This window comes from Eurypyga helias, unplaced genomic scaffold (genome assembly GCF_000690775.1).
Source record: "Eurypyga helias isolate BGI_N326 unplaced genomic scaffold, ASM69077v1 scaffold3496, whole genome shotgun sequence".
Lineage (NCBI taxonomy): Eukaryota > Metazoa > Chordata > Aves > Eurypygiformes > Eurypygidae > Eurypyga > Eurypyga helias.
Window position 1 is genome coordinate 8,526 of NW_010254495.1, and position 72,089 is coordinate 80,614.

General features: G+C 36.8%; 1 protein-coding gene across 1 annotated transcript; it reads right to left on the bottom strand.

The window, feature by feature from the left end:
* Positions 1 to 44,383: 44,383 nt before the first annotated feature.
* On the bottom strand, positions 44,384 to 46,341 carry NXPH1 (neurexophilin 1; the record flags this gene model as incomplete). Its single annotated transcript, XM_010152986.1, has 1 exon — positions 44,384 to 46,341. A coding segment is annotated over one exon (768 nt), but the record flags the coding sequence as incomplete, so codon positions are not given.
* Positions 46,342 to 72,089: the final 25,748 nt, after the last annotated feature.

Consider the following 72,089-nt stretch of genomic DNA (forward strand, 5'->3'; position numbering starts at 1 on the left):
TTGCTGAGGGTGCACTTGATCCATGTTCCATGTCACTGACAAAGATGTTAAACAGCACCGGTCCCAGTACCTATCCCTGAGGAACGCCAGTTGTCATTGCTCTCCACTCAGACATCGAGCCATTGACCAAAACTATTTGAGTGCGACCATCAAGCCTGTTTTTCATGCACCAAGTGTTCCATCCATCAAACCCATGCCTCTCCAATTTAGAGACAAGGATGTCATCTGGAATGGTGTTGAATACTTTGCACAAGTCTAGGTAGATGACATTGGTTTCCCTTCCTTTATCCACGAAGTTCATGACAGCATCATAGAAGGCCACCATATTCGTTAGGCATGATCTGTCCTTGGTGAAGCCATGTTGGCTGTCACCAATCACCTTCACATTTTCCATGTGCCTTATCACAGTTTCCAGGAGGATCTGCTCTATGATATTGACAGACACAGAGGTGAGACTAACTGGCCTGTACTTCCCTGGGTCCTCCTTTTTACCCTTTTTAAAGATGAGGGTTATGTTTCCATTTTTCCATTCAGTGGGAAATTTAAGTTAAACTAATAATGGTGAGTGATCTGCAAGAACAAACAAGTTAAAAGCTAAAAAGTAATTAAGTTTATTCAGAAAAGACAGAAGAGACTGGAATGTGTCTAAAAAACAGTATCACAATTAAGGCCATAAATTGAAGTATATTTCAGAGTTATAATTTTCATTTAAAGACTTACCTTTGCAGTTTTTTGTTATTCTCTGCTGAGCATCAGAACCAATAGATCAGGAAACAGCTATTTTGTTAAAAATTTTCTCCCAATGAGGGTTAGTTGACCAAGCGAATCCATTTTGACACAAGGTGATTGCTTTGCTTCACCTGCATAGTTTCAGTGTGGCTTTGGGCACAGAAGTACCACTGGAAGAAAGCATACATTGTGTTCATGAATTTTGATGCTCCCTTGATGTAGTGGGGGAAGGGATTGACTCTGCTGGCTTCAATGGACTGCTTTGCCAATTGTTGCCCTGATAAGGTCTGGTTCCATATGATATTAACTTGATGGATGTTTGGCTTTTGTGATGAGTTTGGCAAGGTCAATGCTGTGTGAAAATTAGCAGGATTTTATTTTTAAGATTGAGAAAATAAGGGAAGTATTTTAAGATATTATATTCCAGTATCATTTAGTGTCATTCAATGATTTTCTTATAGATTAGTTTAAGTTATATCATATGTCATGATTAAACACCAGCCAGCAACTAAGCATGAGAATTCATCAAACGTTTTAATTGGGTGATGTTAAACTGGCCTATAAACAGTCACTGTTCCAATTCCAGAACAAAAATTGTCTGCATCATAGACATGAATTATAATACTCAATTAGCTTATAGAGGACCTGGAATCAAGTTCCCAAATCTTATGCTTCCATTTTTCTATGCTATTCCTTGTTGAGGATTAAATCTCTTTAATTTTGATTAAATATCATTTTTAGATCCGAAGAAGCTTTTGGCACATTTCTGAAAATATCTCCCATACTGGTACAGTCACAAAACAGTTCATTTCTAAGGGAGATATTTCTTATCATCTCTGGTCAGGGGTATAGTAAACAATCATTAGGGGTAAGAGTTGTCTCATCTACTGAGTTTGGGTGGATAATTTAAAACTGAGATTTTTTTGAGATTGTAATGAAAAAATTGTATCTTCTAGTGATATCTGCCTTCGTCAGTAGGCACAGAGAGAGAAAGATAAAAGTTCAGGGAACAGTCAATAATATTAAGAGTTCTTAAAAGAACTGTTCCTTGATTTTTACTGGGTACAGCTGTACTGATCAAGACAGAAAGTTGTATGTGTTTCTATCTGCATATTAATTTGGCAAACAGTGTTTTATACTTTAAAGACAGTCACTTGATTCATCATAAAACTTCCTAATGCATGGAAAATAAAGCCTGATGTTTCTGTCAGTTACTAGACTAATCTTTTGGAGGTTATTAAAAGAAAAAGAGGAAAAAATATCAAGACTTGCATTTCCTTGTTTTTCATTGGGTCTGTACCACAAAATGTTTCAAAATAAACCATTCTGTACATTTCCAAAGCTAGGAAAATAAAAATAAACTTTTTTTAAAAAAAGGCACACTAAATATTAGAATATTTGAAACATATAAACATTGCAAAATACTGTGAATACTTTCTCTCCTGCATTTTCCTAACTCTAAAATGGCATCAACATTATGACAGCACTTGCTAAGCCACAGTAAATGTGTAAACTGTGAGAGAGAAAAATGCTTAATGACAAGTTACAAAATTTGGCTTGGCATGGAAAGCAATATTAAATATAGACAGAATATTGATTCCTCATGATGTAGCATATTTTGGTAACTGTATTCAGTGTAAGAGCAAGTCCACTGAAGTGAGCAAAAAGATCATTGATTTCCCTGTTCTTTGTATATTTAAAATAAGTAAATAAATACATTCTTCTGTAGATGTACCCCATGTTTTTGTAGGAAGCTTCTGGATTACATTTGGAATCTCTGTTTACGGGGAAAAAAAAAACAAAAACACCCACACACATTTATTCACCTGTGTTTTTCCCAAGATAAGAATTATTGAGAATAATGAAAATAAGCAGAAAATATCATCTGAGCATGAAAACAATCTAAAATACAAAAATATAAACCTTTTCTATTTTGGAATATTTCTAATTTTCCTATTAAACATTATCCACCTTTTCTAATGCAGAATTCAATTTCCAGCACAAAAGAGATAAAACATTGATAATGGTAATAGATATTAATCTAAAATGGAATGAAGAAAAAATAGGATCATGCATTAAAATATGTTAATGTTAGTGTTTGCCTAATATCCATAATATTATAATATGTTTTTAATGTATTTAGGCAAACTGGAAAAAATGACATTAATAGCAGTTAATAAATCCCTTTATTCTGTATGTTCAGATATAATTTACATGCAGAGATCATTGTGTTCCTTGTCACACATTTGCAATGAAAATAGCAATGAAATTAATTAATCTAGCACTACTGAAGTGGGCACTGCAGTACAATCTCAGTAATCCTGAGCCTGAAAAATACCAATAATACCAAAATATATACAGTAGCAAACAGAATACACAGTGTCATATATACTAGCTTATATCAGGGAGTTCTCTTAACACATGGAGAAAGTGCCAATAAGTCCATGGAAAATGTATTGCATTAAACATGTCAATAACAAACTCTTATCAGCTTAATGAAACAGATGTTCAGGATTCCAAGTGGATTGAATGACACTGATAACTTCATTCACAACTAATAGTCAATGTAAAATATGATTTTCTTAATAGAGTAGAGCACAGTATTGATAATTAAATAAACTTTTAATAATGAATCTGTCACAGAGCAAGAAGCACTATGAATCATTCATAGTTACATGCTTGAGGCAAAAAGTGAAAAATGGTTAATTTTTTTTCACTTTTTTCCTGCCAGATTTACCTTTCCAAATTAGCCAGTCAAACTACTGGAACAACGAGGTCAAATTTTTGACAGGGTTAAAATATCATGGGTAAAGGGTAATAAACATTAAATTATTTAAATCAGAAAGCAGCATGGCCTTAATGCTCAATAAATTATTCAAGTTTTTTTAAAATAAGACACTATGGCAGAGTCTACGAAAGTTTTCCATTGCAAAGTTGGAGTAAATAATCTGTTCTTAATGTTTCACTGCATCTAGTTCCTCAGAATATACATTTTTCCTCAGTCCAGTCTCTCAGTGTCTAATGTCACTGCCTGAGCTATGAACTGAAATGTAGTAAAACTCTTCCATAATCTGTCCACAGAGTTTTTAGTCATGGATTTAAGCATACAGTTGAGTGATGGGTATTCCAACCAATAGAGTTATTCTTCATATAGCAGGAAAGTCCTGAGTTTTCTAAGATGGCCTTCTAAGATCCCTCAGGCATTTCACACAATGCCATGTAAGACACACTGAATCAGTTTACTGAAAAGAAAAGATTAGAGGAAGAGAAAAAGTGATGCCAGAATTGCAGATGACACCAAATTGGGGCAGAGGGTCAATAGGCTCAAGGGAAGGGCTGCCATCTGAAGGCAGTACAAGCTGTGGAGAAATGGGCCACAGGGGTGTGATGAAATTCAGCAAGGGTAAATTTGGAGTCCCACACATGGGAAGGGAGACCACCTTGAAGTGATATGGGCTGGGGGGCAGCTCTGCTGGAGGAGTTGGCAGAGAGTGAGCTGAGCACACAGTGAGCCTTTGCAGCAAAGCAGGCCTGTGTCCTGCACTTTATGGACAGGAGCACAGCTGGTAGTTCAAGGGGAATGATCATTCGCCTCTTCCCAGCATTCATTACACCACATCTAAAGGCTGTATCCAGTTTTTTTCACCCAGTACAAGACACTGATAAACTGGAGCAAGTTTACAGGACAGCCATCAAGATGGTCAAGGGCTGGAGCACTTCCCCTGTGAGGAGAAACTAAGATGCACATGTTCATCCTAGAGAAGAGACAGCTTGTTTTTCAGAAAGACTATGCAGTCACCATCCCTGGAGATTTTCAAGACATAACAAGACCCTGAGTAACCAAGTGTGACCTCATAAGCAATTCCGCTCTGAGCTGGAGGTTGGACTAGAGATGTCCTGAGGTCACTTCCAAAAAAAAAATAAAATGTTAATCTATCTCTCGAGTTCACAACTAAATCTTCACTCCCTCTTGGGTCTTGTTCACTGAATTCACTCTCTATCCTGGCTGGACTGATTACCTCCATAGATGAGCTACAGATGAGAACCATCTGTGCTAGTGATGAGAGCACAATGGTTACATTGGATGAATGAAGAGACTACAAAACTACTTCTTGGTGCTTTGAATAGCTGGGCTGTCATCCTTTGCAAATACATTATACAGGTCAGTTTACATCTTTTAATTTGGAGAATTTTCACTCCATCAAAGGTCATGTTTATTATGTTAGTTATTGGTACTGCAAGGTTATAAACTGGTCCCAGTACTTCATTGTTCTGTCTGACTCTGCTGAGTTTTGTATAGATGAAAACAGACAGGGTAGGATAGAAACTACCCAGTCAAATAGCCAGTGAAACACTGCTAGTGACCTTGGAGAAGGCACTATTCCAAAGGAATTTGAGTGCTCCAGCCTCTGCACTTCTGTGTTATTCTCTTTCCACCTTCATTCTCCTGAATGTCAAGCAACAGCAGAAAACATTTCTATGTATCACTCTGTGTAGTATAGATTCATATATCTTATATTATTTTAAACCAAGTTAGCTTAAATTGCAAAACCAGATACATCAGCTTGCATCATGCTTCATTCTGTTCTGCCATCTTAACTCACTTCCAGCTAACTTTACCATATCGACATAATGCTGCAAACTGCGGGAGAGAAACAACTCACTAGATAATTGGTGACCACTAGTATTAGTTTACCAGTGATGGGTCAAGCACCACTGCTGTGCAGCACAACTTTCTGCATGTTCCCAGAGCTTGTACATTTTGTTTCCCTAGGACTGCAATGTATGGTTAATTGTTTGGCACAGACATATCCTGGTCTGTCTCATATTCTTTCTCTGCTGTGCCATAATTCTTCAGTTTCTTTATTCAACAGGATTTACTTTCTTGCGACCAGATACATATGGTAAGTAATGCAAGTAGCTCTGTATTACACTCACGTCCTCAATTAGTTCCTCCCTATTGAAGAAGTAGATCCAGGACAGTTTCTCCTCTGGATGGATTTTCTACTTTCTGGATCATAAAGCTGTCTTCTCTGTATTCTAGGAACTACTTTCATGTTTTACTGTCTTCATTACCTAATGGGTTTCAAAATGGTTATTGTAAAGTCCCTCATGAATAAAGTAGCTTCTGGTTTTTAACACTTTAAGATTTGATGTAGGAATTTTACATTCCAAGTCAGATGACCTATAAAAAATATACACAATAATTTCTTCATCGTACCTGTTTATTTTTCCAAGGCATACTGTACCATTAGCTGGTCCTGTTGTGTTTTCATATTTTTCTATGTAATGATTCAAATACTTTATTTCAGGCCTTATTATCACATTTTCCATTCAATTTTTTATACTTTAATTCTCACCTAGCAATATGCTGGTTCATATTTTCTCCTCTATTGTTTCTTTAGTACTTTTCTTCTGCTTTGCTTTCTTTTCTTGGCACATGTTACATCTTACTTTTCTACTGTTTCATTCAAATAGTCTAGAGCAACTAAAAGATTTCTCTTTTCAGCTGAAAATTAACCATTTTACTTTGTTCACTTTGCCTGAAAAGATAAAGATCTGTCTCAACCATTTGTATACATTCTTTTAAGAAAGCATGTTCCGTGTATTAACTAAGAGATACAGTAAGGCGCAGTTGTTGCTAGGAGAATTTTTCACCAGAATAACGGAAAAATAGTGATTTGTCTGAATATAATTTATAGCTGCCCTGAGGCTGCAGAAAATTATGCACTTTCTTTTATTCACAGAATGCCTTACAAATGTCTACTCAAGATACCTCTTTTTCCACCTGTGGTTTTGCCTGTAAAGCTCCGTATTTTTAGTACAGTGTAGTAATGTGTTCATAAGGAAAAGTAGCATACTTTTTTTCTATAAGGTAACATCCACAATATATATGATTTCCTTATAAATGCAGTCTGTAAAGTAGCCAGCTTCTAATCACATATAACAATCACTAATGTCTAATTATGTCTTACAGACACAGTAGAAGTGGTAGTATACCTATTTCTTCTTTTTCTCACCAAGGGCATTAAGAACATTTGGTAAGCAACAAAAGTATTTAAGAGAAAGAATTTTAAGTTTTCAGAATTTGTACTTCTAACTGTCTTGGGTATTTTTAAAATCTACACTGTGAGATGCTGAAAATCAAACAGGATTAAATATTCATTTTTTTAATTGATTCCTTTCACAGATAATAATTCTAGTAAACTCCCTGGAAAGTGAACTCTAGCTGTCACTTCCTCATTCACTCTCACTTGTGGTTGTCAGAATGAACTTACTGACATCACAGACCTCTACTAAAATTTCTGGGAAACTTCACATCATTCAGTTTAGAGAATACAAAATTATTTACAGAATAGTGTTATCGTGCTGTTACATGGTTCATGGAAATCCATTGTTAAACACGGAATCAATTTAAGCAGGTTCCAAAGCAACTGCAAATAATCAGAATTTAAAATAAAAGTCTTGCATGAAATACTGGTTGACTCCCAGTAAGTCTGGGTGTTCTCAGACTAAGAAAGCATTGGAGAAACAAACTCAGAAAAAAACAAATGAAAGTGTGTCGTCTCTAAATTACCATTTGTGAGGGCCCAGGCATTAATAGTCAAGTTCTTTAACAAGATTAGTTTCAATATTTGTAATTGTAGTTTACTTTCATAGTATTAATTGTAGAGATTCAGGCACCTGCTTCCAGTGAAAATGTAACTGTATTTTATATATTAAGACAATAAGGAGACTGAAGACAGTAGTATTTTTGATGGATGTGGACTGTGATGTCTAAGGGGATGAGTGTCCAGACTGACAATGAAAAACTGTTATAAAAATTTATAGTAAGAAAATCCCTTACTTACACAAATGATCAGAGAATTTATCATTTATGGAAAAATATACTTCTGACCACATGCTCACAAGCCCATATTATCCTCAAACTGATGGCAAAGCATAACAGGTTGGACAAATCCAAGAGCTTATCTGAACCAAATGATTCATTTCATAGAGTAAGTCCAGTAAATTATACTCCAGGTGCGGTCTCATGAGAGGAGAGTAGAGGGGGAGAATCACCTCCCTCAACCTGCTGGCCACGTTTCTCTGTATATAGTCCAGGATACAGCTGGATTTCTGTACTGAATATGCGCATTGTCAGGTAATGTTGAGCTTCTCATCAACCATTATTTCAAAGGCCTTCTCCTCAGGGCTGCTCTCAATCCATTCTCTGACCAGGCTGTACTTGTGCCTGGGATTGCCTCAGCCCACGTGCAGGACCTTGCACTTGGCCTTGTTGAACTTTCTGAGGTTGGCTCAGGCCCACCTCTCCAGCCTGTCAAGGTCCCTCTGGATGGCATCCCTTCCCTCCAGCATGTTGACCGCACCACACACCTTCGTGTCATCGGCAAGCTTGCTGAGGGTGCACTTGATCCCACCATCCATGTCACTGACAAAGATGTTAAACAGCACTGGTCCTGATACCAACCCCTGAGGAATGCCACTCGTGATTGATCTCCACTTGGACACTGACCAAGTGTTAATTCTGAGTGCAATCACCCAGCCAATGCCTTATCCACTGTCAAATCTAATTTAGAGACAAGGATGTCATGCAGAGAGTGTCAAATGATTTGCACAAGTCCAGCTAGATGGCATAAGTTGGTTTTCCTTTATCCACCAATGCTGTAACCCTGTTGTAGAAGGCCACCAGATTTGTCAGGCATGACCTGCACTTGGTGAAGCCATGTTGGCTGTCACCAATCACGTACTCATTTTCCATGTGCCTTTATAGTACATTATAAAGATCTCCCTTAATAAGAATATCCTTAACACAAAAGCCTATTATGTAAAAGTAAAATCAGTCATGACTCCAGTTTTTCTACACTTGCAAACTAAATTGTTACACTGGCTCAATGTTACCATTAACTTTTAGCTTTTACAAAGTAAATCTGACTGATCGCTAGTTCTTTATGCATTTCTAGGTTATATCCTGTCTCTTAATTCATGAGGTTTGTGACAGTGTTGTACTGTGTATTGTCTGTCCTCTATTGTGTCTAGAAATTAATTTTCTGCAATGTAAATTTTCTCATGTTTCACACACCCAAGAAACTTATCAGGCTCAGAGGAGCTTATAGTGGCAACTGCTGTAGAATATATTTTTCTTGCCGATGTTGTCAATTTGAAATATAAGATAGTCTGGTACTAAGTCCAAGGTGATTCAAGGGAAACACTGTCAGGCAGTCTCAAGTGTTTTCCAGGTTGGTGGCTGATCTGTCCCAGTATATGGAGAAGTTTGAAAAATAGGCTGAGAGACCCTTCACCTTGATCTCTGACACAAAAAGAAAACAGGAAAGGGCTTGGCTGTCAGCTGCTTAGGAATGAAAATTAAGTTTGCTGTTTCATTACTAACTTGATTGATATATCCTAGGTAAAAGCACTCTGGAGCATTCCTGTTAGGTAGTGATATTGGGTGAAAGAGCTGGTTTGCATCTCCCCTGTTATCATTATGTTAATTAAGTTAATAACGTTACAGCCTCTAGGTGTAATCATATTCTTATGCGTGTATCTTATTTGCCTGAGGTGTTTGAATCAACACATTGGTCTTATCAAGTCTGACAAAATACATATTTTGTTACATAATCACCAGTTTAAAAGCAAGTTTTTGGGATTTGGGATGTATTTGGTTACTGGTACATTGAAACTTATTAAATTTTAGGAAATATTCCAAAGGGATACATACTTATCTTTCAAAGTGCAACTGCAATAATACAAACTCAAGATACATCAATGAGGACTTTTTACTGAGCCCAGGGTAGTGTAGACAATCATAACCCTTTTTAAACAGTATTTTATAGGTCATTACATCAAATGGATTTACATCTACCTATTTAAATTAGATTTTCTTTTTCTCTAAATTGGTGAATTTTCCAAATAACCTAAAATTTCTCATCTCCACACACTTTTCAGAACAATTTTTGACTGTATAATTAAGAGAGGAGTTTTTTGACCTTTTTCTGAATAAGGGTAGTCCAATTGGATTTGAAATTAAATTGCAAATGAGAGGAGAATATTCACTTAAAACTAAAGAAACACTTCTTATAATTCATATCATTTAACAGTTCTGAATTAGTCTACGGAATCCAAAAAGCATTACTGAAACCTAAGAATAAATCAGTTTCATCACAGTTTGAGCTGTTAGATTTTGAAAAAAAAAAAGATAGTGACTTAGAAATGTAGGTATTAAAGAAACAGAAACATTTTATTTAGACATAAAACAGTTTTTAAGGACATTTGAAAGAAAACACTTGATAAGCAAGTTAGTCCAAATTATTTCTATAGTATTCTCCATCCATCCTTATGAGGCATCCAAATCCAGTGACCATCTGATACACACTGTAAACTAAATGTGTCTTTGCTTCTACCAGGGAGTATCATTATATGGGACAAACAGGATTAAAAGCATCTTAACCTTTCTAAGGATTACTTTCTTATTTTTTTCTTCACCTCACTGCAGACATTCAGTATCTATGCAAATTAGAATATGGCAACATTAGACTGGCAAGATACACTCATTGCAACATTACTCTGTAGACTTGCACTCCATTGTGAAAGGCCACACAAACCTTTTTGGTGTGGAAGAGACAAAAAATCACTGTGTAGGTTTGGGGCAGAATAAGGGACTGGATGCTGGTTTGAGGGTATGAGCTCATACAGGGGTTGAATTCAGACTTGGTGTGAGCCCTTTGAGTCCAGAACTGGTTTGGCAGTTTTGGTAAAGAATGTAAAAAGGGGAGTGCTGGTGAAACGGTGAAAAAAAAAAAAAATGTGGGGAGTTAACAATGTGAAGTACTTTGCATAAAGAATGTAAAGTCAAAACTCAGAAACCAAAAGGCAAACACACAAAAAATTCATTCATTAAAAATAATTAGTCTTATTATTTTGTAACTAAACTCAAAAGAGAGCTGACTCATGAATCTCATGATCTGGGATCTGCTGAGGTCAGTGAAAAAGCTCCCAACAGTTAGGGTGGACTTTTGATCAGGTTTATATGTGTTTTTTTCTGAAAGAGAAATTACATTATATTTACCTCTGAAATTAGTTCATTTGAGTTCACTGAAAATAACAGTTACACTTGGCTTGATGATGCACTGAAAACTTTAGCAATGTTTTTTCGCAGCTATTGCCTTTTTTTATCATTCTGCAAATCCAGTCAGATGTGGTTTAACTATATTCTAAATTTAAATATTTAGCTAAACTCCTATATCATCAAAATTTTTCCCTGCAATTTCATTCTCAAAATAAATCCATCATACTCTAATGTTTGATTATTTAGTCAAACTGGGTCTGTACAGTTTCAACATGTCAGGAAAGATTGACTCAGTCCCACCCATATTCAAAACTGTCACTGACTCCTAGGTTCTTTGTCGGGTTGACAAAGTGCATGAAGTCAATGGGCATTTTCACTTGAATGACAGCTGGGACAGACGCTACATGCATGGTGATGATATCAGCAGTTCCATAGTGTGCAGTCTAATCCAATTTGACTGTAGATGCCTCTTCCAGCATCTGATTCACCTAAAAGCCTCAGGTATCAGTAAACAACACGAATATTTATGATAGCCTATTTGAGTAGTTATAATTTTAATAAACTCATCAAGGATACCAATTCACAGATTTTCTCCTTAGATTTAGAGGATATAAATATGGTATGACTGTGATGATTGTGTTTAGTTTGCACTGTGCTTTTTCTTTGGGTTTGAGAATTTTGAGGGGGGTTCTTTTTTCCAGTTCCCTCTAGTTCAGCCAAATTTGCAATGCTAGTTCTTGTACAAATCACAAAGTTTTGGTATTGATTTCACAGACACCTCAAACAAGATTTTGAAAAGGAAAACCTATTAGGAAACTTAATCATTTGTACTAAAATTATGTTAGCTACTACTTGGCAAGATTGCTTTAGAACTAAGGCTTTGAAGCCTGTCACAGGTCTTAAAAATAAAATTGCTTGAGTAGTTGAGGAGAACTGTATTAAAATGTAAATTTCCAGCTGTTAATATTTCTTCAAAAACCAATAATCCCTCAAGGCCACCAATATGTCAAATACTTAATGGAAAAATATCCCTTAGGCAGAATGGCCTTTCTAAGTTGACTTTTGATTAAACTTAAAATACTATATAGCAAAAAAACTTAAAATCAGAAAGAGGGTATAAATATAGTACTAGACTAAAATGTCATAAAGAATGCAATTGGAGGGGCAAATTTAAGGTCACTAATTTCTAAGCAATTTTCTACCTTTTTTGACAATTAGCCAAGGAAATAAATGCTAATATAAGGTATACCCTATAGCACACACCTAAAAATGGGCCTTGGAGGAAGAGAAATTAATACTTCTATGAAGTAATACACGTGTAAACATAAAGTTGGGATATAATTGGTGTTTATATTACAGAAGTCAAAGTCCCCACTGTCAAAAACTTCCGCTTCTATTCTGCTTTACAAAATCTGGAACTTGAGGCTGAAAATTATCAAGTGAGAATATAACATATCCTAATTTCCCTGGCTACCAAATTCTGGGACTTTATATGTCTCTGTCAAACACAAAACAGATGTCCTTTGAAAAAGAATGGCTGAATCAAAAGTCTATCCCTGTTCCCATGGAAAAGAGTGACAAAACATTACTGTACAGAGGACTAAGATCTCTGTTTAAGTTGTGGTACACTGTGACTGAGTACATCAAAACTTTGAGGAAATGAAATTGTCATTTCAACATCAAATCAGTCCCAGAACCAATAGCCCATAACTTCTTAAATTACATAATTCATAAGTGGTTTCCTATAAAATAGTTTTATGGAAAGGGAATCACAAAATGGCTCTTTACTGATTAGCATACATTGTCACATCTGTGTTGCTGCAATATCACCTTTTGCAATTAAATCTTTGCAGCAGCAAGGTAAAAAAAGCATGACAGACCCACACTGTTTCTAGTCTCAATGAGTGAAGAGAACTTTGAGTAACAAGCAAAGGTAACTCCAGGTGTCTGGAGTATAATCCAGTCTCAGTTCTCTAATGTACAGCACATTTGTTTTTGAATAGGAATTAGCCAAGTGTTTTGGTCAGATAAGAAAATCTTATATGATTATGAGGGAACAGCAGCTGGATTCTCTGCTGGTGTGAAGCAGAATCATGCTACTGATATATCATGATGATATGAAGATCTACATCAGTTAAGGACATGACATTGCATTTGATCTTCAGAAGATACGGTATGATGTTCTTAATCTATAATATAATTCCAAATAGCATTTTTTCAGTACTAAAGTTATTTTACAATCCTTCAAAATATAATAGTCTGTATAGCTTCATTTTAACTTTTGAGGCTTCAGTCACCAATGCATTACTCTAATGATTATGAACCATCTAACAGCAAAGAAATTACCCTGGCAAAAAAAAAGTACTGGGCAGGAGCAGTATCAGCCCCCTGGTTATCACTCCATGTCAGAAGCAGTTTTCCAGTATGCTAAGTGCCAAGTACTTTTCTGTAAAAAAGAAATTGAAATCTAAAGAAACAAGAATTTATATTTCAATTTTCTGATATCTTTTTAAAAACTACTGTTTTTTCGGTCACAAGGAGATCTCCTACTGTGTGTTGAGGGCACCACATTAAAGACAATGGCCAGTATTGGTTATGACCAATAATCACATTCAAATCTTGGCTATGTGCAATGATCAAAGCCTGCTTACTGACAAAATGTGTCACAGCAGCATTTCTTAGAGCATCAAAATAGCTAAAATAGCTATACGGTTTCATTTACACCAGCTGAAGGATGAATAGTAGCACTTCTAAATTTTCTGTTTGAGAAGACCATGCTTAAGAAAGCATAGAAAATGGAAAAAAAAAAAAGAAAAAAGTTATTATGACAATAAAGGTCACTTCACTTATCGTATTTAGCATGAACAGCTTTAAATGAAAAATATTTCAAGTGCATTTCAACCTAATTTCATGAACTTGTTTTTCAAATTAGTTTCACCAATTCATGCTGAAGTCTTAGTTGTATTTCCAGCCAAAGTACATGTCATCAAAACCATATAAGTATAGTAATATTGTTACCCTGTTTTTTCATGGTATTTAACAGTTCTTTGTTATAAACTCATTTTTGGTGGTGAGTGAGTCAGACTTTGCAGTAAGTAGTTGTGATGAGCATTGTGGAGCTAAAGATGGAACCAGATTGGGATCTGTATTCAGTTCAGGTAGCTTTATCACTTTTTCTCTCCATAATATCAGGAAAGAAGGAAAGAAATGCTCTTTCAGTCTTCCCTAGATTCAGAATTAAACACTGTCATACTTTCATTCATTTAACACTTTTTTTTAGGTTACCTTGTTAGAAATCTAAGCTTATGAACAGGTGATCGTAGTAGGGTCATAGTTTTGTTTCACCATCACGAGCATTTTGCCTTTGCTTATCTGGCAGGAAGTTCTGACAATCTTCTTAAAGGTCTTGCCCTTATTTTTAGTCTAATTTCTGATATTTCTCTTTATTTTCCCTGGCACCCTTTAGCAGATGAGTTTCTATTTCAAATAAATCCAAACTATCTTATCTTTCTGTTCTTCAAATAGATGATTTTTTTTAATTCAATTATTCCTAAGTGTCTTATTCACATTTAAATGGACAATTGAGAAGACATTATTTTTTCTTATTTACATTTCATCTTTGAAAGGTGGATTTTGTCATTTTTTAGTTTGGTAAGGAAGTTGCTTGAGCATTTACAAATTCCTAATTAACTCCCCAAAATGGTAGTGGTGTTTGGTGTTAGTTTTTCATTTGGTCTTAGTTAACGGTTTTTTTACATTTAAATGGTTTTTACTTTGTTATCCAGTTATAGCATCAGATGGCACCCTTATATTGTAGGCAATATTTTTTACTATTCTCACAGCAAGTGAATCAGGAAGATATTATGCTGTGGTTTACATTTAGACATAAGGTAATTTTAACTACAACTTTCAAAAGAGCTTTATCTTAAATAGTTGAGAAACAATTAAATTTTCCATCAGAGAAAGAACACGAATAAGTTAAAAGTAATGAGTTTCTGTACAACATATCCCAACAATCAATGTTGTCTAAAATTTAAATCCTTTGACATTCTTATAAAAATTGCTTAAACTAAGAATTTTATTATGTTGTAAAATGAGGTTTTATCAGCAAAGGAAGACAAAAGTAAGAAAGAAAAAGCCTGGTAACTGACTTGGATTTAGTGCCCAGTAATAATACTTATTCTGAATGTCCCCTTTGAATTATTGTGGGTAATGGAATTTTTCTTGTTTGGTCTGTAGAGTCACTTTCAATTTGTTGTATGGATAAGATTAGTTAGTTGATCAGTGAGGTCAACTGGTATCTTAAAAGATTTATTTTCTTCGGTATGAGCTTATGATTTGCTTGTCTTTTGACCAAAGTGGTAAATATATTTATAACCTATCATTTCCAACTATGGTGGTTTGACCCTGGTCAAATGACAGGTACCCACCCAGCCACTCTCTCATTCCCCATCCTCCCACATAACCTCTGCTGGGGGAGAAAAAAAGATGAAAAAACTTGCAGGTTGAGATAAAGGTAGTGACATCACTTACCAATTACTGTCAGGGGCAAAACAGATGACTTTGGGGAACTTTATTAAAAATTGAAACAAACTTGGATATATATACAAATTGAATATATAAGAAAATAAAGCCAAAATTAAAACAACACCTTCCTTCCATTCCTCCTTTTTCCCAGACTCAACCTCACTCCTTTCTCTGACCCAAGCAACACAGGGGAATGAGGAATGGAGGGTGAGGGGGGATTACAGTTAGTCCATAACAGTTCCTCTCTACTACTTCCTTGTCTCCATGGGCTGCAGTCCTTTGGGGTAAACCTGCTCCAGCATGAGCGTCCCATGGACCACTCTTCTTTCAGGAAATATCCACATGCTCCTTTATGGACCCCATCATGCAGTGTGGATAACTTCAGCGTGGTCCTCTCATGGGCTGCAGAAAAATGTCTGTCTGACCATGGTCTCTTCTGCAGGCTGCAGAGGTATCTGTGCTCTGGCCCTGGAGCATGTCCCTCCCCTCCTTCTCTGACCTTCATGTTCATACTTCTCATGGTATATGATCACTCTTGTTTTCTAACATTTTTTCCTTTCCTTTAAATATGTTTTCACAAAGGCTCCACTAGATTTGCTGATGGGCTCAACTGTGTCCTGTTGTAGAGCCACAGAAGCTCTGGAACTGGTTGTGTCTAACATGGGGCAATCCCTAGCCTCCTCCTACAGAAGCTACCCCTGAAATCACACTACCCACCATTAGATACTGCTTCTAAGTACTTTATGCAAAGTAAAAACCATAACAATCAAAATTCATATATTTTTTCCTAAAACAGAGCTAAGATATTTAGAAAAGTAAATCAGAAATTATTTCTAATACATGTTTAAAATCCATAGGAATATATGCATGTTTAGTAAAACTTTCTTGAATAACTAAGTACTATGTTCCTTAGCATGTTCTTTTGTTCATGGATGTCAGGAACTATAACTCTGCCAGCATTCCCTTATTCAGGCTGAAGAGCTCAATAAATTGGCAGTCAAATATTGCCCAATCATACCTATATACCATGATATGTTCTTTAATTATTGCAAGTAGAACTGATTGTCTGTTCAAGTCAGTAAGCATACAAGAAAGAGTTTAGTAACACAGATGTAAAAAAAGAAAAAAAAATATTGATATTATTTTTTGTGACTCTATTAGGATTTACTTCCTATAATGGTTTTGTACAAGCATGCAATACAAGCAGCAGCTTCGTGCTGTTGATGAAAATTGAGACAATGATATTGGATGGATGAGGTGAGAAAGGGTCATATCAACTATAAACAGAAGTGTCAGAAGAAATCTGATTCATTTTCAACTTCTTGTTAAATTAATAAGGCCCCTTCATCCAATTTGTAGCCAGAAAAATGGCTGTAAAACTGCAATATCATAGGCAGATACTGTACATGTATTATACGTAAGTATGTAAACAATGTGACACCAAAGAGGCAAGGATGTGTGTGATTGAATATGAGAGGAATCCAGGTAACAAGAAATTTTAAGTAAAGAACAAAATAAGGACAAGGGACCGTAAACAGATAGGATATAATGCTAAATACACAAGAAGGATACTCACAGCTAATTAATGAAGCAATTGTTAAAGACCAGCAGTTACGTAGATGCAAGGATAAAAACTAACTTGTAAGAACTAACCATTGGTATAAAATGTGAGGATTTCAATTAATGAATTTGGTAGTTTTGTTTAAAATCCCAGAACTGTCCTGTTTTGGCAGCATTATAAGTACTCCCATCATATCAATCTCCAATTCCCTACATTACATCTATATCTACATTTAAATTCAAAAGAGCTTTCTTAACCCCATCTCTGAAAGCATCCTTCAAATTAAGCAAATCTACCGAGTCAGCAAATCCACCAAAAGGAATATTAACATAGGATGGTTTTTTGCTCTCTTTACCCTAACATGATGCTATCACCTGCACTAACAAATCTTGGTCGCCCAGTGGGTACTAGAAACAAGAGACACACAGTCTCCTTAGTGTTCCCTCTGTACTGGGAGAAGCAATGCAGCTTGGAGTGGAGAAAAGAAAATTCAGACATACAGAGCTGCACATAAAGCCACCAGGTATGAAAACTGAGACATGACACAGGCAGTAGGAAATCTCTTTAAGGAATGATGATGTGATAAAAGCTTGGTCATCAGCATTAGCGTGTGCAGATCTCTGCTGCTAACTCAAGCATCCATTTTCAGAGGGCTCCCTGACAAGTGTCTTCAAGAGTTGGTGGAGACAAAAAGTTCCTGCGATACACTTTGAATTTCCATTATCACAATGATAGTTTCTAATGATGGAGAATGTCTGCATCCCATGTTCACGTCTGGGACAGGGACTCAGGGATCAGTTTCCAGTAATCAAAAGGTTTTTGCATTTGGACTCCATAGAAAACACATACAATGCACTCCCAATGTCTTCTTAGTATAGTCAGCCCTCTCTATGAAAGAAACCAAACAACAGAATGAGCATCTAACTAATGAACTGAGTTTTGGTGTATGGGCAGGACAGGAATCCCAATACATCCTGGATCTTGGGATTTATCTGTAGGAGGTGTATTAGCTGTATGTCACTTCATAAAGCAATCACAACAGGGAGAGGCTGTGTCTTTTCTTTACTATTATCCCAAAATCTGATGCATAGGCAGTTTTGTTAATCTTGTATTGTGTAGTGTTTAGGAAGAAATAAATCGGCAGTGTAACAATATATTTCCACAATATCTAGCATATTATGTAGAGAAATGTTTATGTAAGAAAATTCTGTGAACTTAATTTTCCTTTTAAAATACCTTACATTTTGATTTGTTGTTCATTCAAGTGACTTAAAGTTTCTTCTGAGAGCAGTTTTTAATAGAAAATTTTTTTTTAAAGTGTGAAAAAATAAGAAAAAGAAAGCTAATGAATATGATATTTAGTATGCTGTCAGCCATTTAAGGCTTATGCTGCCACAACTCCAGTTAGCTGAGCACAGCAGTAGTTATGAGGAGTAATGAGTTTGCCAGACATTTTGAAATTCTCTCCTGCTGTGTGCTGTCAATTGAAAAAGAGGGAGACAGTGATGGCCAACAATTAAACACAATGGATGGACCATAACTGGCACCTAAAGAACAATAAAGCAAGGATCAAATGGCAGGATCTGGCCAACTAGCTTGTAAGTTCCCTGAATATGACAAGGATTGTTGCAATTTAAGTTTTGCTTGAAAAGCAAAGTGCAGCTATAGATTCAGTAGCCAGCAAAAATTTTATTAGAATAATCATATTCTATTGGAAAAGCAAAATAATTTATGAGAGAATGATGACTATTAAGATGGTTTCACATTTTTCATTCTTTTTGCTGCCTAATTTAAAACAGAGAGGTAATTCTTGATAATTTTGGGTAGCAGTAATAGGTAGAAAAAGGACACAGGCCAAATATATTTATCCAGTTTTAGTGACATTCCTGTGAAAGACCAGGGATTAGTATTCTTCCATATTTATCCCCTCAGAAAGACTGAAATCTGGATTTTTAAAAAACAAAGTAGATCTTCAGAGTTGCCACCATGCTGTACAGTTAGGACATTCATTATTAACTGGTAAAAGAAGGATTGGATATCAAATTTTCCACCCCAAAAGATTAATCATCTACCATTTGAAGTTAGCTAGATCAATGATATATGAAAACTTATTCTATTCCAACTTTATTTTCAAAGTAATATTTTAGTGTTGCCAAGAAAAATAAAATCACAACAAATGTTATTTTATCTTTCTTTCCAGTAAGATTAAATGTAATGTTTAAGCATTATGAAACTGAAGCAAATCAACTTCACTTGAGTTCACTTCTATTTAGCCAGAGAAAGTGAGCCTGGACAAGGCTGTGAAGCTGTTCCTTTTTCAGGGTATCAGCTAGAGGACTCATTAATGAGGGGGATTTATCTCCCCCTACTAAGAAACCCAGAATTTAGTTTCTGAGGCAGAGCTATTCACCCTAAGATCCTGCTGTAGTCAGTGGTCATAAAAAAGACATCTCTAGACAATTTATCTCCCAAAATTTCACATAGATGGTCAGACTAATTGTGAGGGTTTGGCTTGGTTTTGCTATAAATGGAGTCTCAGGTATTTAATTCTGACTTAAACAACCAGTTTTTAGATCTAAACTTTGTGCAAATATTTTTTTAACATAAATGTAGCTTAACTGAGTATTTTTTAATAAGTATTTTATTTTACTTCCTTTGAGAAGGAAGCAGGCAAGGCATTTTTCCTTAAAACCCAATTCTGCATGATTTCAACAGCCCTCATTTTCAAACAGCAGATGCTGAACTAAATATCTACTATTTCTATCATGTTATATAAGTTACATTATGCAATACAAATAAATGTAATATTGATTATGCCTGACAATGCAGTTCTGTTTATCTGTGATATGAGAAATAATAACTTTCTAGTTTCTTTGGAAACTACAGCAGTGATTTATTGTAAGGCATATTTTGAGAATGGAAAGTCTACAGTATTATGAGCTGATCCACTGGTAACCCCCTGGGTGCCATTGGAGTTCATGGGTACAATATTGCTTAGAGAGATTTTAGTTCACAGATCACTAGCTTGATCAAATACATATCTTAAATACCTAACTATTTTCTTTTTATCTTTAAGTATTAAAAAATTATAGCGCAGATTTATTTCAAGGTAAGAAAACAAGAATTGGTCATGCCAAGATCTGAGATTCATCTGCTCTGCCTTCATCAGGCTTCCAGTCGGTAGAAGAGCCATGCAAAGAGACCTCTGGACTACACGGATAATGTACAAATCCGTGCCAGCTTAAGGAAGGTAGTGCTGAATCACAGGGTTCACGTTTCTATGTCCAACAGATGCATAGAGACAGAGACAGTGCAAGGGATAAGACCTTCCTTTCTGCATCCATTGGATGTAACTGTATACCCATTTTGGTCATGCAAGGGCAAAACATTGTTCTGTTACATCATCTGGGAGATGTACAACTGAGTGTCACATCACATAACAGGGTGAGCTTGTATTACACAAGAAGCAGTGCATGTCGTGCTTATGTGTACAGGAAGAAGGAAATTCCAGTTCTGTATTGGCCACATGTAAGCTCCCAGTGTTACAACACTGAAGCAAAAGCTGGCATCTGACATTCCCAAATAATTCTCTAACTGCTTAACACACACTGTCTAAGCACCACAGAAGGACTGCAGCTTTTACTGCTAGATAAGAAAGGCAGCTTACAACAAGAATGGCAATAGGCTTAAGTATCGTAATCCACAGCCATGGTTGTAGCCTAGACAGAATTTTGTGAACTGCATATAAACCTATCCTGGTCCCAGAGAGTACTCTTGCTATTCAAAACCATTTCAAAAGATGCTTTTGACATATAGCACTGTCACCCACTGTAATGTCTAAACTATTTCATACTTTCTGCCACATGATTATTTTTCATCCAGGATTCCTGGTATAGTTCCTACTCTTGAATGGACAACAGAGGAATTTAAGCAGGGAACTTAAAAATGAAAAAGAGAAAAGACTAATGCTCCTCAAATATAAAAGGGAATATTATTGTTGATCATCCCTAACTTTTAGATTCAGCAATATTTTCCTGAGGAAAACAATAACTTTTTAAATACTAATGCATGACAACAGAATAACTGCTGCCAGTAATACATGCCCAGAGCCTGGAAAAGGATCACGGGTCAGTGGGAGAGCATCTGAAGAACACCACAAAGGAATTCCAGTCACTTCAGCCAGTAAGTCAACTTCATCACAGGCCCACTTAAATGCCTCTATGTAAACACATGTAGCAGAGGGAATAAACAAGAGGAGTTACAAAATTGCACATGTTGGCAGAGCTATGTTCCTCATGGCATGATGGAGATATAGCGGGATGCTTCTATGACTGGAGCATGGAATGGAAGATATAGGCTTTTTAGGAAAGACAGGCATGGGAGACGATGAGGGGGTGTCATCCTTTATGTCAATGACCAGCTGAAGTACATGGAGCTCTGCCTGGGGATGGATAAGGAGCTGACCTAGAGCTGACCAGGAAGACCAAGCAGATGAAGCCTTCTATAGACAAATAAGAACAGCCTCACTTTCACAAGCCCTGCTCCTCAGGAGGGACTTCAACAATGCTGATATGTGTTGGAGGGACAACACAGCAGGGCATGAGCAATCCAGTAGGTTTGATGATAACTTCCTTCTCCAAGTGGTAGAGAAGCCAATGAGGAGAGGTGCTATGCTGAAACTTGTTCTCACCAACAAAGAGAGACCGGTGGAGAATGTGAAGCTCAGGGGTAGCCTTGGCTACAGTGGCCATAAATGAGGGAGTTCAAGATGCTTAGGGTGGTGAGAAGTGTGCACAGCAAGATAACTACCCAGGACTTCAGGCGAGCAGATTTTGACCTCTTCAGGGATCTGCTTGATAGAGTATGATGGGATAAAGTCCTGGAGGGAAGAGGGGCCCAAGAAAGCTGGTTAATATTCGAGGACCATCTCCTCCAACCCCAGCAACAATACATCCCAACAAAGTGTAAGCCAGGCAAAAACACAGGGATGCATGGATGAACAAGGAGGTCCTGGACAAACTCAAACACAAAAAGGAAGCTTATAGGGAGTGAAAGCAAAGACAGGTAGATTGGGAGAAATACAGAGAAATAGTCTGAGCAGACAAGGATCATGTTAGGAAAGCTAAAGCCCTGACAGGACTAAATCTAACCAGGGACATCAGCATGAATTGACTAAGGGAAAATCATGTCTGACAAATTTGGTGGTTTTCTACAACAGGGCTACAGCATTGGTGGAAAAAAGAACAACTGAAGTCATATACCTGGACTTGTGCAAAAGCATTTCACACTGTCCCACACAACAACCTTGTCTCCAAATTGGAGAGGCATGGATTTGATGTGTGGACCACTAGGTAGATAAGGAATTAGCTGGATGGTTGCATTCAAAGAGTCGTGGTCAAAGTCCAGCTGGAGACCAATGGCTACTGGCATTCCTCAAGAGTCATTATTGTGACCAATGCTGTTCAGCATCTTTGTTGGTGACATGGACAGTGGGATTGAGTGCACGGTCAGAAAATTTGGGAACTCCTCAGCTCTGGGGTCCCCAACATAAGAAGGACATGGACATGTTGGAGCGAGTCCAGATGAGGGCCAAGAAGATGATTGGAGAGCTGGATCACCTCTCCTATGAAGACCAGCTGAGAGAGTTGGCAGTGTTCAGCCTGGAGAAGAGCAGGTAGCTATTGTATTCACTCTCAAGACTGATTAAGAAAGTAGCATGGTCTCTGTGCTTAGAGTCTTGAGAGGGGCCTGAGTTTTACCCAGGTCTTGATCTTACTCTGTTATGTAACATGATGCAACTCACTTGTCTGCATCACTATGGTCTGTCTAGCTTCTAACAGCTTCAGGGAAATTCTTCTAATTACATATAAATGAGGAAATGGATTCCAAATTGCTATTCTTTTCATGAGTGTCTAAATCTCAGGTTATATTGACTGTATACTGAGAGGTCTAATTACATGCATTTAATCTCAATCTTTATTCATATTCATCTATGAGAATTTTTTGCTGTGGTACTGAAATACCACCACACAGTAAAAAGTATTTATTATAAATCTGTCTGAAATTCAGTAGCGATAATTTTATTGTCTGGACAAGGTTATCATCTTCCACCTAAAGCCGACATAAAGGCAGATTTCTGAAATGTCTATGTCACTCTCATAAGATACAAGACAGAAAATCCAGAAAAATAGAATGATACATGTCTGGAGAAGCAATCAGGATACTTAGAAGTCAATTCCTAGTTCAGCCACTGACTGTCTTTAAGTCCTTAGACATACCAATTAGCTTTTCCTTTTTCATAGAATCATAGAATCATAGAATGGTTAGGGTTGGAAGGGACGTTAAAGATCATTTAGTTCCAACCCCCCTGCCATGGGCAGGGACACCTTCCACTAGACCAGGTTGCTCAAAGCCACATCCAGCCTGGCCTTGAAGACATCCAGGGATGGGTCATCCACAACATCTCTGGGCAACCTGTTCCAGTGCCTCACGACCCTCTCTGTGAAGAATTTCTTCCTGACATCTAATCTAAACCTCCTTGTTTTCAATTTGTACCCATTACCCCTTGTCCTATCACTACAGGCTCTTGTAAAAAGTCCTCTCCCAGCACCCTTGTAGGCCCCCTTCAGGTACTGGAAAGCTGCAATGAGGTCTCCTAGGAGCCTCCTCTTCTCCAGGCTGAACAAGCCCAATTCTTGCAGCCTTTCGTCATAGGAGAGGTGCTCCAGCCCTCTGATCATCTTCGTGGCCCTCCTCTGGACTCACTCCAAGTGGTCAATATCCTTCCTGAGGTGTTAATTTTGTTATTTCCCTATCTCCCAATATTTGATAAATAACCACATGACAGACTGAAGCATTTGGATACAAGAATATCAGTACTAGTCTATGAAAGATCATTTGATAGAGGGGCAACATCATACTGTTGTTATGAGCTCCTCTTTTCAATGTCTTTGCATAGCTTTTCATTTATAGCAGTTCAATCCCCATACTACACGTGCACAAAGTGCAGCCACCCAACAATCAAGACCTTTAGAACCAGTTTCCACACTTCAGTTCATACAACCAGCTAGACCAGTGCTGAAAGCTTTTTAGACATTTTTTCTCTCAAAGTCCTCTTATATTTTTGCTTTTCTTTTCTTGTTCCTCCTCTCACCATTCTTTCCCATTTCTGATCCTGAACCATACTGAGTTACCTGGTTTAACACCGGCTTCCTAATCCTCTCCTAATTGGCAAAACCCTTCTGGGAGGGTGACCTTTTAGCATTTTAACATCTTATATTATTGCTGTGGTCTTTTCTGCATAAGAGCTGCCCGACACAAATGATCCACATTGTGTTTGTCAAATGAGTTGACTAATAGGAGTGAACAATGAATCTGCAGATGGACCTTGTTGTCTCATTCTACCCCACACAAGTGCAGACATATACACATTTAGATGACTGTCATCTTGTGAGGGTGGCAAGAGGTATTTCTGAAATCTTTACACATTCAAATTAGAAAATAATCTTCCTATTTTCAAAACCATTATCTCTCAGAGATTACATATCCTCAAAGTAATATTAAATCCTACTGTAGGGTAGAAATGCTTTTTCTAATTAATTCAATTTAGTTATGCAGATTTGGTTCTGTCTACATAATTTTTTCACATAGCATTTTTAATATTACCTCTTCTACAAAGATATTACACTTCAGAAATTTAAATAAAAATCTTTGTGAAAAATAGGATGATGTTAGTCTGGCTTTAACCCTAGCATCTACTTCTTCTCTAAGCTAATGGCTGCTGAGCAGACTAAAGTTCTTAAGCTGAAATGTGACTGCATAAATCATGCAAAACAATTCAAAGTTTCTAGACATCAAGAGGCTTGCAGACTTGAGGTGTGATTGAAGAGTAATAATGTACTTTTGTCAGTAAGTTAGCCCGGGTCTGAAAAATAGACTAGCTGATTGAAGGACTTGACCTAATGATCTCATTCTTTTATCTCTACTCTGTCCTTGTTTCCAGTCCACTCTAGATCTTTGTTCTCCATTTTTTAGTAGACAAAAATATTCCCTCAATTCCACTTATGTAAATTAATTTCATTGAGCCTGTCAGTTTTGGTGAGATCACTTTTTACAGTGCCCTTACTATTTTCAGCTGATGTGACAGACCAAGCTATGGATAATACAAATACCTTTGACATAAAGATGACAGAAAGATTTTTTCCCAGAAAATTCCAAATTACTTACATACAAATATGTTTGACTAGAATAATAGCACTTTTGCAAGTATAGGCAAGATTCTAGTCAGGAAAAAAAAAAAAATCCACAGAATTTTTTTTTTTACAAACAAAAAAAATTTGCCTCAAATACCAAGAAGCATGAAAAAATATACCTACTTAAATACATCTATTTAGATATATCTTGGCTGCATCATGTGATAGAAAGTTTAATGTGATTCATATGTCTTAAATCATTCCCCATCTAGAAATTATTATTATGGGTTTACCAGCATTTTTCCAGACTCTATCAATTATTTTACAAATAATCAATTATCATCTAAAATCTATGCTAAAGGAGTACCTGAGATTTCTGTTCTTGACCTAGACCATGTTGTACTCATCATGTTCCAGCACAGAAGAAAGAATCTGAACCTGATACCTGAAATAAACTATCCTCTCTATTTCACCCAACATTCTGTATACTTTCAGTGCAGGTAAAGAACAGTTAACATCCTAATATACACTGGGAATAAAAAGTAATTTGAAGGAAACAAAAATACAATATACATTTCTTATGCTTTTTATAAGTTACCGTATCCATATTTGTCACCTTTGTCATCAGTGCAGAAGGCTATTCTGTTTTTAATAAAATGTGTGGGAATAATTCACAGGTGATTCTAGATTTTAGTGTTCTGGCAGAAAATGCAGGTTTAATTTTGAATGGTTAACAGGGAAATTGGTGAAGACACATGATTTATTTTAATATACATTCAGAAAGTACTGCTGTATGTTTGTAAATGCTATTTCTCTGTCTTATGCCAATATTATATCTGTGTTACTTCCCACACAAGAGGGCATCCATAAGGGGGAAAAAAAAAATCTGTCTTTGCTTATTTTTATAGCTGATTTATTGTTTCTAGGGATTTAATCAAACTTTCCCTTCAGAAGCCTAATTTTTGAAACCAATTTACATCTTATTCGCTATTCTAAAATACAATTAATCAGCAGAAGACTCATTTTTATGTTTAACTTTTTAGCTGAGAAGAGGATTCTGTAAGGGAAAATTCATCCAGTACCAAAAGGTTTGCAAAAGTTCTGCACTCGTTATTTATGCCCTCTGTTCAGGCTTTAAGTGAAACTCTCAGTAGTGCTTGCTCAGGAGACTTCAAGCCAATTAAAAAGCCCTTGATAAAATAGGCTACTGCATTTCAGGCTCAGTTAGCCTCAGGAGAAAACATCAGGGTCAGGGACATGACAACATGGTCAATTAACATGACTTCAGATGTGTTAGCCTGGCTCTGCGATGACATTAACTAAAATAAAGTGAACTAACACAACTAAAAGGAAGACCCTCTGTATCCATCCAAATATACCCCCAAAGACTAAGAAGAATGACCCAATGACTGGCAGACACAGTAAAATCTCCATCTGAAGTACAATTGCACCCTTAGGTATAGCCATGTATTGAATTCAAACCTGAAATCAGTCCTAAGTGTTGACTAAACCTTTGTGTCTCCTGTTTCTCTTGCATAACTTCTTACCACTCAGATAACCTAGAGGTGCAGTGAAATACAGTCCCTGTCCTGATCTCTTCTGTGATCTGCATTGCATACTCAACAGGCTAGCACTGGTATAGAAACCATACAGCTCTGTTAGTGTTCTGTTGTAATGACACCTTCCATGAAGGGCTTGTTCACGTTGGGGTTTGGTTGGTTGGTTGGTTGGTTTGGTTTGGGTGTTTTGGGTTTTTTGGGGTTTTTTTGGCCAAAGTTTTTGTTTTCTGATAGCTGAGATCCAGAACCTATGGTTGGGCTTATAACACTTCTATCTGCATCAGCTTGTTCATATACTGACATGAAATGAACCTTCTAGCCAGGCACATAAAGCAAGGCAAAAGTTCTACATGATTTGTAAGTATCAAGCTAGGGGGGGAGAGGACAAACTGTAAAATTATTAAACTTTTTCACCCCTAACCTTTCAATTTTCCCTTCTCCCTGCCTTGTTGTTTATTGCAGTCATTGCGATCCATCATAGTTTTGATCCTGACTTCTTCAACACAGAGATTGTTTGTGTATTTTGTACAGAGAGAAAATTGTTTTGCACATCAAGCAATTTGTTTCAAATAATATTTGAAAGAACTATGAATTCATTTAGATAATTAGTGTTAGCTTGTCTGTTAGTGAATCAGAAACTAATAACTACATTTGCTGAATAGTCATTGTAGATTAGAATCTGAAAATATTTGGAAAGGAATCTGATCAGCTCAAGTAGATTTCTATTTGTCTCAAAATTCTCCTGACAGAATCTCATAAGAAATGATGAACTGAGAACACCATTAGTTGCCCAAATCTGTGCAAGACCACCAGCACACGCTGGGATCAACAAGATCCTGTGTATATTGAACCACATCCAGAAAGGTAATGATAACTGTAAAGATTACAGGACTGTGTACATACCTCACAAAAGAAGAGACCTTGAGGGACTTTCCAAACAACTACCTATAAGCCATTAGTGTAACAAATTTCAAACTTTTTAAACAGCTTGAGCCTGGGGCTCCAGCCTACTGCCTTGTAGAATATGGAGCAGGAAGCTAAAATTAGGGCACTGGACTGATTGCAAATAAAAACAGCAATTAAATTTAAATATCTTCAATCTACTTTGATTGGTAAGGCCTTAGAAAATATTTATCGAATTGTTACTTATGTTCCAAATTTTCTTCATAGTTTATTCAGCTTAATCACATCCACAAAGATGGAAAACATTTTTCAACATCTTTAAAAAATTCAGTATGTCATTTTGTTTTGTCCTAGATGTCTCACTTTATTTACTGTTTCCATAAACAGGAGATGACCTCTCCTGTCAGTTAGAGACAAGTTATAACTTTTAAGGTCCAAGTTAGGCACAAATTGCTTTTTGTTTTACTCACTGATTTTTATATTATTGCTTTGATTTGTAATGTACTGCAATTTCATTTGCAGTTTGTACTATCTTTCTAGGGAGATCAATTAAAGATAACCGGACAAATTCTTGATTATATTCAGAGAGTCAATTTTAATATTACTTCCAAGAGGGGATTGTAATCTTATCAAAGATGTAATCTTCCAGTTTTGTTTTCACTTACTGGGAGGTTTGAGCATCATAATTCAAACCAATGTGATACGGAATATGAACAAATTCCAATTTATCGGTGTTCCGTCATATAAGCTAAATAAACAAGTGTACATGAAGAAAAATCAAAGCAAAAAAATATATTTCCATTAAGCAGCCTAGCAATGCAATGACATTTCTGATAGCATACTTTAAGAAGCAGTGAATCTCAAAGCCAATGCAGAGAAGGAGAGAGAAATCAAAATAATAACAATATCAGAGCAAAATACAATATCTTACTGGATTCAGATTGTCTTTATATTGTCTTTATATTCAAAGGATAGAACAGTAGCCTTGGAAGAGAACAGTAAGTTAGCTGGACTCCACTAAATGTCGTCTTCACTAAATAAGAAAATGTCAGGTACTTTCTTTTTGTACAGTATTTCATGAATGGTTAATATCAGTAACCTCCAACACTGGTTACAAGGTGGGTGTGAGACCCTTGCCTTACTAAAAAAAAAAAAAATCTGACCTCATACTAGAACGCATGATTTTAGACATTGAACTTGAGACTTTTGTAAGTAAACTGTTGAGAGTCATAGATTATATTTCTATCAAGATTTTATTTTGCATACATGTTTGGACAATGAAAATCCAAAGTGTTTGCTATTGAACAGATGTAGACATTTCAAGTCTGTTGAAATTAGTCCAAGCCTGCTGCAAACACTAGCATATTGGGGTTTAAATAGGATTCAGATAATCATTTAGCAACTTTCAAAATGCATTGCGAGTCATTATTTGCACATAGGTCTAGATAGAGAGGGCTCAGAGTGGATGGGGTCATTTCTTGTATTTTGGAAGCCTTATCAATACAAGACTCATCCCACTGAAGTAAATGGAACCACCCTGACATGCAAAGGTGCACCAGAGTGTAGTACCATCAGAGGTTCAACACAACTTTTGATTTCTGCTTGTTTTTCACCGAGTGCAAATTTAGTTCAACTAGTTTGAAATTAAAAAATAAAATTATGCACAAAAGTAATTATTTGGGTTTGGAAGATTAGGGAAGGAGTGAAAAAAAACATAGCATTCTGTGTATTTTTAGTTATACTTCTGTAAGAATGTAAGTGACTTTGACCTTGTAGCAAATAAAGCTGTGCCCTGGGCTTCATTAGCAGCAGTGTTGCCAGCAGGTCAAGGGATGTGATCCTTACCCTCTGTTCAGCAATGGCGAGACCACACCTGGAGTACTAGGTCCAGTTCTGGGTTCCCCAGTACAAGAGACATATGGACATGCTAGACACAGTCTACTGAATGACCACAAAGATGATTAAGGGACTGGACCATCCATCATATAAGTAGAGCTGACACTATTGAGCCTGAAGAAGGCTCAGGAGGAATCTCATCAAAATGCATAAATATCTGAAGGGAGACTGCAGGGAAATTGGAACCATGCTTATTTTAGCAGTGCTCAGGGACAGAACAAGAGGCAATGGGCAAAAACTGAAAGGCAGAAGGTTCCATCTGAACATCAGGAAACTTTGTGAGTGTGATGGGGAACTAGCACAAGTTTTCCAGTGAGGCAGTGTACTCCACATCCTTGGAGATACTCAAAAGCCATTTGGACCTGGTCTTGGACAATCTGCTCTAGGTGAACCTACTTGATCAGTATTGCACAAGATGACTTCCAGAGGTCCCTTCAACCTCAACCATTCAGTGATTCTGATTCTGTGACTCAGGTATCTCTCACTCATTTTGGAAACTACCTGAAGTATATAAGGGCTTTCAAGACCAGTTTTGGCAAATACAGGGTTGTGAAAGCAGGGTGTGGGAGGATGGACAAAATGGGAGTCACAAGAAACTGGGCTCACAGTTAAGATGTATTATCCTTTGGTGGGCCTTTAATGATTGAGTTCAGCTACATCCCACCTCAGCGTGCAACTTGGCCTCTTGGGATTTCATGGCGCTACAAGGTCTGCATCTGCTGAGCACCACTTCCATGAGCTGTGCTGACTTGAAAGCACTGAAGGTCACAGGCAGCCTCACACTTATTCCAAATGACAGCCACAGGGTCACCTAAGTGGCCATGTTTATCTGTGGCACACAGTCTTTTATACAAGTCTTTGGGCCCCATTTTTAGAAGGATTTAGAGGGTTTTCGCTAATCAAACAGGACTGCAGTGGTCCTAAGTAGATTTGACTAAGCTGCTATGTAGTCATCCAGGATCCAAAAATAGAGGTCAAGGGAGGAGTGGGAGCAGGTAATGGAAGGAATAAGGAGATGGACTTGATAGCACCAAGACAGATAACTTATCCCACTCTGAATCTACATTAAATTAGACTTCTCAGTATCTCTTCGTATTTATGTCACCTCTTTCACACACAGCTGGTGCCACTTGGCTGTTGGTTATGCAGATGTTCCAGCTGTTAGGGATTTTAATCTGGCCCTTCTTCAGAGTTTACAAGATAGAAAGTGTTAGGCACTTTATATGAATTATGTATCATTCACAAACTACATGTTCCCCAGTTCTGTTAATAGTGCATCTTCAAGGCCTCAAGGTTGGAGCTAGTGCTCTGAGCAGCTAATCAGTATGGTTGCTTTGAAGCCGCCAGTTGTAAGAGACTATACACATAACTGAATTGGACACCTGGGAGGCTAGGCTGTAGTTATAGCTGTGAAAACAGAAGCAGTGCCAATACAATGAATCTAAGCACCAATCTGTTGTTTTGGGAGTCTGAATTATTTTGAGAGTCCTAGCAAATGACTGTCAAGGAGACTTAGGGCTACAGCTTGTGATGGGATGTTTTGCACAGATACTATCTTAAGTCCTGAGTTCAAGTAGTCACATCAGTTCAGGTCCACTCCAATAAGCATATTTATCCTCTCAGAATAGGATGGTTGGTTGGACTAAGAACCCTGTTGAGACTGGCACAGGTGCTGAATGGGAGAAACTTCAATTAGGAGAGAGCGCTGTCTTTTCTGCTTACAGTTCTGCAGGGCAGATATCCCAAAACTCCTGTGTCTCTCAGTGACTTATGAAAATTGGACTCCAGGTTGCCAAGTCTTTTAAGAGTGGCATTTCACTTCTATTTCTCAATTTCTAGAACAAAAATAATTACTACCCCACCAATAAAGAGTAGATGGGAATGGCGAAGTTAAATATGGTATAGTCGGGGCTTATGTTCCCATGAGACATCTGTTTCACAGCAAAACTCTGGAGTATCTCACTCCTCCAAGCAACAAATCCAGAAACATCTTATTTAAAGCAACACTGTTGAAAAAAACACTGTTTTCTCATTAGATGGTGTTGGACATTACTTTCTGATACTTGCATGTGTTCCTCCTGTTTGTAGTAAAGCTCTGAGTTGTTGACCCCTAGTATCAAATTTTAAAGTTGTAGCAGTATTTAATGACAAAATAGTCCAAAATTTTTCTAACCTACAATAAAAACAATTTAGCTTACCTGCTTTCCATTTAGAAAATCTGATGTATTTTAAACTAGCCTTGAGGTAACACTAAAAGCCCCTTATTTATTTAGAAATATTAAATAAAATTTGCAACTCAGCATGGTTAGTTACAGAACATAAGGCTTACTGGCAATTTTTCTTCTTAAAATGAGACTTGTAACCCAATTATTTACTCACAGGGGGAGAAAATAGTGCATGTTCCAGCCAGCAGCCCCTATTGTCCACATATACATTCTCAGATCAAACAGATCTAATAATTCTTTGCTAAAGTCATCATTTCCCATTAGATGAGCAACTGTGGCTGGTAAAAGGTAATGGTTACAGTGTGTTACACAATTAACATAGTGTGAAATGAACTGAAATATGTTTTCTAAAGATGATTTTCGATGGAAATGGAGTATTTAGACTCTGCATCAAAAATACAGATCCAAATGTGGGCTGTACTGAACGTTTTTACAAAACTGACAGTGTGCTCAATCACAGCAGCTCTCCTACTAGACATTAAAATTAGTATGTTGTCAAAAGCATATCAAACATTCTTTAGGGCTGTGAAAGAGCAGACTTGCATTAGAAGAAAATCACTTGAAGTTGTCTGGATATACATAACTCATGGAAATGTTTTCAGGCTTTGTAATGGTTTCTGCCACAAAATGTACTAAAATTCAGATAATCACAAGGACTGCAATGGATAATAGACAGCAAGTTTAGTGTAAGTAGAATGAATTCAGAAAAGAAAATTACATTGCTCTGAAAAAAAAAATAGCAAAACTATGAGTGAGCAGTTTACTGTGAAAGCTACATGATATGGGCCAAATTACCCACGTATAACACAAGTAGTCAGAGAAACGCAATATCCAGCAATTCATAGATACAAAAGTTGCTTATCAATTCATGCAGCTTCTGTCTGTCAATAAAGAGAGCAGGTCTGGTAGCAGAAGTGTGATCTGAAAAAGAATTCCATGAGTCCTTTCATGTAGTAGAGCATTTTTTACTATCTAGAGGGTAAATGCAACCCCATGGAATTTAAGGCAATGAAACTATTTAATATCTCACCTGGGTAATAGCACATTGCTGAAAGTTGACAGAAGGTGGTCCAGAAGATAATGCTGAAAGATCTGTTCTTTAACTACATGGATCCTCAGAGCCAACTTTTTAAGATTTATGGCCAGTCTCCATGGGCAGGCAATGACTGTTATGCCCCAGATCCACACATGCTCCAACCCAGAGTCATCAAAGCTAGCTGAGACTCTAAACCCATTTAGATATATCAGTATGTGACTTTGTCCCTGTTACCAATCCTTGCTTTTCAGGTGGATTATTGGTATGATCCAATCCGACCAGCTCAGAGCACTGGGAAGGATCTCACACAAGTAGCAGCCCCTGCCCATTTAGACAATTCCTCAGGTACTGTTGTGCCCAACAGAGCAAATATCTAACCTTGAGGTGGCCTTTAGGGTTCTTTGGTGGCAAGAAGCCCCATGTATGCTAGATGAAAAGACATGGTTAATCATCTCAGAAGAGGATTTCAGAAGACTGAGATACATACACTGTGGTAGAAAGAATCAGGCTGAACGAGGAATATGGGCAGTAGTGTTCTGCGGGGTCTGTTACTGCAAAAAAGTAAGTTCAGCTTCTAGTCAGGATAAGTCCATTAAATAATTAAGTTTAAAAAAATAATAATAAAACCAAAAAGTGACACACTTAGATATGTCTACCTCTTAGGACAGGGAGACCTGTCACTTGAAGGGGTACAGAAAATAGATGTGGAAGCAAAAAGGCTTAAAACCAAGGGTCTGTCTAAACTATATAACGGAGCAGAGTACAGAACACACACGTACCCCCCATAGCTATTGAAATAGGATGACAGGTTTTATTATCTATTTTTCTCTTTTGCTCTCATGCTGGATTTCTTTTTCACAATTCACCTGTTGCTCTTCTCCTGAATGTTGTTTTACTGTATACACCTATGCTTGTCTTGAGGCTTTCATTTTACAAGCCTACAAAGTATCAGATGTTTTATGAGAAAAGTTCAGAGCGTACCTATGACATGCATATTTTATCTTAGCAGTGGAGTGCAGCATCATTTAGATAGTTTTGACATATTGGGCAGTATCTCCATACCTCTTTTCCCTCTTCTTCTTCCCTAACTTTCCTTTTAATCACACATAATACACACTTTCAAGCTCCCACCTCAGTTTAGCTATATTTTGGGACAGAGACTTTCTGTGTTTGTGGCTGCACAATGACCAAAATCACAGATCACATTATATAAATAGTGAGTAACAAATACTGAGCCATAAACAAATAACCGTATGACAAGTGTCAAAAAGCAATAGTTCAACTCCTCTTTTTGCAATGATCTGAAGGGACACCGAACTTTTTGTTGGACTGTTATTGTTGTAGTATAAAGACCACACTATGTTCCCTAGAAATGGGATGAAAAGTTGTTCAGGTTTGAAGATGAGGAAGAGGCCAAGAAGTAATATATCCAAAGACTAGATCTTGCCTCTCATAAACAGGGAAAGAATACACTGATTCAGCTACCTTATTCATCTCATTGAGAAGATTCAGGAATGTAATGAGAGTCATACTTTTATGTAGCCTGTGAAGTCTTTGGGTTGTGGTAGCGTTCACTAAAATCCTGACAGAAAATCCAGAGACTCCAGTGGGAGTCTCATCAGATTTCAGTGAGCTTGAAGTTAGGCATTATATGAACAGTCAGATATGCATTTGAGACTGCTCCAGAACTTGAATACTTCAAATCATGTCAGTGTTTTTATTTAAACAATGGCAGGAAAAACAGACCAAAAACTGACCCAGTGTGAATACTGAGATGACTTCAGTCACTCACAGTGTAAATTTGACCTTGTAATTATGACCTCTGTGAAAATGATGCAATGTGACTTGCCTGAAGAGTGAAATGCTAGAGCATAATATCTCACTCAATAGCTGAAAATACACACAAAAGAAAATATCAACTCCTAAATCAAACACACCGTACCCATTTGCAGACAATGCCTAATTAGGTTACTTCAAATGATTGGCAGACAGACAGAGTGTACAGTCAAATCTCTTATAACCAGCAATTTATTTTCAGTCCACAGACTTTCCAAACTACTCTTTGTGATTCAGAATGTCTGTACATGATTTCTTTGATACACTAAGGGCATTTGATAATTCAAACTTACAAAGAAATATTGGCAATAATGATGCTCTTCAATAGCTCTTTTCAGAAACTTCAAAACAATGACCTGCAATTGTAGATAAAAAAATGTTGTCGTCTCTCAGCAGAATGGTCATTCTTCATGGGCAATATGAGGAGGCAGACTTTTTTTTTTTTCCCCCTGGAAGAGCAGGAAGCAGCATCAGTGAGAAGAGACTATATAGGTGCAAGAGCTGATGCAGTGCCACACAGAAGACATGCTCAGCAGTTGTCTCTTCCCAGTGGCATAGTCCTTGGAAAGACAAGGTTCCACACTGTCCCTTACTTAGGCTGGTGGTTAACAAGATCAATAACAACAGAAATATAAATAATTGAAGAGTGGAAGAACCCACCTCTGACAGAATGTCTGTGGGAAATGAGCCAATTTATGCTGGTCAGGCTGTGAGGCAACTGAAAATAATTGGTATTTTAGTTCTAATAGTAAGCAACACTGCAAATAAACTCTGAGTATATTGATTAATCAGTGACTAAGTAAATAGAGATACACTGCTCTCCATTGCAATGTAAATGGTTATTCCTCTGTTTAATTAAGCTGTAGGAGTTAGGTTCACAGAAGAGTAAATGCAACTTGAAGCCCATCCAGCTTGTCCTTTGTGGCACTGAACCCAAAATTTCACAGAATTCTTGCTTAGTTGATGACTGGCCATACAATCCATTTGAATGGCCAGACCCCCTTCTACAAAAGACTTCAGGCCAAAATTGACCTTGCTCAGATGTTGTCTGTCAGAAGAGAATATAAAATCTGTACTTTTAAGTTTTTAACAATAAAACTCAGGACACTTGAAAGCTTCTACTCCTACTCTGTGATCTAGTGATCACAATGCAAATTTGAAGACCTAACTTATGCCTAAGACTGAGACATTTCTGTTCTTGAACTCATGGAGGAGTTCAGTTTTGTAGGTTTTTTCAGAGCACATAGAATAGAAAAAGATAGGAATCATAACCCTAGAAAACAGCAGCTACAGTGGGGAAGTTGGCAGAATAGAGAACTGAATTCACATTTTACAGCAAGTGTTGTAACCAGGTAGTTCTCCTAGGAATGGTGAGGATAAATGCTGTGTATTTTAAAGAGGAAATCTTTGTTTGGTTTTTTGAAGGCAAGAAAGGTTTGAAGGCTGATTCAACGTGTACCTCAAATGTCATGAGATCTGATTCAGAGAAAAAGATAAGACTGAGTGATTGGAGACAACAGGCCAGGAGAAGAAGAAACAAAGAATTTACTTCACCAGCAATCTGCAGAAATGAGACTGATGTTAAATTAAATCACTTCCTCGGTTCCAGTCCAGGCTCCACAAATTTGTTCATGTATTTTTTTACAGCCAGGCTTGAACTGACTTCATCTGTTCTGTGAACTTACCTCCCTCCAGCCTCAGAGATGAGCACTTTTATCACCTCATGATGTTCTCACATTTAAACCTGTCACAGAGGTTTATTAGCAAAGAGAGTGTGTTAATGCAGCTATATGGCTTCCTCATATCCCTTCCAATCAGAGAACTGGGAAAGTCTGTCTCTGTCTGCAAGGAACCAAATAGACATGAACTGTTTTTCTCATGAAGCTACTCCACATGTTATGATAACCATATTAGAACCAAAGATAAACACAGAGCTGATAGCTGATAGTAAAACGGTGTAATGAGTAGCTGTTGGTGAGTTTTGTTTTCTAAATATTTTCAGTTAGAATTTTATGAAGAAGAGTCAAATTCAGTTTAAAAGTAAATTATGAAAATTTAATTATGATCAATATTAAATAATATTTATAAGGGTTAAAATCCTTGTTTTGACAAAAAGGTAATAGTAACATATAATGCAACCTTGCATAGGTTTACTTAGGACTGTGGTAGCCATTAAAATGTAGGAACTTGTCTTAGAGTTATACAATAGCCATTTCCCCAAACTGGAATACAAACGAACAGAGCAGCAGTAAGGGCTGTTAGGAACTGTCAGCATGAATACAAAAGAAACAATAGATATTCTCCTCTGGAGAATTATTTCACTCATTAATATGAGAAAAAATCAGGCCTTTATTAATTAGTGCTAGTTCCAAGAGGAACACTCTTCTGCCTTGAGTTTACACACAAAAATCTTCTTAACATATAACATTCATGACCTTACTTCCTCCCACAAGCAGATAAATAATAGAAGTAACTCATTCCCTCAACACATGAAAGTTATATGTTCTGGCAAATAATCTGGTGAATCTTCTGTTTAGTCCCAAAATAACCATTTCTTTAAACCTGTGTGATTGTAGGCTAAAAACTGTTACTGTTAAAAATGCCATCTTGATTATTCTAGCAATGTTAAGACCCCAACTGTGCCATTTTGCAATGGTTTACAGTATCATTAAAGACTATGAAGAGCTGATGTTGTAACTTTGAAAGGGAAAAGGGGAGGAGAGGGATACATTATTGAATACCAAAATCATCTTGATAAATGGGGAGAATAATCTGAAATCAATAACAGGAAATCCAATAGATACAAGTGCAGAGTACTACACTTGGGCCTTGTCTAGACAAGCAGGTTAGTACAGAAAACTAAAGCATGAATTTACAGTACACTTGCTGCCGTGTAGTAACTTTTCATGCTGACACTCTTGCTAAGCATTAAGTATAGCTCTGTGTGATGTCATCTACTCCACATGTTGCACAGAACCGGCATTAGTGCAGGCTACAAGTATCCACAGGGGAAGCTGGCATAGAGAAGCTAGTGTGCTGTAAATTTGTACCTTATCTTGCTACAGTTTACCAGTATAAATACTCCCTTAGGCAGAAAAAAAATCAAATGCACAAATAAAAAAAGTGGAATTACAGGTTAGACAGCATTACCACATAAGCAAGTTGTAGTCAGCATAGCCAGCATAGTTAGTGAAAAAGGATGAAAAATAACTATGACACTGGTATTACATACAACGTTACCCGTATATATATATATGCTGTATATATAGACATATATAAGAGAAAGAGAAAGAGAAAGAGAAAGAGAAAGAGAAAGAGAAAGAGAAAGAGAAAGAGAAAGAGAAAGAGAAAGAGAAAGAGAAAGAGAAAGAGAAAGAGAAAGAGAAAGAGAAAGAGAAAGAGAAAGAAAGAGAAAGAGAAAGAGAAAGAGAAAGAGAAAGAGAAAGAGAAAGAGAAAGAGAAAGAGAAAGAGAAAGAGAAAGAGAAAGAGAAAGAGAAAGAGAAAGAGAAAGAGAAAGAGAAAGAGAAAGAGAAAGAGAAAGAGAAAGAGAAAGAGAAAGAGAAAGAGAAAGAGAAAGAGAAAGAGAAAGAGAAAGAGAAAGAGAAAGAGAAAGAGAAAGAGAAAAGGAGTACCTTCCTTTGGGGAAATGACACAAGAATATATGGCTTGAGAAATGCTGGCTGAGTTTTAGGCCAGATTACCTTGAGAGAGCAAGGAATCAAGCACACTGGAGAGTCCTAAAAACAATTCATAGCTTAGACAAATATCTTTAAGCATAGTCTGAGCATTCTTCAACCTTTTTCTGAGCAGGAGCTCAGAATTAGAGTGCTTCACAACTCCCTTTTCTTTATCTCTTTAAATCTCTAGCAGTCACACTAAAATGTAGACCTTCTAATGGCCTGTACTTGGCTCAAATACATTCTTTGCAATCAACTGCAGGGAAGCAACATCTATTGACTGAAGCATGATTTCAAGTTATTTGGACTCTAATTTCGTCTGACTATTTACCACCCAGTTTTTAATGTCTCATCTAACTTCCTCAACTTCTTTATATGTAAAAAGATTGTTCCATACTTACCATTGAAATAAAGTAATAAATAAAAATTATGTTTACAATTATATGTAAAATTATAGTCATATTTATGTGTTGGTTTATGATTCATTTGTATCTCATTATTTAATTGGGGTTCTGTGTGCCTCCTAGTTATCCATTTACATCACTGAACAGGTTCTATACTGCATTTCAGAATGTCATAATTGGTTCAACACATCTTATATTAGGACCCGGCTAACCTAGAAAACTAATTTCTTGAGCTGGCTGCATTTCTTTTCCACAAAGACAACAGAAGGAAAATATCTAAAACTGGGAGGTGAAAAATTAGTACCTGCTAGGGAAAGGGTGGAGAGTAAATTAAAGTATAGCTACCGGATAAACTAAAAGTTCTGGAAATTTGCAAATTCAAAATGTGAAAGGAGAAATTTATTAACAAAACAAATAATGTAATTAAATAACAGAAAGTGAATTGCCTTTTCTCGGCAACTAGCCATCTGATGTTTTAAGCCATATAAGAGAAGTAAAAGGGAATACAGTGTAAAACCTTTTTAAAAATAATGTTAATAACATCTGGGAAAAAATAAGTGGAAGTGGCAGGAATAGAATAAGCCTACATGCTGTCAATTACAGCTGTATATTAGCCTGCCATCTAAAAACATATAAGAAATAACAGGAAACACTAATGGCAATAGTGTATTTATTAGCAATGGTGTGAAATTCTATTATTGATTTGTTCCACCTCCAAGCAAATCATGTTTCCTTTTAGTGATATTTAGACACTTAGAGGCAACAACTTTCTTTACATCTGTTCCCAGCCCCATGAATAAAGTACCTACCTATTTTTTTATGGAATACTTAAATCTTTACTGAAGGATTAATTATAAGTACTACTACCACTTGTTACTTAGTATTTCTAATTGAGTTAATGCAATCATCTCATTAGTTTAATTTAATAAAATAGGTAATTATGTATCTCATCTGCTCCTATGTGTAAAACACATTACTGTGGAGCACTACTTGCATGTGGTCTAAACCAGGCAAAATTACTTTGAACAAGAAGTAGAGCAATAAAACCCACATCAACCAGTGAAGAAGACACAGCAGAAATCAGTGGGGAAAAAATAATGAAATACTTCTTATATATGACATCATAACAGTGATCTAGAGGCAGGTTTAAGCAATTTGCTAATGAAGTTCACAGGGGATTCTTACACCTGTGAGGTTAAAAGTATATTAAAAATGGGCCTAAAGAGGTAGAGCTGTGGAAAATAGTGGTGTAGGAAAGTAGCTACAAAGATATTTGAAGACACCTACTTCAAAACTCAAATGTTGAATGAGAAAGAGTGCTGGAATCAAGGCTTGCCATTAGAGGTAATAGTGGACAGCTCATTAGAAATATATTTGTTGCAGTTTGAGACCTGAGAGCATTGAGAGAGGCCATATGAACATGGATTAATTTCTTTAAAGACAGATGATGAGAGTCTATCTTTGGGATTCCATCAACAATATTGAATTAATTGGTAGTGTTTAACTGTCATAGAGACTGAGGAAATGGGAGTTGTTCTGAAAAAAACAACACAGTTCTACTACAGTGGTTAACAAAAAGCAACTGTAGGGGTAATACTTGTGTAATTAGCAAATTGATCTATCAGGAGAAAATGTGCAAGATTTCCATGAATAAAGGAGAGGGATGCTTTTAACTCAACAGGAGGAAAAATCTTTTTTCAGGTATCTAAAATCAATAGCTATTAGATACTGTAAAAATTAATATGACTTTTTATTCACACTCCATAAGTGACCTCATTTTGACTCAGGTTACATGTTTCTAAGTAGGCTTTTGCATCTCATTTTAGATTCGCTGTGACCTAAATGAGGAATTGAAGGTCTCACATTATTTATGCCTCTGCCAACTCCAGTTTTACTTATTTTCTATGATGAACAGTTCTGTAAGCACACTGGTCTTTTCCCAGGAACTCAGTAATGCTTCCATAAAATACTGGACAATGTATCTGATTTAATTTTTGAAATGGCTAGTTTCTGCATCTTCATGGATGTGTAGGAACTTTTTCAACTTTATAAAATTTTTTTCGTCTCTCTAATTTCCTGGTAGCAACAGGCAGTTCATTTCACAGACCACTACAGCCTTCCCTCAAAGCAATATCTCTACTTGCTGCATTGCAGAGGAACACTTTGAACTAGGAAAAAAATTCACACATGCTCAATCTCCTCAAATCCCATCTTTGACAAGGGACTAAAGCTCTCTGAAAACTGAAGTTCAAGTGAGTCATTGGTTTGCTTCAATCTAAAGCACCTATGAAAAAACTACACTTGTTTCTTTATCCCAAATGCAAACTAAGATAAAGGATTTTAAATCATGCACACCATGCACAGGACAGCAGACCAAGCTGAAGAAGAGATCCACCAGCTGCACCCTTCAAACAGAATAAAATTTGCATAGACATATTCCAATGAGAAAATAAACTGCTGTACAAAACAAAGTAATCTCCTTGTGGCATGCTGTAATGATAGCACTATAACTAATTAAGAGGGAATATAGAAAACAATTAAAAGATTTTATTTTTACCCATAGGATGCATCAACCCTTTTGGAGGGATCATGCTACATGTATTAGATCATATGAGTAGGTGTGTACTATGTAAGGAAACACAATATTACCACAGTCCTGCAATTTACTGTATCTTTACAAATGACAGTTTAACGTTAATGAATTCTACTTTCAAAATGAGAAAAAGTGCTAACTTTATCCATAGGTATTGATTTTCTCAAAGTTCTATAGATTAATTAATTTGTGTATTTTAGCATAATTTCAGTAAAATATTGTCCACTCTTTTTGGACTTTTATTAAGCAAGAGTCTGTTCTTCCACTGTCAAATTGTTTTTGAAAATAGTATTCATGATCATACATTCAAGTGGTTACAGGGTAACTCATCAAAGGACTTTAGTATAAATTATTTTCAAGGTTTCTATTTTTTAATTTATGTGCAAAATTGATCAGTTGCTTCACTTCTCATGGACTCCAGACTGACACAGTGGAATCAGAAGTTTTGAAAAGGGTCAGGAATGCTTGTAGTTTATTGATGTATAAATATGAGTATTGAAAAATGTACTTTTTTTGAGAAATGTGCATATTTTTAAAAAATCACTTCATAAAAAATATGCCTTAAATTTATACACATCTGATTTACAAGAACTCTGCAGTACACTATTTTGAAAATTGGGAGGCCTTAGCATCAGAACTGTTTCTGAATAGGTATTGTATACACATTTCTCTATTATACAGCTCCTAGCACAACAGATCCTTGATGCAGGAATTTGAGGTCTCTGGCAATGTTAGACACACAGTTTATTATGAAGAGTGACTTCATAATAAGGGAATAAATCATATTTTCTGTCCCATGCTGAAATGTTTTGATAAAACTAACGCATGAAAGTCTTCCAGCTTTGCACCACTCTTTAGAACTTTGATCAGTGATGTTTGCAATGTAAAACCACCTGTTTCCTATACCCTAGACTCCTTTTCTCAAAAGCACTGAAGTTGACACCTAAGTTCTATCACTGAGCCATCCAAGGCAAGATTAATATATTGATCTTTGCTCAAGTGCTTGATCCATGTATTTTGCCAACAGGAATAATTGGTTTCATTAAAACATCCTGATCTGTGGCTTCCGTATGCAGTGAAAATAAGACACAAAACAAACTTTAAATCTTTTAACAAAAAAAAAAAAAAAGGGTTCTTCATTTCTTAAAAATAAGTAATTCAACTTTTTTTAATCCTAAAAATATCTTTAGAGACATGCATCTTTATTAGGTCCAGAATTAGGAAGTTATAGTGAGGTAAGATTTGCCTGGTCTAGCACTCCTTTAAGGCATTGTTCACATGCAAGACCCAGATACCCATACATACATTGTTTAACTGAATTAACACGTTCATAGTAATTAAATTCCTTTTTCAAATGGCAAAACCAAAAACATTCTTTAACAAGATATCAAACACAAAATATTTCCCAAAGAGATTGAATTAAAAGAAATTAACTAACACCCAACACATTATATATATTTTGATATTAGATCACTGTTTCATAACCAGATGACAAGAACTTGGAACTCAGATTCCAAGTTCAAACTCAAGAACATTTATGAAGAATAGCAAGTTCTTCAAAGTCTTACAACTGAAAAATAATATGACTGTGACAAAGGCAGATAAATTACTGCCATAATTAGAAGGATCAAAACCATTGCATGTTAGATAATTCCTTTTTGAACAGATGTTACCTGAAAAGTTGCTATATACTTATGTTAACAGAACATATATATTTCACATATCTAAGGGAGATTTAAAAAGGGAAGAAAACAATGAAACTGTACCAGTAATAATATTTCATATCCATTTTTCAGAAATATAAATGAGAACACAAAGGGTGTAATGCTCAATTGTAATACAGTTTGTTAATCGTATTTAACACTGGGATTCTACACAGTATTAAATGGAAATTTGCATTAAACTCAAGAACAAAATTCCCATTTAATTTAATGGACCCAAGATTTTACTCTTGGTCATAGCACAAGTTACTTTATGGCTTATAGTCAGAACAGCTACTTTCTGTAGAGCATAAATGAGGAAACACTACCAGTATAATCACATTTCCTATCAAAGAAAAGAAAATGTATCATCTCAGCATTTTCGTGAAAGAGATCAGAATCTACAATGTATGGCTTGGACCATCTCTTTCTCCAAACAAGCATAGGATCCAGGGTCACAACGTTGTCCTGGGAAATGTCATATATCATGAAGAAATTCCCAGAAGTACATCTGTTTGAAGGAGCCAAATCAGCAGTAAAATGGAAGTATCCTCTCCTACTTACACCAGTGGGAAAACGTTTACTTTTCAATAATGTTATCCATTTCATTTGCTTCGTTCTCATTTAGGTTCTGCACATTTCAGAGAGACATCCACAGCTCAAAATCGTTTCAAAATTCTCACTTTTGAAACATTAGTGGAGTGTTTACTGGGACTTCAGAGAAGCTGTTCATGATGTTGTGCATATTTGGAAGCTGACCCATACCTTCATTCACAGCTGTGACACAAAAGCACAAGAACCTGGAAGGGAGGAGTGAGGAAGGGAGAAGGCAGTATTGCCAGCAATGATAATTCTGAAAGATATGAGATGAAATACTGAGTTCTTCTTTGTGCAGCCTTTTTTTAGGCATGAACTTACTATAATTGTTGGTTATCTGGATGCAGGGGATAAAATATGCCACTGTGCACACACAAAAAAAAAAAAAGTTATGAGATTTTTGTTTATAGGAATAAAATTCCTTCACACCATAAAAAGGGATCTCTTCATTCCATAAAGAGAGATCGGTGCCTCAGAGGAGGCTAGAATTAAGGCAAAGGCAGGCCTGTGTACACAGAGAGTGGCTCCATGTTTCATCACTTCTAAACGATAATGAATCATTTTAAATTAAGCCCTGCTTCTGTAGGTTCATATCCGAGTAGGGGCTTCCACTCAAGTTAGCAAGACCCTTCAGAATGAGATCGTCTCGCTAGGAATAGGGCCCAAAAAATTTTTATATATTCTACATATATGTCTACACATATTTGCACACACACTCATTCACAGGTACATATACACTCACAAGCATGCACACAGAAAGATTTATAAATATATTTATATATATGTACATATCGAAATACCAGATTTGAAAACCATGTCAGACTTGGAGTGTTACCTGCTTGTCAGAACCATTTAAACTACTATCTACACAGTACATATTGAAACTCAACTTTAAGATTTTTTATTTTTATGTACACTTCATTTTTTTCTCTGGAAATAAAATATCTAAATACAGACAGACTGTAATGTTGTATATGTATAGCTTTCAACAATACTTTAGCTGAATAAATGCTTTGTACATAGCTCTGTCTTTTAATGGAGTTTACAGGTACATTGATAAAACGGATTCCTCATTTCCTTGATTGTTTTTAACCAATAACAAGCAGAGAGACAATTACAAGTTAATATTAATAAGCAGCTCAAATAACACTGGTTAAATTATGTACAATACAAACCATTCATACAAATGAAGACTAGGATATTGAATTAGTTACAATATTTTGTAATAAAGATAAGACAGCCACTTATAACTTACATGTTCTCTGCCAGGCATTTTCCTTCTTAAAAATCAGTTGGTGAGTTTTTAAGTCGCTTAACTGGCCTAAACTCAACCAGATTTAAAGAATCAGAGGTTAAAGAGTCAGAGAAACATGAAACCAGAATGTCTGCCCACATGTAAATTCGAAATGTTTGCCCATCTTTACTAGTAACAGGCTCGCTCCACAGAAAAAGAGCCACCTAACACCACCTCAAATGTGCCTACTGTATGCTGGAAAAAAAGTTATGATGCTTTGCCATGTTCATATAATTAGGAATACTGAACTCTAGACACACATTTTTCCCGTTTTAACAAGTATTTACTCCTACAGTATTATTTACCAGTACAGCTACTCCAAGCAGTAGAATGCATGAGTGGGGATTATTCATTGGCGTGTACTCAAAGGACTTTCAAAGAGATTTTCATAACAGTCTGTGTTAGAAACCATTCTCTGTCTAGTTAATCCATTTTGCTTGATGATAGGTTATCCTGAAACCTTAGGTATCAGACAATGAAAGCTCTCTTAAGAGGAATCTCAATAGATGTGAGCTGAAAAGAGTGTGTCTCTCTGTGTATGTGTATGGTTTTATTTCAGATCCATAGTGATTTACAACTAGATTGATACATGAAGCTGACTGGGCAAAAATTACATTAGATTGTTTTCCGCTAACATATTTGCAGCCATTTGACATCAGCAGCAGCGGGTAGACACATTCCAGGCAATTGATGTGGCCTGTCTCCTTGAGGTTACAGCCCTGTCATACGACCTCTTTTATTCCCCAGGCTTCAGTCTCAGACATGTGTTGGTCCTCACCCTGATGGGAAGTAGGGTGTGTCACTGTGGTAGTTGTAATCAGGACACACCTTCTGTACTAGTTTATAATCTGTACTATAAAAGGAAATGTAAATACAGATTACTTTAAAGGGCTTGGAGCAGAGCCATGACACATGGCTCTGGGTCTGCTCTTGATAACAGGTTTTTGAAGGGTCATAGTTGCAGAGTGTGTTCTTGGTAGCCTTGTCAACCTTTTCATACTCAATTCGACAGTTAAAGGACTTGGAATCTTTGGCATCAATCACCGTCTGTTGTGCCAAGTCAAATTCCACTATTTTTGTAGGGGGCACTAGGCTCACAGATACATTCCCTTGACCAGTGGAGTTATGCCTGAAGTAAACACTAAACGTCCCATTGCCATGGTCAACGATTTTCCCTGTTATTAATAGATTTAGCTTCACAGTCTTGATGTTGGAATGAAAATCTCCCCAGCCAAACATTTTCTTAAATTTCCCAGTCTTGACAATGGGACGTCTCTTTGCTCTGGGCCGAGGCTCTTGCAGGTCTGTGGAGTTCCTCAGCCAGTCCCAGAGATCTTGCTCAGAATAAGTTTCTGGGACATCGTATCGCAGGTCCAAATCTGTATCATTTTCCTTCCCATGAAAAGTCTGTGACAGCAGTCGGCTGATGGACAAGTCTTTGCTACTTTCTGTCCATATGTGCTTTAGTATGGATTTGGAGCTTCCTGATTTTAGAAGTTCTGTTTTTCCTCCATTTGTTAAATTTGCACAGGTAACCTGAAAAAGAAGGGAAGAAGAAAAAAGCGTATATTGAGATGTGTAATTCAAAACCCATCATTCCCACCTGAGACCAAAATGATCAAATGTCAAAATCATAGGGAAATTTCTTTTGGGAAATCAAATTATAATCTTTACTCAGTAAAAGAAAACAGAAATGTCTGTTTTCCTCTTCTTTCCAAGTAGCTGTTACTTTATTCTCCTTTGCCAATCTTTTACACTGGCCTTTTACCCAGATTTATTCCCAGACATTCACTTTATTCTTCAGCCTGAAAGCTACCTCTGTTACAATGCCTGTAGGTGATAATTATCTAATGAAGTACTGCAAAAACTAAGGTACAAAGCCATGTCATCCTTCAGTCTTTATGTGGCTTTCACTTGCCATTTCTCATCTCAGTGTGAAGTACTCTTGCTCGAATGTTCTTACTGAAAAGTGACTGTCTCTTCCACCATCACAGTCACATTTATTTAGTTCTGCTGCCTATGAAGTCCACTGACAGGGTGCTGTGTTGGCAGTACCACCCTGACCATCTTCTGAGTCCATGTTATTTTAACTCTAATAATACTAATATAATTTCCCTACTCCTTTTATGGTTACATGTTGGTCTGTGTTCTTGACTGGGACCTTCCGTCACAACTACAATAAAAATAATAGAATAATGAAAATTTTAATGAGCTTTGTGTTGACAGCTGCTCATACTGCATTCTGTACATCAATTAATGCACAAGGAGTCACAGTCTTTTCTTATGATCGCTTACAGATTAGCTACTCATTTGTCTTGTCTGTATCTAGTATGACATGCATTTCTCCTTCTTCACTTCAATTCTTTTTTCACAGCTTCTTCCCCAAACCAAAAGTGATATGTGTAAGATAGAAAGCCATTTGTGTATTTACAAGAAACTAGGATCACTTATTCTTAGTAATAAAACAGCAGTAATAAAAAAATCCATAAAAATCACATTAAAAAAAAAAAAGATAAAATCTTGCACCAGGTTCCTACAAAACCCTAAACTTCAGACATCATTTTCCACAGGATTCCATGTTAGAGCAATTTTTCTTATTTATATTTTTTCTTGTTCCCTTAATTGTGTGGAAAACAGAGAACAGATGCAGCCTCGCAGCTGTCTAACATGCAGCACTGGTAGAGAGCTCTGACGGAGGGTGGCAGGGAGGGATGGAATTGGCAGGGGGCAGTGGGTAAATGTGAAGAACAGCACCCTTAGTCCCATTCACCCTAAAAAATTGCACCAGACACACTGCCACGTTTTGTAACATTTGGACCACTCTGAAGGGACCATCAAGTTTCTTATTTCACTTTTCATGGCTACACATCTACATAGGAGATTCTGAATATGCCTGGTTTATTCCTCTGGGTTCTGACACTGATTTACATGCTCATATCATACTTGCAGTTATATCTTTCTCTTCACTTAAAAATGAATCGACTGTATTCCCAACACAGGAAACACGTTTGAAACCAGCTAGTATTTAAATCATGGCCCCTCCCTACTGGTACAGTTGGAGGTATATGTCACCTTGGATATCTGTCACAGCATGGCCTTTTCATTTCCTAACATCATGGAACTGAAACATGCTTTCATTAGCTTCAGTACTTTTTCAAGGTCAGTTGAAGGCAAATACATAAAATCAGTCTAAATTGTCTTAATACACTGATCACATAGGAGGTATGCCCCCAGCCTTTTACAGTACACAAATAGGTAAATAAATCTGTCACATCCCATGCTATACCTCCCCAGTGCATTTCAGGTTGGTGGGTCAGTAAGGGTAACAGATAAAATATGGGGTTTATTTGGGATTGTGCTAGAGATTACTTCCTCCTCTTTTGAATGGAAGGAAGGATTAAAACACAGAATACCATTTTGATGGTCAGTTTGTAGCTGCATCTTAGCATCAACACAGTGAGCCAGGAGAGAAGCTGTAATGATATGCAGTAATGGTGCACTGGTTAATGAAGCAGCAATGAAGATGTCACAGGGAGAGAGAAAAAGACTCAGAATATAATTTTGCTGTGGCGTATGGGGAAGGCGTGCAAAATAAGGAAAGAAATGTTTTTAAAAGGAAAAATGTGCCTGTCTAGTATGAATCTGTCAACCTGTTATGAATGTAAGCAGTTAGCTAGCAGAGCTAGTATACTTACAATCTATAGGCAGGATGCTTACCGCTATATTTTTCTTTCCTCACAGTTTGCTTTTCCTTTGTTTCCCATCTGTATCCAATGATTTTTATTTCATAGGATTACACTACAAGTTCCATGTAACATGATGTAATGGTATAAAAGCCCTTTAAAAGGAAGGTCTCTTTTTTCAGATGTATAAAACTGAACACCGAGGAAAGGAATCAGGTATTTTCTGAAATAGTTGCTGACTGATCTAATACATGTGTTTTTTGAAAGCCAGTATATTTCATGGAAACAGATGATTCAGATTCCGTGCATACTATACTGTTTCATACTTGATCTAACAAATACAATTGATTGTTACTGTCAAAGATTTTTTAATACCTGAAAGACTTCTGGTCATGCAGTTAGCCCCAAGACCTGTTTGTGATTTTCAGTGTGGGTAACTGGCTGCCTTCAGAATTAAAGGCCTGAACCTGGTCTCCCTAGTCAAGTGTTTGTGTAAGCACTAGAAAAAACAGCCCACAAGTGTTAATAAAAAAGCTCTAGAATTTATTGTTCATCACAAACATTTCCCAGACAAGTGCTTCTTCATATACTGCTAGTATACTATGTGTGTGAAAAGTAGCTATATGTATCCTCAGAGACTCACACACCCAAAAATACAGAGCACTGTTGTGTAAAAGAATTTCTGCAAATGCAGCAGGTATTTTCACATGAACTAATCCACAATTTACTTCCACCTCTCTTCTTTCCAACCACAAGGCTGCAATAATACAGGAAAGATCATGCAAATTCGTGAGATTTTGCACTTAGTAATGTGCAAAGTAGCTTACTGAAACATAGACCTATTTTAGTGATCCATGAAAAAAGAGCCAATTTAAAATGCCTAACAGAGAGCTAAAACACTGAGGAGTCCAAATGTTATGTTGGCTTTTTTGTCCTCCTTCGCGAGTATATTTGCATATAAACCAGAAATCTGCATATGCACCTTATCAATTATCTTACTGTGACCAGAGCTGGCTTCTTGTCCACAGCCAAGTGTCAATCATAGGTGAAACAATGAAAAGCTTGGCCTACTTGTACTGAGCCTGGCTAGGGTAGAGTTAATTTTCTTCATAGCAGCTCATATGATGCTGTGGTTTAGATTTTTGACCCAAGCACTGGCAACACACAAATGCTCTAGCTCTTGCTGAACAGTGCTTGCACAGCATCAAGGCCACCTTTGTTTCTCTGGACCCCTCAAATGAATAGATTTTGGGGGTGCACAATAGGTTGGGAGAGGACACAACTGAGTAGATGACCTGAACTAGCTAAAGAGATACTCTACACCTTACAACAACATTCTTAGCAATTAAAAGGAAAAGAGGAGGTTTTGGAGGGTTTTAACCATCTTTTTCTCTGGGACTGTCTGGGCATCACTCTACCCATGAGGGGTGGTGACTCTTGCCTCTGCATCACTTGTTTTGTTTTCCTCTCTCTTCTTCCACTTATCCTTCACTTATTAAACTTTTCTTTAATCATGACCCCAAGTTTTCTTTCTTTCATTTTCCTTTCCTCTTCCCCTGTCCCAGTGAGGAAGGGTGGGAAGTAAGTGAGCAGCTGTGTGGTGCTTAGCTGCCCACCAGGGGTAACCCACAACACCACTGCAGTGTAACATATCAGTGTTGCAAAAGAGCTGAGGAGTGGGACTTCCCCCGTGAATGCGTAGCTAGAAGGGGTTTTGAATGACTATTATGTCAGCAGTGCCCATATAGAACAATAGCAAGGAGTAAAAAAATTTAGAAATGCTTATTCAGTGCTACAAATCTCAGTGGAAAGAACTCGGTAGGCACGACAGACTGATCTTTGGTTCCGGTGTTGTATTTTTAATGGAAAGTATGAATTTCCACTACCTAGTAAAGTTTACTGATAATCAAAAAGGTACAAGGAGCTTACTGGCTGGAGACTCCTTTCCAACAAATAATGACAAATTGTTATCCCGTTTCTTATTCTGCTTGTAGGAAGGAGTAAAGAAAGTGGTTTCACTGGGAACAATATCCAAAAGTGTCATTGAAAAAGACAAAGGAATTGATCAGTAATTGAGTTTTTACTTCATTAAAATAGAATACCCCGTTCATTTTGCATCCTCCTTTTTGAGGGTGACAATTTTTTTATGATGATGTATAACATCGTTAAATGTACTTTAATGAATATGTGTAGTTCTTTCAGGACTTCCTAAAGGACAGGCATTTTATTTATCTCAGAAATTTTGGAGTTCTCCTTCAAGACACTGAGGCCTAAATGATTTTTCAGATCAAACCTGAACATTTGGAGCAGAAAAGAAGAAGTTGGAAAGAGATCTGAGGAAGCCATGAAGGCTCCAGTTGATGATTTAGACCCTCTTCTCAGTGTAACATTAACTCTAGGTATATTAACATCAATTTATAAGACTGATCAATCTGAAATTTTTAAAAAATAGTCATTCAAAGATGTATGGAATGCCTCTTGATTTCTTAGTTTTTCCTTTTATTCTAGCTCTACTACAGTTCATTATCTATAATTACAACACTGGTTTAGAAATTATGTATTTATTCCTCTGAATGTATGACTACTTGAGACCAAATGAAAATGTAAACAAACAATCTAATACTCAAGGTAGGAAATCTCTCTCTTTAGGTAAATAACTAATCAAAACCAAGATCATTTTTGTTGTCATAGCACTGTGTTTGGCAGCACTGTGTTTGCACCTGCTCTTTAGAAAAGAATTCAGAATTTTCTTTCCTCAGTCAGATATCTCAGATACAGCGTGAGTAGGAGAGTACTGATGAACATAACTATAAGCTGGACCATTATCAAGGCAGGACAGCACTCAGAAAACTTTATCTGGATCCTGTTTCCTCATATTAACCCTGTTTATGCAATGTATGGAGGATTATCTGTACCTAGTTTACTGTTCTACTTTGATCAATTATCTTCCTATACCTGTCTGGAAATATTTTTCTTAAGTGAATAATTTCCAGAGAAGTCAAAATCAGTATTCTAGAGAATTTGTCCATAAACAAAGAAATTGAGAATGAAAGTTAAGGGAGATACGATTATAACAGGGGGGAGTTAAAACAATGAAGGACATGTACCTGATACAAACTGACACTTCAGAAAGGGAGGACAAACATGGAAAACCACACACATTAATATTTTACAGAAACAGACCTCTCTGGACTTCATTTACAAGCCTTTTTTACTACATGACATGAAAAGAATAGGCATGTGCATTGGCCCACCAAAAAATGCAAACTCAGATAAATGTAACAAATGGAACAGTAAATCTTGATCTACTGTGTCAAATGCGTGCTGGATTCAGCCAGGAAAGAGTTAACTCCCTTTACCATGGCTGCTAGGAAGCTGTGTTCCTGGATGCAGAGAGCAGCACTGATAAGGTCCGAGCTGGCGCTGGGCAATGCCTGCACTGAATTCAAGGTCTTTCAGTGCTTCTGACACTGCAGCTGCGTTCCCAGATCTCGCTGTCTCGCTACAGGCCGTGCAGGGGACACACAGCTCAGGCACCTGACCCCAACTGACCAAGGGAGTGTTTCATGCCACAGTACGTCATGCTGGGGGCAGAGGCAAGGAGGGGGTCCGGGAGCCATTACTCTCTCCCTCACTCTCTCTCGTTCACTCCCGTACACTTGCTGACGCTCTCCCTGACTTAGCTGCTTCGCTAACTCCTGTGCTGCCTCGTTCATGAGGGAGTTGGGGGGGTTGTTTAGTTTTCCTGGTTGTGCTATTGCTGAGAGGGTTCAGAATCTGCTGCGACAGTTCTCGGGCTCCAGTACTCGGGCTGCGATAGCTCTCGGCCTGCGATCGCTCTTGGGCTGCGGCTCTCGGGCTCTCTGGGTCTGACTCCCACTGCTCAACACCTGTTGTGCATTGGTCAGTGGGTGGTGAGGTATTGTACCATATTGTATCATATGTTTTATTTCCTATTTCTTTAATTATTTATTATTAGTAGTAGTACTTGTATATATTAATTTAGATTTAATTAGTAAATGGTTCTTATCTCAATTTTGCGAGCTTCCTTATTTCTTTTTTTTCTCCAATTCATCCTCTCCACTGGAGGAGGGGAGGGGGATTTGTGAGAGCGGCTTCATGGTATTTTGCTAGCCGGAGTTAAACCATGACGAAATGAGAACACAAAAGTGGCTATGCAGGATCAAACCGAGGGCTTATGTATAGAAACTCCAATAGCAGCTATAAGAGATGCCTAGAGAAGAGCAAGAACATGGCAAGTATATGATAGTCCCCTAATTTCTTCCCAGCTGACAAATATTTCCATTTTCCTCTGCTAGATACTGTTTCTGTATGTCTTCTGTTTCAGTAACTCTCAGTAGACTGCTCTTCTGTGGATTTGTCCGCTCTGACCCTTTGTAAACTTTGAGGCTCCATACCATTCTTAAGCAATGGGTTCCACAGTTCTATTTCCTCTTACTGTTTGTTTTGAACCAGATTCCTTCCACCTTCTTTGGAGAACCCTTCATTCTCCAGATGGAAAATTCAGTCTCTATCCAGATTTCCCATGCTCCTCCTTACTTTGTTGCTACACCTTACATATTTTTCTACAAATATCAGTAAGTGGAAAATGTTATGATTTCTAGCTACATAGAGAGGCTTACTTTTAGCACACCAGTACATGCCTCAGCCATATGCATTCGTAGTAGAAACAAATACTGATTACTTTTCCAGCCTTGAGTACCAGCCTCCTGGTACTACACAAATAATCCCTTATACAATAGCCATTCTACACCTGTACCACTGAATTTCCTTTTTTTCCTTGTCTGAAGTCTCCTTGGTTATACTCCCAGTATTATTGTGAAGATGAGGAATCCAGAATGGCACACAATATTCAAGATGCAGAAAAATCATGGTCATGTATGGTGGCAGTGGCCTTCTATTATTTGTCCACTCTTTCTTCTCTACCAGTTCATAATATTTTATTTGGTTTTGATCACTAATGAGCACTGAACTCATGCTTGTATGGGACTAGCATAACCCTAAAATCTTAATCCTATTAATATATGAAGATGGGATTTATTTTTTTTCCCATGTGTTTCATATTATATTACTACCACAGAATTTCATTTCTTAACTTACTGCCTATTTACCAGTTATGATAAGATCTTTCTACCATTCCTCACTGTTGGCTTTTATCTTTTCTGGTCTGAAATACTTTGTCATCAGCAAGCTTTCTCACTCTCCTTTCCCATATCATTTACAAATATATTGAACAGCAAAGGTCCTTGCACAGAGCCCTGCAGAATTCAGATGGTGACCTTCCATTATTGACCACAGAAAAAAAAGCTTCTGAGTTTTCAACAATAGTTTGTAAAGTAATCACAGGATCATTCACATAAGCATAAACAAGTAGATTTTTTTGTCACACAAATACTAGAGGGAGGATAAAAAAATTTTATTGCCTTTAAGTTGGAAATTGAAATGAATATACACTTTACTGCAATGTTCGTGCAGATCTACCTTAGGATTCATAAAGATCAGCTTAATACTATCAAATGTGTGCAGCTCAGCTTTAGATTCTGTGTTTTACTTGTTTTAATCTGTGAACTATTGTGCTTGTTCCACATGGCCCTTGATAGAAAGGAAATGTGGCCACCTGAGCTTTTTTCATCATTCACACACAAAGGTTATGCAAGACCAGAAGCTGATATAAATTCAGCTGATGACAGCTGATATAAATTAAGTGAAATTTAACATAATTGACATTCGAGTGCCTATATCAGTTGATATCTGTTTCAGATCTAACTAAGAATCAAATCTAATTAGAAAAATTGTATGATGAGGGCACTAATAAAACAGTAGACACTGCTTTTTTTGGAGACTTTATAATTCTTAGCTGTTGTTGACCACAAAATATTAAGATATTGCAGTGGGCTGTTTCACAAAAGAAAAATAACTAGCACAAGTTACTTTTTACACTGCTCTCCTATGCAATATAAGTTGCCCAGTATAAATAAGTCTGAAAACTAGCAATTCCCTAATAGTTTTCAGGAAATGCAAAGGCAATAAACACTTTCAATTGTTATCTTCCAATGAGAATACTTAAGAACTACCATGCCAAATTTTGCTTTAGAATCTACTCTCCTTTGCATTCATGTTGACTGTGGGTTAAGCTGTGACACTACCACAAGCCCTGTGAATAACAGATTGAAGACAGAAAGTTGCAGCCTGTCACCAAATATTAGGAAAGAGCCAGAACATGTTCTGTGCTAGCCCAGTCCATGATCTAGGGTGGGAATCAGCCCACTGATAACCTCACTCACCTGAAATGCACATCTTAGGTGTAAACTATTCATCTAGGCTTATTCCATAATAAATAAACAGAATTAACTACCCCTTCTATCTCCATTAGTTATTGATAAACCTTCAAGGATTAAATAAACGTTCTTCATCTAGATGTCTAAAGGTAAGCAATAAAAATCTGGCCTACGGTAGGTAGTTTGCCCTGGACAGAACACCATGGAGAAATCACAAAGGCTGCAGGAAGCAGGACAGTGATTGCTCTATCTAAATGCTTTCTGAAATGTTCTAGTCATGTTCAAGCCCACGGCTCCCTACACACTTGCAAGCACACTCAAGCTTGTGCCGTGTTACTCATACAGCAAGGTATGCAGCCTTGCTAGTATTGCTCCTCCTTTTGGATAGAGGATATTTCCCCTATGGAGGTCCCCTTTTGGAAACTGTAGTTCTGCTTTATTTGGATTTGATTTATTCATACAAATAATTTTCACAAACATTTTGGATCTGCAAAACAATATTTCTTGAGCCTGTTTTGTTCACTAGTGACTAGAAAATATGTTTAGTAAGCAAGATTTTTAAAAGTGTTTAGTCATCTAAAGATACAGATAGGAACTTGAAATCGATCAGATCTATACTGTAATTATGGAGACATTTCCTCCAGGATTAGTGCCCTAAATGATACTTCTCTTGCTCATTTTTCTCTGCTTCACTCTGCCAGTGTGCTCCTCTTAACTGTGGCAGTACAGCTCTTTGTAAGAACCTATGGCTTTCTTTTTCCTTTCACAAACTTCCAGAGTGGAAATCAGACTCAAAATAAATCATCCAGGCTCCTCCCCTCCAAGTGCCTGGAGAAAGCTGGGAAAACTTTGAACCAAGCACCAAAACCACAAATCCACAACAGGAAGCCATGAAAAGCCAGCCCTAAGAAATGTTCCACCCTTTTTCTGGAAACCAGGGATGAAGACAGGCACTGCTATCATTCTTGTCTTTCAAAGAAGGAATCTCATTGTTTTTCCTTCAAAAAGGTAGCTCATAGACAAAAAAGGAAGTGATTGCAATTTACAATTTAAGAGCTTGAGAACATAAGCAAGTCAAACCAAAATTCCATCTAGTCCTGTACAAAGTATGCAACAATGGCTAAAAGTTTATTTTTGTCAAAGAATCCAAAATCAGGGAATTAATATACTATTTATCTGAAAAAATCTTTCACATCTTCAAACCTTTGCAGACGAAGAACTTCTTAGGCTGGATTCATTGATATGAATTTAATAACCTTCAACAAATATCACTTATAGAATTTGCCTGTCTCTGATACTTCCAGAATCTGAAGCACCCTCTGACTAGTAGTTACACTTTTTAACTTCAGGCTTCCTGAGGAACCATGTCCTTCTGTTTGTTTGAACAAGTCACCTCCTAGCTCATTTTTGATGCCATCTAAATTATTTTCCATCAAGCCACAACAAAATCTAGCATAGCAGCAGCATTTTTCTTGTGGGGTTTAGGCAGAAGCTCAGTATGTTGATGCTCAGGCCAAGCAGAACTGTAAAAATTTATGGCTGGACTTAGGGCAGGTCAAAAGAAGGAGGTGTTGTCTGAGTTACCAGTTCCTTCAGAACCAGACAGGTCCAAAGGTGTTAGTCAAAGGAGTGTAAAATTGTGTTTCTGGAATACATAGGAAATGTATGGACTCTCTCAGTTCAATACATGAGCCAAATAGTCTCAAATAGCCAAATCAGGAAGAAATTCTTCACAGAGAGGGTGGTGAGGCACTGGAATAGGTTGCCCAGAAATGTTGTGGATGCCCCATCCCTGGATGTCTTCAAGGCCAGGCTGGATGAGGCTTTGAGCAACCTGGTCTAGTGCAAGGTGTCCCTGCCCATGGCAGGGGGGTTGGAACTAGATGATCTTTAAGGTCCCTTCCTACCCTAACCATTCTATGATTCTATGATTCTATGAAATCCTGACCCATGACTGAAGTCAACTGTAAAAATCCTAGAGAAGCAGAACAATGAACATAGTGTGGTATTACATAGTTTGTTTTCATTTTTTTTGCCTAGTTAAGGCAGAATGGAAGGTGCTTGGTTTGTAAAATATCATTTCTCTTTCAATTTTGAAAACATTATACTGTCCTATATAATAGTCTGTGAACTGAAGGACTAATTGAGTTACAATACACTGTGAAAATCTTCACATTATAATTTTACAGCTTTCTGCTTTTTGCCTTAGAAGTGCAGGAATTCAGCCCAAATATTTCTAATGGTAGAGATGTAAGTGAATTTATAAAGATTTGGAAAAGGATCGACATATAAGTGTATGAAATATCCTATTAACTCTTGCCCTACATTTTACATTTTTAGAACGAATTTAAACTAAACTCTTGAAGCCTGGTGCCTATGTTGTCATTAAAGATTTTTTACTTCAGTGGATTATGTCTTTTGAAAATTCACCCCATCGCCATTCAGCAGGGGATTAAACTCCCATGGAATAAATTAAAGTGGGTTAAAAATATCTAACAGTGTTTTAAGACCCCTGTATTATGCCAGTGTCACAGAGTGCTACTAACTTTGAAATGAAAGTCTACCTAGGTAAATAAATTTTGTTAAGGATCTATTGTTCTTGTTCCACATTCCTATAAGCCTTCTTTTATTAATATTGGCTTGCCATTTTCTGCATACATGTAGAAAGTAATATTAAATAAAATTAGATTTTATATGAAAGGCCACAGAGCAACATTTTAATCAAAATTTGCACTGTAGTTTGCTTTACATATAGCACACTGAAGAAAATGTCCATTGCCATATGGGTAGACATATCTTATGAAGAAGGTGAAAAAGACTATAATGTGTGATATCCCAGTATTATATAGTGGATAAAGCCACTGTGCACAAACATACTCTACTAGTATTATTCATTTTCTACATGCAGTTTCCAACCATCCACTCTTAATGTAAAAGTTTAATAAATTAAAATACTCCCAAATTGTGCCCAAATAGTTTGTTGCTCCTTTGATACCATATTTTTCCAAAGAAAAGCATTAGAATGTTGATACAGCTGAGTCACTTTCTTCATAGTTATTCATGGGTACATTCTAGAAACCTGAATTTGAACAAAGATGCCTTTTGAGGAGATGTAACTCCCACTGATGTTTACAGAGTGTACATTTCCACACAAAGAAATTGTATATCCCTCTAAGATGCTTGTAAAATTCAAAAAAGGACTTGGACAAGTATCTGAAATTCTACAGTAAAATTATAGATTACTTTCATTAAAATGTCCTGATGTTCACTGTGAATTATTAATTTATTACAAACATTTTCCTTCAGGAAAAGCATTTTAAAAGTAGAGAGGAAGGTTCAGTTGGAGTTTGACATATCCCTGCTAACTTTTATGCCTTCATCTTCACCTTATACCCTTGCCAGTTATGCGTACTGACTCCTCAGAAGTCTTCTGTGATCACAAAGAAGGTGGTTATCTTCCCTTTGAATTTCAACCAGAAGCAGCAATATATTCACTTTCTAACTATGCTTGTTTAATAGGCATTGATCATTCATTCATTTGGCCAATGGATATCAAAATCTATTAAAATCCATCTCTCAGGAAAGAGGTGTGTTTCTTTAATGTTGTTCTGCTAAGGAAGGGGAAGATTAAACAGCTATTCTATTGCAAGTGTACTCAATTTTTACTGATATTTTCTTGGTGGCTTTGTCAAGGCCTGCTAATTCTTGCAGAGGTCTGCTCAGCAGTAAGCAGCACATGGGCACTGGATCTGCTGGGTAATCCAAGTGCTGCATACTGGTTTTCCAGCTATGACGTACGCAAACATGTTGCATTGCTCCCAAACTGCATAGATGTCAAAGCAACATGGATTGTCTTGCTGGAAACTAGGAGATACTGCATACTATGTATTTACAAGATCCAGGCAAAATTTATTCTTGATCCAAATCTGAACAGGCCTCTACCATCAGTGTAAATTTGCTTGGTTGGGATGTAGGGAGACCAAGTAACCTCAGAAAAAGTACTACCCCATTTGCTTACCTAGATGGTCATTGTGACTCTGGACACAGGTATCACAACAGACCTATTATTCCATTAAGAGGAAAACACTTTCAAAGTACTGGAAGGGAATACTGTACACCAATTTCTCTACTTCCTATAAACTAGTAATATTCATTCAGTATAGTACTTCTTTGCAGTGATTACCCCTGAAGATGCATAGGCCAGTTTTTAGGTCTATGGTACTTTTCTGAGTTGATCCAAAATTACATTGTGAGGGAACTTAGCACAGCCAAACAAAACAAAATATAATGCCCAGTAGAAAATCAACATACTCTGTGCTTGATTGTAGACTTGTATTTTCTTCCTGAAATAGTGTCACACCTAATTAAAACTGAAAATTAAGAGCCAGCAGGATTAATCAAATTCCATATGAAAATATCTGGCTCATGAGAGCCATGGTCCAATAGCTAGTACTTCACTAAGGCCATTAATTTAAATTGAGATGAGTTAAGAATCCTTTGGGCATTGACACTTAAGTTGAAGAAGGTTATTCAGTGCTAAGTTTTTCACACTGAAATGAAAAATTTAGGAAGAGAATATGTGAACATTGCTTCAGCACACCAATTTCTAGGACAATGAGCAGTGCTGTGAGCTTGTCCATGGGCAATGATAAGTCCTCTCTTGTAACATCCAACAGTTCTGACACATTGCTTTAAGTTCATATTAAGAGGTACTGAATCAAGTTGAATACAAGATAGTTCAAGGTCTAGTAAACTGAAATCTTTGAGATTATTTTATGCCTACTGATCTATGCTGAGCACTTTCAAATTACAGAAAGACTTGTCTTTATTTAATCAAAACTTGAGTACCAGCTTCATAAAACCTTCAGAGACTTTTCCAGTCTTCAGAAAAGGCAAAAGATACTAACTTAACTTATACACAGAAAAGCTGGAGCCCTAGAGCACTGGTTATACTAGTGCAAATACAATGCATTCTCAGTTTACCAACTATTCAGCTCACCTCAGAACTAGATCCAGTGTCTTGATCCATAACAACATTTCTAGGCAGGGTGACTAGAAGAAATGTAGTCTTTAAAGGCAAACTATAATGGATTGCCCTACGTCCATGAACTTTCTACAAATGCTGATGGCTGAAATATTTTAAGTTGTATAGTAACAGAATGACTGCAGAGTCATAAAGTAGTGATGGCATTATATTGCTTTTCCTACATAAAGAATAAAAACATAAAATTTATTATTCTGACCTTGTATCTCAAGGACTTCTTGGATATGTAAAGAAATTTCATTGGCTATTAAAATGGACTTAGACTAAAGGGAAACCTGCAAACCACAGTTTACAAAAGTTTTTTTTAAACTTAAAAAATAACACTAGAGGAAAAAATTAGGCTGGAATCCTTGCAAGTTTGGGCTTTAGTATTTACTCAACATTATGCTTTCATATTCTTAAAGCATAACAAATTCTGGTTTCAGGTTGAATCAGGCATTATTGGTCCCAAATCAGCATGAGTCAGGAAGTGCAGTGACACTGAAAATGGACAGAGAAATAGGAACTTTTCATACCAAGTTCCAGAGAGTCTTCACCTTTTTTGTCTGATATTTGGAGTCCATTTTGCTTTGACCTCAGACTGTTCCAGGAATCACCACCTTGACAGCACTGAATTATTTGGGCCAATTATACCTGCAGTCCCATTCGTACAGCCTCCTGCATGAACAGGATTCCAACAGAGTGATTCAGACAGGAATTAAGTTCTGTGCCTTTCAGAGAAAAAATATTTCTTCAAAGACAGGTCAAGATCACTGTATATTAACATATTCCTATGTCTACTCAAAAAAGCAAATAATTTTTTTTCGTTGTCTCATCCTCTGTATCTGTGTGGCTGAGCAGCAGCACAAAATAATTTAACCTTAGCAAGCAAATTTCATTTGTTATCTGCCAAATTCTGATACAAAAGATAACAATGAAAAAGCAATAAAATCCTCATTCTAAGGCAATAGGTAACATGCCTTCCCTATAATATACTTACTAAATAACATTCAATGAACTCATAAAAGCATTTAATTTAAATATAAATGCTTAGCACTTCCACTTTTCAGGGAGTAATGACACGTCTGCTTGTGTTTCTTTGAAATGCATTTGCAGAACAGACATCCTCTCAAAACCCACGTTTAACATATTATTACTCTTACTGCAATGTTCATGGACCAACTGGTCATCAGTGTTAGGGTGTACTAGAAATCAAACACGTACAGTCACTGCCCTGGAGAGCTTTCACATTGAAACAGATTTGGCAAAGGCAAAGCTAAAAGAAGAAATATAGGTGATGTCCTAACTCAGCTGCAGAGCTAGGAGTTAGTATAAATCTCTGCACTCTTCTTCCCAATGTCATATCCAGGATGTCCCAAAAAAGGCCAGTTCAAATAACTGGTTGAGATACAAAATGCCAGTAGCTGTTTTAAAAACGATGCAGGCTCAAGGAAACAAAAGTCAGCTCAGAAGTGAGTCATGTTATTGAACTCACTAAGTCCATGTCATCAAGAAGCTTTAAAACCACTTGCAGAGCATTAAGAGGTCCCAGTTTTCTCTAGGAGCAGGGACACTTGACCCCAGTAGTGAGAAATGTTTGGCTTGTTCCTCTGATAAAAATGACAGTGAAAGTAATCATGTAAATATAATCTGTCTTCCAAAATGTGAATCCCTCAATTTCCCCTTTATCCTTCAGCTGTCAGTCAACAGCAGCTGTGGGATTTCATCATCTACGTAATGAATAACAAGAATATTTTCAGTTGGTTTAAATTTAGTTAAAAAAATACTTATATAATTTTTATTAACTTAGTGGAAACCAGCAATATCTTACACACCTTATTCAAGCTCTTAGCTTTTTAGAGTGTTTTCTTTATTAGTTTGTTTTATAGATAGCTGAGAGTATAGACCACAGGGCAGCAAGAAAAGTCCAGCTGGTACTTGTTACAAGATCCTTTAAGCATTTTATCCACCCACTGAAATTTTTTTGTGCATTCATCTTATAGATTTTGTTGCTAAAATATAGAAATAGTTTCATCTGGTGGAATCCAGTAATATCATGGATAAATTCATAGAATAGATTTTCTGGTAATTTCAAAACAGTTTTTCCATGGAGAACAGCATATATAGAGATGTAGTCTAAAAGACATCATGTTTACAGGAAAGACATTCTATCACTCACCAGCTTCAGGATAGTATGACAACATCAAGTTTTGGAATTTACAATTTTGCTATGTCATGATAGTAACTCCAACCAAATGTCTGAAGCCTGAGCCCCAACCCAAAACCCTAACTCCTCATTCTAAGCACCTAACATTCAACCCCTCACCTAACCATAACTCTAACTTGTTTGGCACTCAAGAATTAAAGGGCAGGGATTGCAGTTATAATGCACATAATTTAGTTATGAAATTCTTTCTTTAAAACTATCTGTATATTTTCAAGTATGATCATGTACTTTGTGTAATGCAGAATCAGATCCTTTACCAGCTTCACTGACTATCACTTAACTAATTTTTCAGCAGATACATGTCAGATTCACCCAGCCAAGGACTGACCATGGATATTCAAAATTTTTTAAAAACTATGAGTTTTAAATTGTAGGGTTTTCTGCATTCAGAGGACTTAAAATAATCTTCAGCTATATTTGTAGTCCAAAATATGACTTGATACCACTCAGGATGAAAGATTTCCGAATATATCAACAGAACTCAAAAAGCTTAGGTAAAGAGACTGCAATTTTCAAGCTTGTCGTTCAGTTCGAAAATGGCAGTACTTTTTGTTATGGGGAATGGCAGTAAGGGCTGCATGGCAGTCTCTGTGCCTGTTCAGTTACTGCTCATTCTAATCAGATTGCCAGCAAGGGATCATTAGGAGTTTGGTGTTTATGATGTAAAATATCTACTAGGAATTGGATTTTGATTATCACTTCATTTTACATCTGTTTCCTACTATCCAATGGAGCAAAAGAGTGTTAACAACTCTTGACCTTTCCTGGATTTGAACTAGTAACTTAATTACTAATCCCTACTGAGGGACTCTGAAGTACACTATAGAGCCCCTGAGGCATGCAGTTTGACTCCCTCTGTTCAATATTGGTTTTAACCAACAATATTATCAAGAATATGCTCAGGCTTGACAATGTTAATTACAGCTTTGGCCATAGTTTCCAGATGAAGTATAGATGAAACTGTCTAACTAGAAACATTAAAAATATCTGCCAAGCGGTAGGTGATTCTACATGAATTGAAAAGTATACCTCGCCAAGATCTTGCAGACAAGAAGTTCTTGCAGACCCATGCTACCGCATTGTCTGTTTGCTTCTAAGAAATGTCCAGCTCTTGGCAATTAGGATTCTTAAGGGGCTGGGTGAAAATCTGTTAGTTTTGGCTTGTTTCAAAATCTTCCCCCAGATGGTAATATAATTCCAAACCAGCTGAGATTCATTTTATGCTGAATTTCATTGTTAAAAAAAAAAAAAAATCATACAGCAGAGTTGAACAAAAAGTTTTCCCCAGCTCAAGTATCAAGCTACAGCATGAAGAGCATTTTCTTGGATATTTTTTCCTGAATATGATTAGCTTATTTTAAGTTCCTTATCTCCAAAGCTAATCTTTTTCCTTGGCTATTTTCAAATTTACATTATATTATATTTCAGACTGACATTTACTAAGAGAGAAAAAAACAAAGAGGCAACATGGTCTACCATGCACTCAGTTCTTATTGCAAAACTTAAAATTTAAAGAACATGGGGTTCTACCTGCATGTTGTCTTCCAGATGAAAATGTCATTAAAATGATACTAATTTTCCTGTAAATGCCAGTGGCTAGTACTGTTGCAGTTTGTCACATAGGTTCATCTCTCTTACATGAGTATATCAATATATATTGTGCTTTTACAAGATTTAAGATCATATTTGTAACTCAGCTTACAACTACATATCTGCTTTAAAGCTGCCTGTCAAAGATTTCTCTATGTGGACTATGTTTACTTTTCTGTAAACATCTTTGCAAACGAATGCAGGGCCTACTGTTCTGAGATTGTACTGGTTAATATTTCAGCCAAAAATACTAGCCAGGTCCCTCAAAGCAGACAACCTGTGTGGACATGATGCTGTGTGGAAGCTAATTAGACCCACCTATTAGCAGAGTTTATAGGGCATTGTGCTGAGCTGATGCAGCTCTCTGCTTTCTGATTCAGGAGAGAGCTTGTACAGTTCTAGCTCAGAGGTCTACACTGCATTTTTTGCACACTATTGACAGAGCCCTGATTTTCTTCATTTTTATCCACTGAAAAATGTAAAAATTCCAAAGTAAATACAAATCACTGTAGTTGTGTGTGTTCACTGGAGTGAGTCGTTTCCTGTGTGAACTGAGTTCAGGCTTCCTGAATTCAGTTGTACAATGATTTTGGCAGGCACTAGATAGTTCACACAGAGGGACACTTAAAAAGTACCTCCCAGAGGTCCCAAAGGTTGTACCTTGAGGGACAGAAAGAGAGCACTGGTTTTGTAGTATGTAAATAAAAACAGTTTATAGTATAGGTGACTACACTTTAGTGCAGTTACTCCAGAATCATGCTGGCATTACAGAACTTCTAATCTGCTGCACACGATTACTGAATAGGCCAGTCAAATATCAATTTACTGAAATTAGTAATGAATGTTTGTCAGGACTCAGATGTTTTCCCTTTCTTGCTGTCTTGGTCATACTGGGGAAGGCCTACAGAGGTAACAAGAATTTATTTTTAAATTAATATTTTGGTCAATTTAAGCCAAGTAAAGAAAAAAACCCTCTCGCAAGTCTTGCCCTAAAATCTCAGAAAAAGTCATACATGCATCCCCATAGAGAGCTGACTGAGAAAGCATTGGTTTGTGTTGTGTTGGAAATACTTCCTTGACTAGGAATTTTCATACTTTCATATAACAAACCACACACTGATCTCGTCTAAGCACTTCAAAAAGCAGCAAAACACAGCAAGAACCGTGAAAGAATCAGGACTTTTGAACCATTCCCAGCCCTCTTTCTGTTGCTGCAGCTCCTCCAGGAAGGCAGCTTGCCAGTTTTCACAAAACAAATCCCCTGCACAAGGGGACTGAGGCATTGGATGGACTCAGTCAACAGGAACTTGTGGCCAGCATGCCAGGCCACCTGTTCTAGGGGGGATCGAGCCATGCAGAGGGCTTGAATTCAATTTCCTTAGCAATTCTCTTTACACAGCTTCCCAGCATTTATCAAATCTCTGCCACCTGGAGAAACTCTCTTTGTGTCTAGTAGAGAGAGGGAACAATGGAGCAGAATGTGTGTTTCTCCATACCAGATTGACACTGGAATCACCTGAGTAACTGCTTCAAAGCTTAACATGGAAATACACAGTTTTTTTGGGAAGAAGATGAAGAAACTTCTGGCAAATTAAAAATAAATAAATAAATAGAACCTTATTCATTTCTGTGAAAATTAATTAAAACTTCAGAGGACTGAAATAGTGAAACAGCTACAATTACTCCAGGAGTGAGTTTCTATCCATTGTTGCCTCATATTATTTACCATACTAAGGCTCAGATGTTTGTAGGAACTTAAAGCTATTTACCAGCAGACCTTCTTATTAGTTATTAATATAGTCAACAGACAATAATCTCAGCGCCATGTCAATAGAAAATTATGTCACTGACAAATAATATCAAAACCACTTTTTTCATATACTTTGCAACATAGAAAACAGTATATACATATATATTTCCTTACTTGGGGAAAATATTTAAATGATCCATTGCTGGTTCTGACCATTTCTGAAATGTAACATGAAAAATATTTCATTACACGGATTTTGTTATACTGTATGAACACAATACAAAAATAATATGCTGTTCAAACATGGCAGTCTTCCTTAAAGATATCAAAGAACTTTACAAGAGAATCAAGTCTGTCTACTACATAGGATTTATTATAATAATTAAAAATTATAAATGGCAAAACTGAAGTACTCAAAGTTACGCAACTTCCTGAATGGAACCCGTAATTGCTCTGAAAGCCACTTCAACTGCAAAATGGTAGCATCACCAAAAATCAATCCAAGAAGAATCAAGGACAGTTAAGTTGCATTTTTTCTGAGTGTATTAATGCAAATGTGGTCCTAGCAGAAAAGAACAAGCAATAAAATCCATGTAAGTGGAATCAATGTAAAACTAATAAATATCTGCTTTGATCAGAAATTCAGGAAATAATTGCAAGATTAAAAATAGAAAGTACAAACATCTAATAGTATATTTTGAAAGGAAATGTGTACATTGAAATCTAAATGTAGTTGTTGGTTCCCCCCGCCCTGCCCCCTTCCTCCCCCCTCAGTAAACTACCTGAATTGAGCATAATGAAAATTGAAACAAGACAGAAAAGAATACAAAGCTTCCCAGCACTGGTCCATCATTGGCAAAGTCACAGAGAGAAATAAAGGTTTATAGTTGGTGTGGACCCATGTGACACTTTCTGGAGAAGCAAGCTTTTTATTCAGAAAAGGAACAGATGTTTTGGCAGATAGCATAGAAAGAATCCTGTCAGAGACTTTAAACGAGGCTTCAAGAGAAGAAAAAAAAGAGTTTGTAAAAAATGTGAAGTATAAAACAAAAGAACCAAAATGACATGGATAAAATAGAAATGCAGAAAAAAAGACAAGGGCTTTGTTTAAATTGAAAAGAAAAAGTGAATGTGTTAAACTCCTTGTAACTTTGGAATAAGTTTTAAGGCGAAAAAATTTGAAACTTATCTCTCTTCCACTGACACAGCTCATTGCAGCATGAGGCTGGGAGATTAATTTTATAACTGAAGACAGAAATCAAATAAAAGGAAGAGTCAATGCCCTTTTTAAGCATCAGTAGAGAAAGATCACAAGTACACAGTCAATATTAAAATGCAGCCAAGGTTTATGGCCAATATTTAAGTAGATTTGCACTATAAGAACAAAAAATAACCAACTGTGTAAATGGAGATGGGCATGCTACCATCACCTGCCCCTGCACCCAGAAATTTTCCTTTTCCATTTGTTTGTGATGAAGAAACTCCTTCTGAAACAATCAAATATGTTCAAGACTTTAAATGCAAACTCACCAAGCCAATTCCTGTGAACACCCTCAGTCTTTATAAAGAAGAACTTTGTCAAGAAATTCTCAGCCTACTCTATTCTGAAATCTACTGCTGCTGGACAATAACAATTTTAAATATCCTCTTTAACTTCCAAGAATAGCCTTTTCTGAAAAAATGTGGAGGAAGCTAGTATCAGGGTTGCAAATGCAGTTATCAGTCCTGCCATCTACTAAGTGTGAAGTATCAGTTGAAAATACTACAACACGTCTTGGTACAAATATCTAAATTGCAAGGAAATGTGGCCATGTGTGAGGTGTACTCCCAGCTACGTATGTACTACTATCCTACCGATACTTACACAAGTAGTCATAAAGGATTCAGATACTGTATGTCAGCTGCTCCATAGTAAGGGCCCACATGCCTGTCCTTAACATGTAGTAAATTCAAGGTAGGTCAAGACCATTTCTGCATAAGCAACAACAGAAAGTTATCACAAGGAAGAATCAAGAGTACAGAATACTCAAGATCACACCTGAACTTCCATGGCAATAAACTTCCTGCATCCCATAATAACACTAGCTGGTCAGCAGGGATGCAGCTTAAGGTAAAAATCTTGAAGATATCTTAAAATCAAAGACTAAATTTAGTGTTTAAATGTTGTCCTGAATAGGTGTTCCTATGAAGAGAGACCCATGCAGTAACACTGACAATTTGAAATACAGTATCACAATGAAAGTGTTACATGGTTCTGTCTTTTGTTTGGCAACCTCTATATTGTCATTAAGGAGGTGTCATTTCTTGCACAGCAAGAAATAGAATATGTCGGTCAGAACAAGAAACCACGAGAAAGTTTACAGTCAGAGGAATCTACAAAGAAGTGAAGTAAGGAAATGAATATAAAATCCCAGTAAAGCTGATAGGAAGAAATAAGAAAGTTCAACTAGATAGAAAATTGACCATACAAACACCTTTTTTGCATCCATATAGTTTTCTATCAGTGGATCCCATTTAAAATGTTCTCAGTCTTCAGTCAAAACCATATTTTCCTGTCTGATGGACATGAAAGCTCAAATTCATATCTGCAAATTATCTATGTTCTTTCTGCTTCATACATCAACTATTACGTGCAACGTTATTTCTGGAATTGTATCTTAGCTTACAATTTGATGATTATGACACATCAGGGAGAAGAAAATGCACCTTGCTCTGACACATCTACATTTTTATTAACTCCACAGTAGTGAATAGGGAAATTTCTTTTTATCAGCAAACTAAGCAGGTCTGACTTGGAAGATTTAAAGGGGGAAGGTCCAGCATCAGTGACCAGTTGATGTTTGCAATGACAGTGAGATGGCAAAAAATATCTGCTTAGCCTAGGAAGCTACTGCAACTATTTAGCAACAGAAGAAGAAATGTGTACAACAAACATTAAGGGATTGCAGGGTAGCAGACTTTTACCAGCTTTTTCTCTGAGAAGAATATGCTTCTTCGTGAATGGGAAACTTTCTGCACTCTCACCACCAACGCACCACAGCATTTCCAGCCTGCTATCAACACTAAGAAATGATACAAAGTAATCTCTCCAATGGTTCCCACTGACACTGTAGCTTTCAGGTTTTGGGATATATGATCAATCCTCCCCAGGAAAGTCTATAGCCTCCCAGTGTAATGCTTCAAATTTCAGAATGATAAAGCAGAAAATAAAGACCTTTCAGCTTGCTCTCACAAATTCTCTGAGGCATCTAGCAAGGTTGTCCTCCTCCTTCCCCAGACTCCTCAAAATCTTCTTTGACTCTGAAAACTGGGTTTGTGTCTTCTGAGAAACAAATCCTTCACTGGTGAAATATAATTAAAAGCAAATCTCCCTTATTCCGTAAAGAGGAAACAGTTGAAATAATTTCTTACTGAATGGAAAAGCAACAAGTCCAAAATGCCAGAGGACAGATGGATTGATCAAAAAGACAATGAAGTCTTTCCACTAAGTTTGAAAGACTTTGGTCTTCAGTCACTAATCAGCACTGTTAAGAACTCGAGGTCTTATAGTGAGGTTTTGCACTAGAAAAACAGAGACAAAAAATACAATCAACACTTCCACTAGACAAGAAAAACGGGGTGTGTACTCACAGCCATACCACAGTTGCTAGATTATAATCAGTTTCATATTTAAATAGAGCAGATTGATGAAAAATTAAGTATAGAATTAATTGTACTTTGATTGTCACCAAGGTTTTTGACTGATTGTTGTCCTGAGTGGTGCCAAACACATATTTTTATTTTCATTTTAGAAATAAATGTTGTGGCTACCACACCCACAGATCCATGTTTTCCTTTACAGAAGTATTAGCCCATATATTTTTATGTGGATAATCTCTATGTATCAAGATATTACTAGTTTAAAATTACAATGACAACAGACATTTTTGCATCACAGCTTTTGTAATTTCATATAGCATTCTAGAATAAGTTGTATTCCATAGTTGTATTTATGCAACCTTGATGTTGCTTGCTTTGTTTGCTGCTATTACACATTACATAGAAAATTAGTTATATGTCTCGTATTCTTTCATCTAGATCATCTGATTAATGCTGATTTGCATGTGATTATGGGAAACCAGTAATTTTTGTATTGTTTTCTCTTCTTCCTCCTTCAGTTCTCTTACATATTTCTACCTGGTATGTACAAACCAGTTTGCTGAACCATCTTCCTGAGCTATCCCAAGCAAGTGTGAATTATTCTGCTTACTTGTATTTTAATGCCGAATTCTTCACAGCTGCAAATCATTACTTCCTGTCATTTTACTCACCAATGCTTCTCCTGCTTTGTGTTGCTCTAGTAAAGGAAGATTACCATTATGCTGATCCAGGCAAAATGGCTGAAGTCATTTGCCTTCATCTGTGCTTGCCATTACCTGATAATTCCAGGACTCCTTCATCTCCTGAGGTTAATCATCTGCCTTTATCCAAATAAGTTGAATCATTCAGTGGTTACTGCAGATTTTATTTAACCCAATTATATGTAACCCAAACTCTCACCAACTGTACTGTGTATCTGATAGGTGCAGAGACTTCTTGGTACCACTGGACCTTTAGAACATATTGCAAGGAATCACCAGCTCTGAAAAGGAAGTTCCAGGGGCATATACATGCAAATGGCTGGCTAGAAAAGTTTTTAAAAGTCTGGTCTTTCTTTTAGACTGTGTTGTAGATGAAGTTTCTTAAAATGATCAGCACTTACATCTCTCTCTCTCCATGGTTAAGTTTTAATCTAATTGATGTAGACCACTACTTAAAATAATTAAATGTCTTCCTTTCCTGACCAAGTTCTTCCTGTAACCAAATACACCTTTCTGAAAATGAATGTTTAGCAGTCACAATCCCCAAGAGCAGAAGTGATGCTTAAATATCATTAATTTTCTGTCTCCCAGTTTCTAGTCACCACTTTGAAGTCCACTAACATCCTCTTTCTATTATAATTTTGTCTATACCTGCTCAAGTTCTTGTGTTTCTCATCTCCAGGACAGACTCCATCTGCCCTTGGAGCTTTGCTAGTCTTTAGACATTCTAATATCCTGATCATCTTTTCAGGCATGGTCTTGATTTCCCTCAGTATTTCTTCTTCCTCTGGTAGGAAATTTATATCAATTTCTGGCATATGTCACCCACCCTCTTGTGAATGTTGAGGCAAATCATTAATTTAATATCTAGAAGTTCTTACTATTAATGATGCTAGTTTCTTATTCTTACTGTCTTTAAGGACTTCTCATGTAAAGTACTTCAAAATTACTTCACAAAACAGATCAGCATGTCTTCTCTGTTTACTCTTTCTACAGGCTTAGGCTTCCTACAAAGTACACATATTTGTGTTCTTCTTCTATAAAAGCTAAAAAAGAAATCTATTGTGTGCACTATTTTTTCACAAATCTCCTATTAACTACCTGGTCTCAACTGTGGCATGTAGTAATTGCCTTGATCATCATATTAAATCCCTGATTTTCAGGGCATTTAACTCTTTTTTGCAAACATTTTGCTATAGCCAGTCTTGCAACAGAACTTTTAATGGTGAGAATTATTTAAAATTCAAAGTAATCAGCCAAAGATTTTGAAAAAAAATTTAATGGGATGGCAAAAGTATCTGTCAACAGAAATGGACAGAAGAGAGTGTCTGTCACTCTGACTACTCACACTGTATTCTTGTATGTATGTATTTGTATGCATGTGTATTATTTTTAACTTTTTTTGTTGCCTTCATTCAGGTAAGATTCTTAGTTTTCCACATTAGAAATGAGAGATGGCCTGCACCACTGACACAACTCACTCTTGACCCCTGCCAGTGCTTCCCTTTTACCTATAAAAACTTGTCTCATATGCCTCTAGAAATTTAGATCACAATCTCCTTTGTAACCAAGTCAATGTCCTATGTGATGCACTTCAGTCTAAATTTTGTAGATGTTTCTGCATAGCATCTTTTATGAATGACCATTCATATTCACTCAGAAAGACAAAGCTCTTGTCCAGTTTGTCATAATCCACATCAAATCTCCACCATCATAACATATGTTCCTCTGGTGAATTCTGCTCCTCTTGTACAGAATCCAATGGAACAAAAGTGTCAGTCTCCTTGACCAACACCTGTTTATGGTTTTCTAAAGAATCAGATATAAGCTATTTGCCTTCATCTTCAAATTCCTTCTCATTTTTATCCTACCTATCATCTCCAGTGACCTCTGTCTCCAGTTAGACCATAATGTTGGCTTCCATCACCCATTTGTCAGATATTTTTAAACAAGTTCCTCGGTGATATTTTTCCAAGAATCTGCCACACAACCTCATTATCTTCGTTCAAATCCCTCATTAAAACTCTCTTGCTGTGATGCCTACAAAACAAACATGAGAAAATGTTTAAGCTAATAATGCACTGAAATGCTTTCTCCCATACTGACCAACATTGCCTCATTGTTTCCTTGTGCTTCTTTAGCTGTCTGGATCCATGTGTTGTCTCTTATCTTATATTTGAATCACAGCCTCCCCATGTGGCCCTGGTTTATGAGTTAGAGCTCTTTGGTGCTGATAATATAAATAATAATCAGAAGAAAAGGTTTTTCCTTCTCATTATATTTTGCTAGCTCCTGGAAACTTGTTCACACTTCCTTTTTGTGTTATTTTCTAGCAAGTAATTATAGAAACCACTACAATATAATCTCAAAGTCCTCTC